This window comes from Pecten maximus, chromosome 13 (assembly GCF_902652985.1).
Source record: "Pecten maximus chromosome 13, xPecMax1.1, whole genome shotgun sequence".
NCBI lineage: Eukaryota > Metazoa > Mollusca > Bivalvia > Pectinida > Pectinidae > Pecten > Pecten maximus.
Genome location: NC_047027.1, coordinates 10,450,218 through 10,511,165, shown reverse-complemented (window position 1 = coordinate 10,511,165; position 60,948 = coordinate 10,450,218). Strand labels below are relative to the sequence as shown.

General features: G+C 36.7%; 1 protein-coding gene and 1 long non-coding RNA gene across 3 annotated transcripts; both read right to left on the bottom strand.

Moving 5' to 3' along the window:
• Positions 1–1,549: 1,549 nt before the first annotated feature.
• Positions 1,550–3,360, bottom strand: LOC117341450. The gene is made up of 3 exons (XR_004535632.1): positions 3,259–3,360; positions 2,991–3,065; positions 1,550–2,829 (listed from the first exon to the last, which is right to left on the bottom strand). It is a non-coding gene; the product is annotated as an uncharacterized LOC117341450 (long non-coding RNA).
• Positions 3,361–20,208: 16,848 nt separating this feature from the next.
• LOC117341190 (Friend leukemia integration 1 transcription factor-like) lies at positions 20,209–39,462 on the bottom strand. 2 transcript variants are annotated; one of them, XM_033903046.1, is made up of 3 exons: positions 39,191–39,462; positions 31,873–31,938; positions 20,209–22,457 (listed from the first exon to the last, which is right to left on the bottom strand). In XM_033903046.1, exons 1-3 carry the CDS (start codon positions 39,234–39,236, stop codon positions 21,763–21,765), a joined length of 807 nt encoding a protein of 268 aa, XP_033758937.1. In that variant the 5' UTR covers positions 39,237–39,462; the 3' UTR covers positions 20,209–21,762. The 2 variants fall into 2 exon arrangements, with proteins under 2 accessions (XP_033758937.1, XP_033758938.1); XM_033903047.1 differs by lacking the exon at positions 31,873–31,938.
• Between the last annotated feature and the right edge of the window lie 21,486 nt (positions 39,463–60,948).

Genomic DNA, 60,948 nt, shown 5'->3' with positions numbered 1-60,948 from the left:
ACTCGTATTTGTACTTATAATCCGTAAAGCTTACACAATAAACATTTTTGTGGAATTAAAGATTTTATCAAATTCAAATTCATTTTATTCTCTTTTAACATACTGACAGATCACTAACAAATACATGTTTCTAGTTTTACGTCCGCTATGACACCAAGTATAGGTCGTTCCGCAGACGTTAATCCAGCGCCAATAATGGTATATGTCTGTCAATCAAACGGGGTATCTACATTTCATTGGCGGATGTCTGACGGTAACCTGTCAGTCACACAGATATACGCAGCTGATTGGTCTATCTGTGCGACTTCGCAATGGTATTTTCATCACACCCCATTGCTGAGAGCAAGGCCGTAATAGCGGTCATAAAACCCGTTAAATAGATGTGAAATATACGCCTCTGATTTTTAGTATAAATCATTCTGTTCTTGTGTTCTTGCAATGACAATAAAACTTAATAAACTTTATTTATAATCTGAATAAATATACAAGTTTATTAAAATTGTTTACAAGTTTTGAGAAATCAAAAGAAAACTAGAACCTAATGTTTGATGGAAGTTAGCGCTACGATTTTATCAATACCAGAGACATAATATAGATATGTCTCTGTCAATACAGAGAATATGTACAATATATAATGAAAATAGTTGTTACCTGCTCGTAGCTTGACTACGATGGAATTATGTCATAAATGTGGATTTTTTTATGCAGACCCATGCAATGACACATCTAGTGATACAGTGTAAGTATACCTCCGAGTTGAGGGACCAGCTCTGGTATTGTATAATTAACTTCAATGATATTATGTTTAGTGTCTATTTATTACACATATTGATTGCAGGAAATATTACCTTCAAAATTAGTGAAGACGAGAGTTCAGAACAAAATCAGTAATTTTTGTGTACAGGATGTGTAAACTATACTTTGCCTACAATAGTTTAGTTTAAAAAATACTTATATAATGTATAATTTTGTATAAGCTATGCGCACGTAGTAAAATATACTGATATAACATGATATACCAGTATTAACTATACTAGAGATTCAATATATAGGAGTATACGTGTGTGAGAAGATAACATGTCGCGAGCGGGAATCTCCCCCACCCTTGTGTGACCAAGACCCATAAATGTATTCTCCGGTCTGCGGCGTAAGGGAGGTGACGCCTTTTTTTGGAAAAAAAATGTATGTCGAGTTGTGTAACCGTTGTTGACTCTGATGATGACCACATCGCTATACTCAAATTTGTCTCTGATTCTGGAGTTTGGCATATCATACAGGTCTATCTACCCAACACAAGCTCTGGGTCAGACATTTTGAATGATTACGTCACCAAGATAGACTCTTTGTGTGCACTGTTTTCGCTCAAAGGATCTGTTATTATAATGGGAGATTTCAACACTCGTCTTAGCGGTTCTCGCTTACCAAATTACCAAAACTACCGGGGAATCCGATTACAACGATGTTTGGATCGTCATCAATTGTTCGTGTTAACGACCTCTGACATTTGTTCCGGTCCGTTACACACTTATGTTCATTCTGAAGATGGTGTGTCATCTTCAATAGATCACATAAGTATTGATTCTTCAAAGATTGACCTCATATCAACTTATATTGGTGGTCAGACGTATTTAGATGTATCCAATCATAGACCTATCTTTTTTGACTTATCATTTCCAATTGCGTCTTCTGTGATGTGTTCTCAAATTGAACGTCATACTTTTAAATGGAATTTGAATGACACGACTTCAGGCACTGCGGTCTATCGGTACAACCTTCAGCATTTTATTACGAACTCCAATCTCGACAATATACAGTTAGAAAACTCGTCTGATATTGACAATTATACCGATGTCCTGATTAAGGGTATCCAAGACGTCTCCTTAGTCTCGTTAAAAAGCGTTCAAGAAATTCTTGAAACCTTATTGAAAGGGAGAACTGAAAGAGTTACATCATAACATGTGGCGACTGAGGTGCATCTGGGATAACGAAGGTCGTCCTCGTTGTCCCGATTCCCGTTCCTTCCGTTTATACAAAGATGCTAAGCGTACATTTCGCCGAAAACATCGACATTTATCAGAACATCTTATTACCCTTAACTCTGATATATAAGTTGCAGCCGACGTTAATCAGCAGTCATTTTGGTCCCTTGTTAAATCTCGCTCCAGTGGAGGATCTAAAGGCTCGGCAGGTGCCGAAGTTGTATTTGGCGGTCAGACTGTCAGAGACCCTGCCGCGCTAGCGCTGCACTGGGGAGAATACTTCGCCGGAATTTATTCTCAAACGTCAGATTGTTCGTTTGACGATAACTTTAAACATCATATAAAATCTGAGCTTGATGAATTCTTACGTCATGATGTCCCGTTACCAGGGAATTCCGATTTCATTTTTACGAGTGACGAAATCAAACTTTCTTGTAGAAGTCTCCCACATGGTAAATCTTCAGGTATTGATTCTATTGTGTATGAAGGACTCATTATACCTATGTCTATGTAATTTATTTAACGCATTTGTTAAGTTTGAATATGCCTCCCTCCCTTAAACAGGGTTTGATTTGCACTTTATATAAGGGTCATGATAAGCCAAAAAATGATCCGAATAGTTATCGGGCAATTTCACTGCTTCCTGTCATACTCAAAGTTAATGAAAACTTTTGTTGGCTAGATTAGTGTCCTCCAATGTTGTTCATGTATACTCATTGCAACACGGATTCCTAGCACAATGACTTCTTTTATCGTGCACGAAACCATTGTAGTAGCTATGTTCTCCCCATGATAACACAACTCCTAGGGTTCTTTCATACGAAGTTTATTGTATCCAATACAAAAAACCCTGTAACATGAATAAATCATATTACCAATAATACACAATACAGCATAATACATTCAAACAATTATTCAAGATGTAGCATCTAATAACTGATCGTAATCAGTTGGAATTGTTAAACATACATATATACTTTACAGCTAATTATTCATTCCATAAATACCCACCTCTTCAATGCGAAGAGGGCTTTTCCCGGACCAAGTCCGCCGAGTCATTGCTTCCCGACTCTTTATATAGTCGTACTATTTAAATAAAACAATACACATATTAAAATAATATTAACGCTTCATTGAAACAACTCGTTCTCTAAAATGACCACGCCCGATATTTGAATCAAATACAAACTTTCAAAAATAATAAACGTATAACGCTTATTAAATATATTAAATAAATACTATATTATATTACGCTTATATAATTTAGACAAGTACTTACATTAATCTCAGAATGGCCTAATCGTCAATATATAGATTCAAATAGTGGTATAATTCTGTAGCATAGATATAGGTGCTGTCGCATCGGCCGCTCTGTTAAAGTTATTGTTTTTAACGAAAAAAGTAAGATCCGTTCGCAGTCTAACCGAAAGTGGTATTTAGGTGGGATTGAAGTTAGTGAATCTACAAATGTAAAGCATGTGTGATTAACACTTAATAAATCGAATCCCGGTCGACCCAACATTGACGAAGTTATTCACAAGATGCGAGGTCAATGTTTTGCCTTATTAAACTGTGGTCGTTTTGGTCCAGGTATCAACCCATTGACAGGAGTTCAGCTCTATCTTTCTGTTGTACTCCCTAGAAGTTTGTTCGGGTGTGAACTGTGGTTTTCACTCACTAATTCTGACTGGCGTCGCCTTGAGTCCGTTCATCATTTATGTGCCAAATTGATTCAAGGATTCCACTTGAGAACTAGATCTGATTTTGCACTAGGTATGCCAGGTTTATCGTCGCTGCATGTATATGTAGATCAATGTAAACTTCGTTTTTGGGGTGCTTTATGCAGAGCTAAGGGTGACTGCACGTCTAAACAATTATTTTTATTGTGGTTGCATCAAAAGCGACTTGGTGTATACAAGTGTGTAAATACTTACATTAGTGACATCTGGCTTACTTTGCACAAATATAACTTTGAAGATATTTTGTTTGATTTTTTTTAATTTTAGCAAATGTCCTTCTAAGTCTCGATGGAAAAAATTAGTAAAATTTGTTCTTTTATGTAAAGAATCAAATGACTAGCAATCTCGTCTTAATTGTTCTACGGAATTTTTTAGATTCCGAATTTTACACCATGAAATCGTCCCGTCTGCTGTCTGGTCCTTTTCGAAAATGTATCCTAACTTCAATAGGGCTTGTAAAGTTGTTGCGAAAATGTGGATAACTCCACCCATTTGTGAATTATTGTGTGCACGTTGTAACGAGTTTTACGAAGTTGCAGTTGCCCATTGTTTATTAGACTGCAGAGAACCAGAAATTTCTCACTTGCGTGATGCTTTATTTACCAAATTTGTTAATAGATATCCAGTACAACTATATGTAGCTTTTGATCAAGCAGAAAGAAATGTTCAAATTGTTAATTTGTTGGGTGTTCCAAGTGAAGCCGTTTGTGCAGCTTTTCAGTATGATGCACTGTCGTTTTTCTGAAAAAGCTCATAATATGACCTTTCAATGAATGCAATTATATTTTGTCTTACAACGTGCTTACTGTCATTGATTGAATTGTTAAATGTGTGGTATCAAGCCAATCCATCCTTTTCAAGGATCCTCATTAAGATTTAAATGTTCACTTTACATTTATATACATATCATTATACATTTATATGTCTTCACTTAACTTTCTTTGCTATTTGTATTCATATAATATGCACCTAAACCCTGTTTCTTTGTTCAATGTACTCTTCAAATTTTGGAGGAAATAAAGGAAATGAATAAGATTATATTATATTACATATAGACACCTTTATTGAATGTATGCCTATATAGTTATGCATTAGTATTATGTATCACGTATCAATATATTATAATTAAGTGTAAATCATTTAGGTATACCCTAATAATCTATTTATTTTACACTTTATATGCAAATTCATACATATAATGTGTATATAAGTAATGTTTATTGTTATTGTACTGAATGCTTTGCGTATGTGTTCTATATTCCTATGTACTCTTCATTTTTGGAGGCAATAAAGAGAATAAGAGACCCAGGGGCCTTAACGGTCATCTGACTCTAAATTAAAACCCTTATATTATTGTAGTATGCATTCTCTGTAGCAAGTATATAGTGGCACTGTTGGCCATGGTGGCCATCTTGGATTTCTGAACAACCCAATAAATAACAACACTTGGTGTGGACCATCTCAGGATCATTTCTGGTAAGTTAGAGCTGAATCCCACCGGTGGAATTTGAGAAGAAGTTTGAAATAGGTGTTGTTCAGGAAAACCATGATTGCGCAATCATGTTACAAAATGGCCGCCATTGCTGCCATGTCAAAGTTTTTACGAGGCCAAAAAAATAACAACACTTTGTTGGCCCTGCTTCCTTAACATCTTCACCAATTTCCAGCTCAATGGCACCAGTGGAACTGGAGAAGAAGTATAAAATGTGTTTTTCAAGATGGCTGTCATGGCATGGCAGCCATCTTGGATTTCTGGCCGACCCGATAAATAGCTACACTTGGTAAGGACCATCTCAGGATCATTTCTGGTAAGTTAGAGCTGAATTCCACCAGAGGAATTTGAGAAGAAGTTTGAAATAGGTGTTGTTCAGGAAAACCATGATTGCGCAATCTTGTTACAAAATGGCCGCCATATTGCTGCCATGTCAAAGTTTTTACGAGGCCAAAAAAAACCCACTATGTTGGCTCGCCTTCCTTGACATCCTCATCCATTCCCAGCTCAAAGGCACCAATGAACCTGGAGAAGAAGTTTAAAATGTGTTTTTCAAGATGGTGGTTATGGTGGCCATCTTGGATTTCGGACCGACCCGAAAAATAATGAAAAATAACAACACTTGGTCGGGATCATATCAGGATCATCTCAGGCAAGTTTCAGCTCAATAGCACTGATGGAACTTGAGAAGAAGTTTAAAATGTGTTTTTCAAGATGGCGGCCATCTTGGATTTCGGACCGACCCGAAAATAACAACAGTTGGTCGAGATCATATCAGGATCATTTCAGGCAGGTTTCAGCTCAATAGCACTCGTAGAACTTGAGAAGAAGTTTAAAATGTGTTTTTCAAGATGGCGGCCTCAGCGGCCATCTTTGATTACGGACCGACCCGAAAAATAACAACACTTGGTCGAGATCATATCAGGATCATTTCAGGCAGGTTTCAGCTCAATAGCACTCGTAGAACTTGAGAAGAAGTTTAAAATGTGTTTTTCAAGATGGCGGCTATGGCGGCCATCTTGGATTTCGGACTGATCTAAAAAATAACAACACTTGGTCGGGATCATATCAGGATCATTTCAGGCAAGTTTCAGCTCAATAGCACTGGTGAAACTTGAGAAGAAGCTTTAAATGTGTTTTTCAAGATGGCGGCTATGGCGGCCATCTTGGATTTCGGACCGACCCGAAAAAAAACAACACTTGGTCGGGATCATATCAGGATCATCTCAGGCAAGTTTCACCTCAAAAGCACTGGTGGAACTTGAGAAGAAGTTTAAAATGTGTTTTTCAAGATGGCGGCTATGGCGGCCATCTTGGATTTCGGACCGACCCGAAAAATAACAACACATGGTCGGGATCATATCAGGATCATTTCAGGCAAGTTTCAGCTCAATAGCACTGGTGGAAGTTGAGAAGAAGTTTAAAATGTGTTTTTCAAGATGGCGGCTATGGCGGCCATCTTGGATTTCGGACTGATCTAAAAAATAACAACACTTGGTCGGGATCATATCAGGATCATTTCAGGCAAGTTTCAGCTCAATAGCACTGGTGAAACTTGAGAAGAAGCTTTAAATGTGTTTTTCAAGATGGCGGCTATGGCGGCCATCTTGGATTTCGGACCGACCCGAAAAATAACAACACTTGGTCGGGATCATATCAGGATCATCTCAGGCAAGTTTCAACTCAAAAGCACTGGTGGAACTTGAGAAGAAGTTTAAAATGTGTTTTTCAAGATGGCGGCTATGGCGGCCATCTTGGATTTCGGACCGACCCGAAAAATAACAACACATGGTCGGGATCATATCAGGATCATTTCAGGCAAGTTTCAGCTCAATAGCACTGGTGGAAGTTGAGAAGAAGTTTAAAATGTGTTTTTCAAGATGGCGGCTATGACGGCCATCTTGGATTTCGGACTGATCTAAAAAATAACAACACTTGGTCGGGATCATATCAGGATCATTTCAGGCAAGTTTCAGCTCAATAGCACTGGTGAAACTTAAGAAGTTTTAAATGTGTTTTTCAAGATGGCGGCTATGGCGGCCATCTTGGATTTCGGACCGACTCGAAAAATAACAACACTTGGTCGGGATCATATCAGGATCATTTCAGGCAAGTTTCAGCTCAATAGCACTGGTGGAAGTTGAGAAGAAGTTTAAAATGTGTTTTTCAAGATGGCGGCTATGGCGGCCATCTTGGATTTTGGACTGATCTAAAAAATAACAACACTTGGTCGGGATCATATCAGGATCATTTCAGGCAAGTTTCAGCTCAATAGCACTGGTGAAACTTGAGAAGTTTAAAATGTGTTTTTCAAGATGGCGGCTATGGCGGCCATCTTGGATTTCAGACCGACCCGAAAAATAACAACACTTTATCGGGATCATCTCAGGATCATTTCTGGCAAGTTTCAGCCCAACAGCAGTGGTGGAACTTGAGAAGAAGTTTAAAATGTGTTTTCAAAATGGCGGCTATGGCGGCCATCTTGGATTTTGGACCAACCCGAAAAATAACAACACTTGGTCAGGACCATCTCAGGATCATTTCTGGCAAGTTTCATGTGAATCCCACTGGTGGAACTTGAGAAGAAGATTGAAATGTGAAAAGTTTACGGACGGCGGACGGCGCACGGCGCACGGCGGACGACGACGGACGAAGCACAATGGCTATAGGTCATCCTGACCCTTCGGGTCAGATGACCTAATAATTATAATGGTAAGTATAGCTGTCAATCAAACGGGGTGTCTACATTTCATTGGCGGATGTCTGACGGTAACCTGTCAATCACACAGATATATGCAGCTGATTGGCCGATCTGTGTGAATGGTATTTTCATCCACCCCAATGCTGACAGCATTTTTACAGAGACGGTTTATATGTGAAATACACGTCTCTGATTTTTAGTATAAATCATTCTGTTCTTGTGATATGTAATGACAATTTTTTTTTAATAAACTTAATTCATGGATAAGCCGAATAAATATATACGTGTATTAATAGTACACTGTACTCGTATATCACAGAGACAGGAAACAGTCCATATATCCAGATACCTATATTAATAGTATATAGGTCTCTGATATATCTTACCAAATAACACGCATCCCGGATATGGAACGTCAAAGCTGCCTTATATGATAATTGTTCATTATATGATTTGATTTTACTATTATATGATGTAATCGGATGACAAACAGTGATGAGTACACAAGCATATTCACACGTTCCTATGATATGATATTTGTATAATTGTCTAGCCAATTTCAGGAGGTTTTGGTTTGGTTTGGTTTGGTTTATTTTGTTTAACGTCCTATTAACAGCTAAGGTCATTTAAGGACGGCCTCCCGTGCGTGCGACATGTATGCGTGTGGTGAGTGCGTATGTGTGTTTTGGGAGGCTGCGGTATGTTCGTGTTAAGTCTCCTTGTGATAGGCCGGAACTTTTGCCGGCCAGGAGGTATCAAACGCTATCTTTATCAGTGGTATTATCAAGCAGGGACATATTTAACTTATATATAAGGAACATAAACTTTTCAGGAAAAGTATAACCAGGAAAAAATATGCATGAAAGTAGTTGGAGAAAGATCCTACCTTGGTTTATGTGTATATTTGTGATATTTAAATAAGACGCACTTAAGAATGAAATAAAAAGATTATCTAAACTTTGTCATTGTAAAAATGTATCGGTCCGGAGACGTTTTGAACGTCTGCAAATATGACGGCCTTTTTTAACGCTCGAGGCGATTTTTGGTAAGATTTTCTTGTCTAGAGAGTCATATGATATATTGATTTATTGTATTGTATATATGTACTGATGAGCTGTAAAGCTTAAAGTCAATAAAATGAATTGAATTGAATTGATATATAATATGGTGGCATATTTCTGCCATCGATTTGCCGACTTACGACTTAAAGACGTCTGTAATAATATGGCTTGATATACTTTTGCCTTAAATCAGTATAACAGTTGTATTTTAGAAGAAAATGAAATTCAACTTCAATGTCATTAGAGTTACATACGTCACATATCATATGATCTCCCGGACGGTTTCTATACCGTCCCTGTTCAATATTTAAATTGTGTAAACTTAGTCTAAGACGTGCTATATTCTATTTGTAAGAACTACTAATAGGTTTGGTTAAATAAAATTGAAGTGTAAAATTATCTACGTCTGTAAAGAAAACCCTTTGGAATTGCTTGTATGTTTGATAAAAGTTTTTCACGATAAACGTCGTTAAATCTATTTGTCAATAATTTTATAAGCCGTCCTGTCATTGCATGTTATATCGATCCAAAGATAAGTTAATCCTAATTTATCTAATTCGGCCCGTACGTTTAAAATCCATTTAATCATTTAATCTTATCCTTTCCTCATAGCAATTTCTTAATATACAATTATCTGAATTCCGCACTTTCAACCAGTACTTAAATAGGCGAAGTTTTCTGCATGTTAACAATGGTAATCTTCCGAGTTCACAATATACTAAATCATTACAGGTACCTTTTTTAACACCAAGTACTTTTTACAAAAGTTGAAATCAAGTAGGTTCTCTGTAACAACTTAAAGGTGGGAAATCACAGCGATCCACCCGGCACAACAACTACACTAAAGGAACACATGCATTGCACATGATACCAGGAATATTAATACGTCGCTGATTGTACTCGCCTCATACTCACTCTCGATATATAACATTAATGTAGCATCTTCAACATGATTTGAAAAAAAAATTGTCAGCTCGTTTCGGTCGGCGTCATAGCTATCTTGAACTTAAACTAACAGTAACAATTACACTGTCATAAAAAATAAAAGAAGTTTGAAGAAAGTAAGAGAAGTAGGACTTCGCATACAAAAAATATGTTTTAAAACACTAGTACTTGAAGTGTACCCGGAACGAAAATATGTTATTCTATGTAACCATCAAAGAAGAATGTAGCAAACCGCATCAAAATCGGTTGGCCGAGTGCCGAGATATCGCACATCGAAGTACGCGATTTGCACCTGTTGGTCGACTGCTAATCAGCGTATGACGTCACATGTACAGGTTTAACGGAGTAACTAAAATGAGATTTAAGGTTGATGACTTTGGCGAATATTGCTGACAAGAAATTGGAATCCAACAATATCAGATTGAGCTTTTAAAAGATTGATTTTTAGTGAAATGGACTCTGAAATGACCGCTTTGGTAACAAAGACTAATGCATTATACCAGGGACATACAGATGCTATACACGATTCAATAATCGGTCAATCATCAATAAATGTATATTAGTTATGTGTTTACCATTTCTTACTCATTACTATAAAAAAGGGACACGGCATCAAAATTTTTCAAATAAAATAATGTGCCATTTTCTCCGCAAATTAATATTAATAAACATACCAACAATACAACAGTTCTGGATACTCTGGTTTGTGTGACAAGACGATACACACATACTGTAAACGTATGCATTATATTCTATACAAAACCACCTTTTAGTCATGAAGGACACTTAATTCAGAAAGTAATATATTATATAGATTCATCATGATCTATAATAGACTAAATCTCTTCCGTATAAAAACCAGTGTTTGAGCCTACAACTTGCTTATAATCATACATATTGTATCCCTTATTTTACCTGTCATGGTCTCGGGGATTACCGACGATTAAATGCTTGAGAAAGATATAATTTATATACGATCGTTGTCAGTGAAATTTTTTTCTTATTTTAATTGTGTAATTATCGTGACGTGATCGAGATCCTTGTGATTTTACTTTCCATTCGTGTGTCGCAAGTCATGTCTTCTCTTAAAACAGGAATTAGAAAAAAATATACCAGCATGTTCGGAGAATTACGAATCCTCAAGTTTGAGTGGGTTAGTATACCGATAAACAATTACCAAGTGAGAAATTACGGTCCACAAGCTTATAACACCTGTCACTGTACCACAGGTGTCTGTGATTTCTGACGTTCTAATCGGCACACGACGATAATTGCTTGTGAGTTCACGCGTGTGGTTTCCATGCACTTCAAAAAAGTTCCGAAGATATGCTTTTACAGGTTGTATGTAAATTGAGCTTGAATTTTGTCAAGAATTGCGTTTACATGTATACTATAGGGAATACATTTTCAAGTTGTTGAAATCGAACACATTATTTTTGGAATTCAGTGAGTTTCGTTTTCCCTACAAGCAAAACAAATTCGTATCTCAAAAGTTTGCCTATAGAATAATTAGAATAATTAACAAAAGTTGGCTCATTCATATACCCACGATGTTGAAAATTTTCTCTATGTTTCATGAACAAGTCTTATCAATTTCGGACAATTATCTGAAAATCACAAATAGCGGTATCTTCAAGTGGATTTGCTATAATTATGATGCAAGTCGTTATATGTTATAAACGACCCGTTATTCAAATGTTATACATGTTACAACGACCCGTTATAATAGAAAATTAGTAAGATGATACACGTTGTATTTGGCCCGTTATAATAGAAAATTAGCAAGATGTTACATGTTGTATACGCCCCCCCCCCCCCGCCCCGCTTATCCAAATATTGTTATCCCCGAAAGATTGCAAATTAAACTAAATTACTGCCCCCCCCCCCCCCCCCCCTCTTTTCAAAATCCTGGATCCGCGCCTGATGTCCCTGGTTTCGGTAGCACTTGTTATGTACTTATCCCGATTCATCTTATCTCAACACCTTTACCAAAAGTGATGTACAGAGAAAGAAAATATTTATTTAACAATTGCCTTCGGAGGTGTTATATACGGTAATAATGCAAACTATATCAAAAAAATATCAGCGTTCTTCCTTTGGATTTCCTAAAATATGCAGTAATTATCATCTTTAAGAGTTACTTTCCTCCATTTCACTCCTAACGTGCCAGTCTTCTTTCACACCTGTCCAGTCACTCATTGTTAATTACATGGACACCTGTGGTTACTGTTTTCTTTAGGATTATCATTTTAAACAGTGAAGTGTATCCCCTAACCGGACTTCCCACTGCGCGACTTCTTCAGGAAGACCGGTCATATACACATGTACCATTACCTGTATGTTACCAGAAATATGGACACAAACACACATCAGTGACGACTGACCGAGTTTGGCTGGGTGGACCCGGTCAGACGCTGGAGCTGTCACCTGTACCGTTACCTGTATGGTACACCAGTAAACACACTTACCATTGCAGAATATAACGCCCATATGTCTGTATAAGCATAGCTAAGGCCATGATAATACATTAATGTTATAAGCAATTAAACTATCGTTATACTTATTAAAAATCATATCAATTACTTTCATCAGAGACTTGTATATAGGTATATATGTCTCTGCTTTCATCCAAAGCCAATAAAATGAAAATAAAATAATAAACTATATGATAATTTTGCTGATAAAAGTGGTACTCTTAGCAGACTGGGGGCTAAGAATGATCAAATTAATGCAATGCATCATTGGTTACTAGAACGTGCATCATTGGTTACTAGAACGTGAAGTAAATTATATTATGTCCTTATATGGAAATCAGTTCAACCTGAAAAAAGGGAGTCGACATGTGACAAAAACTCTATGCACAATCCTGAACACATTTTCCTATTAATCGACTAGATATCTTCCCGAGACATGTCTTACTTTTTATGGCAACCTTTTTCATTTCAATCGTGTTCAATAGTGTAAGTTTTGCTACCAATTTTGCTATGCAACGCCAATTTTGATTGGTTTAAAACCATGTATTATTTTCCAATAATACACGCTCGTGTCAGTAATACATAAAAGTCTAACGGCGCATTGTGGACGACGATGGATGAAGCATGGTAACTATAGGTCATCCCAACCCTTTGGGTCAGATGACCTAAAAATGGGATATCCCACATAAAGGATTCTTCCGCTTCAAAGCTTTAAGGATGTATCCATTTTTACAGCTGAGGTAACTATAAGTATGATGAAATTTCAGAATATGCAAAATTGGAGTTTCTTGTCCAAGCAACCCTATTTCGCACATCGCACATCCCGCGATTTAGCTGTCCATGTCCTGGGATCACTCCAACTCTTCCCATTCAACGAAGTGGCACGATCGCGTGATTGTTGTCTCTCCATCCGGTCCTATCGTCGTCCTTATGGTACTCTCCTCTCGGCGATGCCGCTAAACATTGATGAAGTGACATTGAACGGACACATCGATGGCATTGACATGGCGCTCTTTCCGGCTGCCATTCTCCTGGTTCGTCGTCTCCTCTCATTCCTAAGGGTCCATTGCCCGCTTAACTAAAGTAGAATGGTTTGGTTTAGTTTATTTTGTTTAACGTCCTATTAACAGCTAAGGTCATTTAAGGACGGCCTCCCGTGCGTGCGACATGCATGCGTGTGGTGAGTGCGTATGTGTGTTTTGGGATACTGCGGTATGTAGGTGTTAAGTCACTTTGTGATAGACCGGAACTTTAAAGTAGAATGTCCAGAATGCCTCAAGTAAAACCACAATGGTATTGACATTGAATGCCCGCATTGATATATCGGGATCTGCCGCTTCCGCCGCATTATCAGGCTCTGTCGAAATAGTAGCTGCCTTAGTCGTCGTGACCGTGACCGTGATAGCTGGCGTGGCCTTCGCTGATGTGACATTTGTACTCGTCACGACAGACGTGGATGGGGACGAGCGCCGTTTTTTGGGAGGAGTTAAGTTAATAGCCTTAGATGGATGTTGTCTTCTATGTGGCGACGCAAATCCCTTTCATTGACAAAGTTTGTTCACAATATCCACAGGCGAACCTTTTGCTGGACGCATCCCTGGATCTCTCTTGATCCTTTCCTCCCGACTGCACGGTTCGACCCCGAGGCTTCTCTTTGCCTGTTCACACCCCACGATAAGTTGCTTCAGTGCCGCCATACTGTCCAGATACTTCGCACAGACCTGGCATGCATCGAAAGGAATCCGACGGTCGTGACGAGTATCTGTAGGACATGTCTGCAAATAGGCAAAAAGGATGCATAAGACTCCTAGTTCAATATTGTCATTTGTCTAATACAATGCAAATCGTCATATCTGCGCGGCAATATTCGTGTTCGTGTCGGTCTCTGATGATCACCGTGTGCCCACATATTTTCTATATCTAGACCAACCACTTCGTTGCAATCTTCTTCGTGCTCTTTTGCGATGCTGCCTTCATCTGTGTTAAAACCGCCGTGCCGTAACTTGCGGGGTTTTATACGGTCACTGTGACCACTTGCTTCCGTTACTCTGCAACAGGCTGTACCTCGTACTTCACATCTGAAACTACGCTTGTGATGGTATACGGCCCGCGCCAAAACGTAGTCAACTTTTGGGCTTGTGCCGACCTTAACCGTAGGGAAGTATACCCAGACAACGTATTTTGGTTTTAGTTTTTGATGACCAGCTCTCGTGTAAGCATCAGGAAAATTGGCTTTGAATTCGTCGTCTCGTGGACAGAAGACCGGTATGCCATTAGCAAATATGGCAGATATTCGTCCCAGTCATTCTGATTTTCCTTTACTTCCTTGAGTGTCCTATTGAAACGTTCAACCATACAGTCACTTTGCGGATGATAGGAAGTGGCTCTGGTTTTACGGACTCCAAGCATTCCGCACATTTCGGAAAACAACACACTCTCAAACTGTCTCCCCTGTTCGGAGTGAATGGAAGACAGAGTGCCAAACCTTGTAACGATTTCCTCTATCAAAATAGTAGCGACTGTGATTGTCTCTTGATTCGGCATCGGGATGGCCTCTGTACACTTTGTAAAGTAATCAGCCGCTACTAAAATATACTGATTACCGTTTATACTTTTCGGAGGTCCTGTGATATCAACAGCGATTCGTTCCATGGGCATGCCAATTTGAAGAACTTCGATAGGCGCTTGGCGTTTGCAATTGGTTTTCTTACGCCGGTCACGTTTCGCACATTCACTGATCCATCGGCGGACATCGTTCTGCGATCCAGGCCAATAGTATTTCCGCTGAATCTTCTTTAAAGACTTGTGAATTCCAAGATGACCTCCTGTTTTACCGTCATGTATCTGCCGCGGTTCTGTTGCTCGCATGTTATTGGGTACCGCTATCTGCCAGGTTGTCTTCTTCTTAGTGGTATCCTTCCACTTCCTTACTATTATGTGACCAGGTGGGGTGTTGTGTGTGTCCAACACCGTCCTGGCACGCATGACGGAAATGCAGATGGAACGAACACTGTAGATGTCAATGAATCGTCGATAATTGAAGCACAAAGAATGACATTCTTCAGTAACTAGGTGAATGGCCTAAACAAGGGCAAAGACCCGAAAGCGGGACTATTGATGCTGGTGGGAGTAAAATAAAGTCAATTTGGGCACAATTTGATTTGGGATCAAAGATGGGGTCAGAGTAAGGGATTTGGTTTATTTAGTTTAACGTCCTATTAACAGCTAAGGTCATTCAAGGACGGCCTTCCGTGCGTGCGACATGCATGCGTGTGGTGAGTGCGTATGTGTTTTTTGGGAGGCTGCGGTATGTTAGTGTTAAGTCTCCTTGTGATAGGCCGATTTATAGTGCTACCTCACTCAAGCATACTACCGAAGACACCCAACAGCACACCCCACCCGGTCATATTATACCGACAACGGGCGAACCAGTCGTCCCACTCCCAAGTATGCTGAGCGCTAAGCAGGAGTAGCAACTACCATTTTTAAAAACTCTGGTATGTCTCGGCTAGGGGACAGACCCCAAAACCATCATCACAGCTGCAAACGCTCAACTAAAGGTCAAAAGTGAGGCATTGTCAAGGGGACATTAGGAAGAAGAAAGATGTTAAGAGAAAAGATAAGATCTCAAGTTTAGACGCCTCTTACGATCAAGCAATGAGAGCGGGGTCAATTGGTTCAAACAACTTCTCTTCTGAAACTAAGCAATGTATATCACTCACATTTGTGTGATAGCATCCCTATGGGATTGCGCCAAAAGTTGATTTCATTTCATAGATTAATGCATTTTTGGCATAAAAACCTCACGACCCATATAAAATGCCTGATATATTGATGTAGCAATACCAGTGACAAATATACTTAATCATCATTCTTGTTTCATATCTCATGAAATCCAGGTGAGCGATATTGGTTAATTTATGCGGGAAATTTGAGCCCTGAGCCCCGTTCGATTTGCACTCTTCTGATTCTAGAAGATATCTTCCGGTCACTCGATTTGAAGCTCTTCTGCTTCTGGAAGATCTTCTACTCTTCCGTCTCAAAGCTGGAAGATTTATCTTCCAAGATGGCGGCGACCATGTTTTAAGTGTGCGAGTGATGAGTTTCACTAGAGAAGGATTTATAACACATACATGCACATGTTTGTGTCATCGTGTTTGAGAAAACTTAAAAACTTGCTTATTTTTTGTTTTATTCTCCCGGTTTACTCGATTTACATATAACGGAATACGATCTTCTTAGAAGGCTTCTCTTCCTAGAAGAGTGCAAATCGAACGGGGCTCGGACGTGGCCCCCTATGGGATGTTCATACGGAGTTTACGGAGTGGATAGTGAACATCTGATTTTAATTAGATTGGCATTAAAGTAAGATGCCTTTCATGCTTTTGCAAAAGACCACAGGAGTGTGAATATTTCGCTCCGAAAAAAAATCAATTTTGCTAAAGAACCAAATATGGAGCAGACCAGCATAACAGATCGAGGCAAGTCCTGCAATGATTGTGATACAACGACAGAAGGACATGTTATTCAGGATGACGATGTATCAATGCCAGCATCCTCACCTGGGCTCATTCATCTTGAGCAGGAGCCGGATCAAATATGTAAGTGGTGCGTTGTCGAATATGATGGGATGCCATATCCTGGTATATTCCAGGACATGGATCAGGATTCAGTTGAAGTGCAGACTATGCACTTTATCGGTAAGGGCAGCTTTTTCTGGCCAATGATAGATTATGTCATCTGGTATGTATTCAACAGTGGCATTACAATGATACCAGAGCCCAATCATGTGACAAAACGACATGTACAAGTAGATCCTGGTCCATCATTTCTAAACATTTAAACCTTGACTGAGTTCTGAATGTAAAAATAGTACATAGTTTAGAATTGATTGTTCGTGGATAACCAAATACCACATGTTAATTGTTTCAGAATTAAAAAAGGGTTTAAAGTTATATTTATCAAGTGTTTTTTGTGATGAAATTTCAGCTATGAAACGTTTTTACGTTGCCAAATGGCGTGTTTTCCCTTGTGTTTGATATGCAAATTATGTAAGTACTTCTAGCAACTTAAGTGTACTTAATACATGTCTATCGAAATTACATCTTTTTTCTGATTAAATTGGAATATAAATACATGTAGCAGTTTGCCTGCTTATATTTCAAACATTGCCAGCGTTAGATAAAATATGTTTGCTACAACCCATGTTATGACAATTATGGTTGATAACAAAAGTTTAGGCTCTCATATTAAACCTAATAAAAAAAGAAGTTGGGTCCTTCAGCTCAAATTTTCTCCATAGTAGCCATTTCGAAAATGCGTGAATTTCGCAGTAAAAATTCTCAAAAATCTGAAATGTTTACCTGTTAATTATTATTACCTGAACTTTTGGAAAAAAAATCAATCGGACTTACGACATTTATATCAACAGTTTTTATTGATAGTTACCTATCAGGCTACATATCTATTTTCTTACTTAACATACTGGCCAATCAGTGGCTGCCATATATTGTATCCTTGGCTCAACTTCTATACAGGGAACCTTAGCTGTTAATAGGACGTTAAACCAATAAAACCAAACCAAAATCTATTTTTTTTCAATTGGTTGGCTGTTTCCTAAAGTGTTTAGCGTTGACCTTTGAAGCAATAGAGCGTGGCCAACTACAAAGGATATTGTTGGGTTATTACATTACATAACTGACCCACAATCGGCTGGTTTTGGGATATTGGTTGTCTAAATTATTTCCGTAGCAAAATTGTAGACCTATTGGGAGAATGACCCATATCCATATTTTAAATTATGATAATGGAATTGACTCTTAACCCAAAGGATATAATAAGATGTTTTACCATTTTAGCTGTTTCGTTCATCAACCTTCTTTCTGTACCTCGAAAACATTTAACTGTTCAGTTTCATAACAATACGTTTAGTTCTTGACAAACGTATTATCTTTGTTTCGAAGGCGAACATCGGATCCGTTATTTTTCTTTTACCAATAATACATTTTCATTACCTTTTGCATCTTCCTGTTTTTGTTTCTTGTTTTATTTCATGTTTTGTGATATCATGTCAGATGTGTACATTAAGATTTTGTGAATAGTACTTTCATTTGATCTGATTCTAGTTTTAATAAGCATGGTCCGACTTGTTTGTTTTTGTGCTTAATACTCAACGTTAACGATATGGACTCTAACTCAACACACAGTTATGCATATTTTATTTCTGAACAAACATAATTTCATCATAATCAATCCACATTACAACGAGCAATACTTAATTAGACATCGTCGTTCTTACACGAAATATTTTACCATCAAAATATTAAGTATTTAACACTAAATTGTAGACTTATCACTGTACAAATCGATAAAAACACGCACATACCTAAAACACTATTCTAACGAGATCTAATGTTAAACTAATTTTAGACTTTGAGTTTCTCACTTTGATTGTAATATTACCGTATGTGTCAAAAGTATGATTAAGGACATCAAGGTATAGAACAGGTGTCTTCATGCATGTGATAATCATGATCGGTGTCATTATTTTTACTTCTTTGTTCTCAATATTATATGTATATAGGAACTGCTGTTGTGTTACATTACTAATTTGGACAATTTAATTGTGAATCTTAAAAGCCATGGAAGTTTATTATTGTGAACTTGATAAAAACCTTTCGGTTACAAACTATTCTAACCTCTTGTGAAATCTAAATTATTAACAAATTGCTAACACAAATTGCATGTTTGATTATTTCTTTCATCATACTTATGATTAAAAACATTAGGAGCTTTAAATATACATACAGTCAAACTTGTAATAGCGGACACCCTTATATAGCGGACACCTGTCCATAATGGACACTTCCAGGAATCCCCAATGAAAATCACTATATAAATATCATGTATATAGCGGACACCTTCCTAATGCGGACAGCGGACACTTATTTTTGTCCGTAAATTTGTTTAAAATTCCGTATAACGGACACGTGAAACCATAGCTGTGTTGATATTTGTGTGTAAAACGTTTCTAAATAACAAGCAGAGCCTTAATTACTCAATTTCCCTGGCAGCAATGCTAACTTAGGAAGCCACTTCATCAGTCACTAATTGTCCTGTTACCTGTAAGTTGCTGTAACAATGGGCAGTAATTACAAGAGAGTGACTGATCGCCATCGGCAGAGGTGTTTGTTTACTCAACCTCACCGGTGACAGCTAAGTTTAGCCATTCAACCATAGCCTAGACAACAAGAATGGTCAGGTGGTAATTAAATCATTATCAAGACCAACAAAAGAGGGACAAAGCAATAGTTATGTTTGTCATAATTGTTTTACTTACAAAATCAACCGTACGCAAATCTGACAGCACATGGTTGTCAGCCGCCATTTTCTCACACTCGGAATATGACTACGTAACATATTAAGAACAGCTGAAGAGTTCCGAGTGTCTTTGTATACACTATACTAATTGACTGAACCAGAAAACGGTATTTATTAAATTAAATCCCTACATGGATTTCAGAAAATAATTATCAGAGGAAAATGCACTTTCATTTATAAAGAGTTAATTTTGTAATAGAAAAGATATTTCAAGCATATTTATTTTCCAAAATATTGAGGATTAATGAAAATTGTTTTACTATGATAAGAATTATCTTTACTTTTTTTACAATGTTGAGTATTTGTCTGAATAGATATTCAGTATAGTATGATATTGGGAAGATTTTTTTAGAAACTATAGGCTTAATATAAATTATTAAAAATATCAGCTCTAATTTTTGTGTCAGATGGATGATTGAAAATTAATTAATTAAGCATTTATCTTTAATTATTTGTCTTTTATTCATTTGTTTAAGTGTTTAAATATAATAAATCAGGAGACATATAGTGTACTATGAACAGACTTTGGTTTGATTCTTCCTTTATAAGGGACATAACTCGTTGAACCTCTATATAAAGGACACCTCTCTATAAAGGACACTTTTGCCTTGTCCCTTAGGTGTCCTTTATAGACAGGTTCGACTGTAAATACCTTATATAAGATACAAGGAAATGCACCTTAAGAATAACTCATGATACATCGTATCACATAAATATACAAAAAAAAATATGTAGATAAGACACGACAAATGTGTAAAAACAAGATCTGAACTGATCAGCTAAATGTAAATGTTACAAAATTGAATATACTACATTCTTATTATTATATTATACCACTCATCACGCGTAATGCAAGCATCTACAGTCAAATTCGGAAAATAAAAAAATATTGTAAAACAAAACTTCGGAAAATTATACCCTTGTCCTCTGTAGTGACGTATAAGACATAGACACATGTACATCATGTGTGTTAAGTTTGTCTTAAGTACACGGTGATATAACTATACAAATATGTGTCATCAACATCTGTATAAACCATCAGAAATACAAAAAAAAAACAACCTTCTTGACTGTCTTTAATCATATTCCTATTAACGGAAATAGCAAGAATTGTTGGGAGCTGATTGAGGGCACGAACGAATATATTTCCTTAAAATGTCTCGCTGTCGTCCAATGTTCCAGAAAACACATTTTTAAAATTCCTACACCAATAGGCTTTTATCTTTTGGCCTTACATTATTGACTTCCTCGTTGATGAGCTAATTTTCTATACAACACCTGGCATTTTATGCATTATCGTGACACAGCGTTATGCCGTCTAACGAGTAATTTTTTAATGTTTTTAGCAATGTATGACTTCGGATGAGAGTAGAAAATAGGAGGAATGAGAAAAAAGTTATCGGTACGCATCGACGGGCGGGGTTAAAAAGGGTTTAATTGACTGAAATTTTAAAAATGATCTTCTCAAGACACAAATAAGGTAGAATCAAATACTTGCCATAGACAGAAGGGTTATAGGGTGCTTAACCGAAATCGTAAATTTCATGACTGGGGTCGGATGTTTGCCCCTGGGGAAGGGGTAAACTTTACAATAGTTGATATAGGGAAATCACATATTTGACCATTATGTGTTGGATTTGTATTGGAATGAATTCTTATTTGGTTAACATTATCAGCTTAAGATGGCAGTTTGATGGTATGCACATGTTGGCCATGACTGACTCCCTTGGCTGATGGGAGGGGCCAAAAAGGGTAAATTAAATAAACTTAAATACTTCAAAACGCAGTTGACTGTTCAGGCCAATGGGCCTCTTGTATGGAATTGATGGGAAATTTTATCATCAAGGTGATTATTCTCATTATAACGACATCTTTAACTTTTATGTAAAACATGCTTTGATATCAAATGTTAAAATCCGTATTCATGCCATTCGAAATTCATCAAATGTATTAACCATTTTATGTTTCGAAAATGTTGCCATCATAATTCGCTAATAGTTACCGGAAGGCATCGTGTTTCGTCTGGAAAGACAGGCTGGGTAGCAATCGCATGATGGCCGATACTCATTCCGAGACTGAAATGTGACGTACGCCGGGGGTTCTTGGAGCGGAGAGCGCGAGGAAACTGAAGAAGTGGGAGATGTCTGCCAATCGGAAGATGAGTACTCAGAGTATTCTGACGGCGGTAGGCTATATTCTTCCAATTTTACCATCTGTGGATATCCTGGTATGAATCCTGTAACCGGATACGGCGAGCCGCGATCAAACCGAGATGAAAATTGTACGTACCGCTCAATTGGCATGAAGGATGAGACCGAATCCAGGAACTGCATGTGATGTAGGAATCGACTTCCCATTCCAATATTGGAGGTCCAATCAACGGATGTAGAAACTGATTCAGATGCCTTGTTCGATTCCATAATCTTTCTGAAGTTGAACTTATAAGTATATCTTTTCCCTTGGACCTTTGTAAGTATCATTTTGTCGTAGTAGTATCTTAAAGCTCTGCTCAATTTGTCGTAATTCATGGAAGGCTTGTTTTTATGACTCCCCCACCGCTTGGCAACTTCCTCTGGATTAGTCATTCGGAACTCGCCGTTAGGTCCCTCCCACCTTATGCAACAGTCGTTTGCTTCGTCTGATAAAAGTTCCAGGAGGAATTGCCACAACTGCACATGTCCCCTACCTAAAACAGAATAATATAACAACCTATTAGATCTAAATCAGATACTGGGAAATACAGCAGTCGATATTTTTCCAAAATAAATTGTGCATTTGAATGTTGAATCAACTTTAATGTAAAATCTAACAACGTATATTTGCGTAGTATATGAGTAAGTGGAAACCCATTACGCTTATTATCCAGCTTTGTTGTACTTGATACATATTGGAACCATGCTTCATGTAATATTTTGCTATAAACTTTCAAGTTGAAGAGTAGCGCACATGTAAACATCCATAGATAAGCAAAACCAACCACCATAAAAATTGTCTAGTCGAAGGTAATTTTAAATAAAGATGTGCGTAACTGAGTGGAAAGATGCGTATTTAAAGCGGTTTGGTTTATTTTATTTAACGTCCTATTAACAGCTAACTTCTAAAATCAACCAAAACGTATTTTGATTTCTTTTCAGCTGAATGTGTTATAACTGCAGTGTGGCCACAGATAAAAGTCAAATGATACACTATAGTTGCAATGCCATCTCTGTTTGTTAAAGGTGGATTCCCAAATGTTACGCTCAATGTTGCTCCCCGTGATCTTAAAAACAGTTTATTATCCTGAATTAGCTAGGTCATGAGCTTAGCCAAATGTAATGTAATGTCTAGTATAAGTTTTGGTTTGGTTTGGTTTTATTTGTTTAACGTGCGTGCGATATGCATGCGTGTGGTGAGGGCATATGTGTGTTTTGGGAGGCTGTGGTATGTTTGTGTTATGTCTCCTTGTGATAGGCCGGAACTTTTGGCGATTTATAGTGCTACCTCACTGAAGCATACTGCTGAAGACACCCAGCAGGACACCCAACCTGGTCACATACTGACAATGGGCGAACCAGGAGCTAAGCAGGAGTAGCAACTACCATTTGTCAAGACTCTGGTATGTCTCAGGAGGCCGTCCTTAAATGACCTTTCCTGTTAATAGGACTTTAAACAAAATAAAATAAACCAAACCAAATCGGTCAGGGAACAGAACCCAAAGCCTTCCTCACAGGGGCGAAGACAAATAAACAGTTGACAAATTAATACAGTGACAAGAAAGGACAGTGACAGGAACATTAAGACGGGACACCTTATGCAGCGGTACACGACAAACTCTGAACATTACACTCGATACATAACAAGCCACTTTCGAGACGACCACCCCCCAGCTGAATGTGTTATAACTGCAGTGTGGCCACAGATAAAAGTCAAATGATACACTATAGTTGCAATGACATCTCTGTTTGTTAAAGGTGGATTCCCAAATGTTACGCTCAATGTTGCTCCCCGTGATCTTAAAAACAGTTTATTATCCTGAATTACCTAGGTCATGAGCTTAGCCAAATGTAATGTAATGTCTAGTATAAGTTTTGGTTTGGTTTTATTTGTTTAACGTGCGTGCGATATGCATGCGTGTGGTGAGGGCATATGTGTGTTTTGGGAGGCTGTGGTATGTTTGTGTTATGTCTCCTTGTGATAGGCCGGAACTTTTGGCGATTTATAGTGCTACCTCACTGAAGCATACTGCTGAAGACACCCAGCAGGACACCCAACCTGGTCACATACTGACAATGGGCGAACCAGGAGCTAAGCAGGAGTAGCAACTACCATTTGTCAAGACTCTGGTATGTCTCGGGAGGCCGTCCTTAAATGACCTTTCCTGTTAATAGGACTTTAAACAAAATAAAATAAACCAAACCAAATCGGTCAGGGAACAGAACCCAAAGCCTTCCTCACAGGGGCGAAGACAAATAAACAGTTGACAAATTAATACAGTGACAAGAAAGGACAGTGACAGGAACATTAAGACGGGACACCTTATGCAGCGGTACACGACAAACTCTGAACATTACACTCGATACATAACAAGCCACTTTCGAGACGACCACCCCCCCCCCCCCCCCCCCCCCCCCCCCCATATTTTTGGTCTCTGGGCCTGTTGGTAATTGTGAAGTTGAAAATATTATTTTGCAATCTAATTAAAATCTAGATGGTCATTCTCACTACGTTACATGAACATGTAACGTAGTGATAATTGACCGTCTAGATTTTAATTAGATTGGTTATTTGTTTACGACGCACGATGGACGAAGCCGGACAAAAGGCGATCACAATAGGTTAACTGAGTAATACCCTATAAAGTTGATTAGAATACAGAACCCATCCCATCTAAAGGAGACGAAGATATGTGACTGTCGACTCATGAATTCGATCGTAATAGCGGCGAACTTACTTGCAAATATGGTGTTTTATACTCCACACGTACAATTATATGTACACATCCAATCAAAACCCTGGATCGAATGCACCGGACTACAAATAACCTATCTTCCGTTTAAGGCACGTTTACCGTGCGTGCAATATGCATGGGTGTGGTGGTTGGGTATGTGTTTTTGGAACTGCGGTGTGTTTTTGGAACTGCGGTATGTTTGTGTTAAGTCTCCTTGTAATAAGCCGGAACTTATAGTGCTACCTGATTGAGTCATACCGTCGAAGACGCCTAGCAGGACATCCCACCCGGTCACATTATACTGACAACGGGACGACTGGTAGGTAGGGCAAAAGTGCCTGCTGTCCCCATTGCATGATCGTAAGAGGCGATTATTTGGGTCTTATCTTCCCCGCTTTTTGAACAACTGTCATCTTCCTACGTCTCCATAAGCCTTTTCACGGTAATTCTCGGGCATGCGCATAAACACTTCCGGACGGCAACCACTGTTTACATTAGTTACCACAAAACACTATGTCGAAGCGGGAGAGTTTAAACAAGCTTAAAATCAATTCGCTGAGAACTCTAGCTAAAAATCACGGTATAGATTTTTCCAAAAAGAAAAAAGCTGATATTATCAATGAAATCATTACATCTCAAGTTGAAACATCTGTTCTAACTCCAATTGTACACCAATCCCTACCCACGGATGGTGCAACACCGAGATTCAACTTACCCCCGTATAACAAGGTGCGGTATACCAATCCAGATGGCATCGTACTGCCAAAGATAAGTTTTAAACAAATCTATGACTTCTTGATTGCGAGACCAACTTCATCTGGGAGAACAGTACAAAACTTCAAAGGTTTAGACCGTGCAGTAAAGCATTTTGACGCAGGAGACGTCCAGGATATAGGAGTATCACAGGTAATTAGTGTTGTAAATGAGTGTCTAGTATGAGTTAAGTGTGGTAAAGTTTTAAGGATGAATCTTTTTTTTTTTTTGTAATTGAACCATATTTTTTTCCTTTCATGTGCTGAATTCCAAATATCACTTGTCAATTAAACTAAAATAATATCTTGCTTTTGTTTAATTTGATACATGCATTTATAAATATTTAACATTTTCATATAAAAAAAATTTGCTTTTTTGATAACAAAAAAAATAGAAAAAAAAATAATCTAGATATAATCTCCAAAGATGTGTTTTGACAAAGATTTTTATTTTCATGTAATACTAATGCTTTTTTTGATATGTAGATCTAGATTTTTTTAAATAGAAATTGCTATGAATTTGAAAACTTGATATGAAATTTTCAAGAAAAATAATTAAAAAAAATCAAATCAAGCTCAAACATGGATTATTTACTTTAAAAATTCAAATATCTCCCATATTTCTCTCAATATAGACTATCTATGTATTTTGGATATCAAAAAAATATTTTCATATAAAAATATATGTTAAATAAAAAGTAAAACTGCCACTCATAATGAATGCTTTCTCATTCCTTGTAGATTAATGCAGACACATTTTATGTCAGAGCAAACTGTCATGCATCAATGAAGAAACAGCAGTATCAAGTGTTTGTATGCGTGTCTGCCACAGATTCTTCCACCATACAACATGGGTATTGTCAGTGTCCTATAGGGTAAGCTGGGTTATCTTTTACTCTCAACGTTTTGTTTTGAGGGGTAAGAATTGTTAATAATTAAATGAAAGAGCCAGATCATATTGCATAATTTGTAAATGTATTCCATTGTATGTATCATAAACATGTGACCAAGATAATAAAATCTTGAAGATAATATTACTTTAAATTCTTAATCTTATCTTAATTTGTTTAATAGGTTAGCCCAGACTTGCAGTCATATAGGTAGTGTACTTTTTGCATTGACCTATACAAAACCACTGGAGAAGAGCTGCACATCAATACCCTGCACATGGAATGTTCCTGGTCGTGCATTTAAGCCCATAGGACCGATGAGTTCCTTGCCACAAAGGAAACCAAAACTACCTGTTACAGCAACAAAGCAGGTAGCCACATCACATCCGGACACATATGATCCTCGTCGCACTTGTGATAAAGTTTTTAATACTCAAGAATCTCTTCATCATCTAAGAAATCTGAAGGATGTTTTTCCCAATACAGGTAAGTTAAAAAAAATGCAACAAAAGTTTCATTTTCACATTTTATGTAGGCCTAATTGGAAACTTTAATAACAATAACATGTCAAACAAAATTCAACAGAAAAACAGAGAAATACAAATTAATATTTTGCAACCAGTTACATGTAGTATGTATACTAATAGCTAGGCAATGACATCGTTTCTTTGAACCTGAGTTAAATTGACTCATATACCTCATTTTTTTTTAAAATCCTTACCAATATGCTTATATATGTGTACATGCACTGTTTACAGAAACCACTGAAAAATTTATGCTTACAAGACGATTAAAAAATGTTGCAAATTTTGCATTTCGATACATTAATACCTTTAACTTTCAATTATTAACTTAGAACATGTGTAAAGATACACGAATAAACACTTCTTGTGATTATAGATCATAATGACAGTTTACAAGTTATATAAGCAATGTTGACAATTTCTAAAAATGCAAATTTGAATATAATAGTCAAGGCAATCATATCATCTATCAACATGTATGTATTCTTTACATAAATAACACTGAATGGTCCTTTTCAGGAATGTCCCATTTGTGGAATATTGGTGACCATGTTCCAGAGGCCATTCAGGAAGAGGAGATAGAGGCTGTGGAAAATCCAATGTTTATAAAGATGAAAAACATGATCTACTCTAACAGCAACTGTAAGATTTCTTTAAAAGCCAAATGTTATTTATTGATAAAAGGATTGTAATTAGCTTTTTGTATTGAAATTTAATGTGAATTTTTCTTAAAAGAAGTCAGTAAATTACAAAGCCTACATGCATACAATAGACAGCAAACAAACTAAGAGAATTTTACTTCCAATGTTTTGAAATCCAATTTTTGATATGAAATGTATGGAATGGTCTCAACACAGATGCAGATGTACAAAAAAATGGAGCAGTGATCCTACTTGTTTAAAACAGTTTACTTATATTTCTTGTAGTACCCCAACTTTCAATTGACCAGGACCTGGTAGAGTATATTGAAATTAATAGACGTAGTCAGAGATCTTCAGACATGTGGCAGAAGCTCCATATTGGGCGGCTGACTAGCTCTATCTTTGGAGACGTTCTACATGCTGGGCCCCAACCAAACTCTCTTGTTAAACAAATTGTAGAAGGGTCAAATCTTAATAGGTAAGTTGTTGTTTGTTCAGACACTATAAATATACAGATAACACTTAACCAAAATGACTCCCAAAGTTTCTGTAACCAGCCCTGACATGGCTTGCAGCATGTGATCTCAATTCAGTTGAGTGGTATCCAGTATTAAGCTTCATGGACTGCCTGTGACACAGCTATAGTTTCAAATCTTCCAAATGAGATTACTTATCCAACTTTTAGTTTCAATCATTGGTTTGCCACATTGAAGAATCATTCACTGTAACATCCATTAGCTAGGTGTTGTCATGGTATAACTGAAAAACTGTACTATTTTAAATGATCTGGAATAATATTTATTTAAATGTTTCCATATTTAACATGATGCTCTTGAATTTTAGGTACACCGTTCTACCTCCAGCTGTTCAGTGGGGAATAGAAAAGGAGCCACAGGCAAGAAAAGACTATATAGACCTACAGTCGTCTCTCAGCAGTCAGATAGGAGTTGAGGATACAGGCCTTACTCTGTGTGCTACTCATGCCTACCTGGGTGCCTCTAGTGATGGGAGGGTTGTTGATGGTGACAATATGGGTATACTAGAGATAAAGTGTCCCTATTCAATCCAAGGAGCCACAGTCACATCATTGGAGGTCTGTGAAATTGTTGCCATGGGACATCCAAATTTCTGTTTGGAGGCAAGTTCAGAGGGACCACGACTGAAAAGAAGCCACAAATACTACGCTCAGGTACAGGGTAAACTGGCAATAATGGGTTTGCCATGGTGTGACTTTGTAGTTTGGACAAATGCTCCTAAAAATAACATTTGTGTTGACAGAGTGTACTTTGATGCAGAATTTGTTAGCAGTATGATGCCAAAACTTATCGCATTTTATGTTAACCATGTTGCACCAAAGTTTTACATCAACGTGTAATGTAATTCATGTAGAAGTGTCCAAGAATACATGTAAACCAGTAAGGAGGTCAAAATGTTTTATACAAAATGACTGGGAAAAAGACACTGCTGTGTTTCTACATGTCCACTATAATAATAGACTAATAGTAACTTCAGGTGTTAAGTCTAAGGAGTGTGTGGCCTGTATATAGGGTGTAGAGGTTGTGTATGACTATGACTGCCTGTTGCACAATGTGGTATTGTCTTTGTGCGAACTCCTGTTTTTTTTTATACCTGTAATGTAATGATGGTATCTGTAATTTTAATATGGACATGAATGTAAAATTCAGGTTTTCACATAACCAGGTATTTTATCAGACCAAAATAAAATCTGAAATGGTGATCTTCACTTAATACATCTTTCTTTGATGATGTCAGAAAACATTTGATGTCAAGATGGCAAAACACTATAACTGGTACAATAGAAACCAATAACCAGGCAGATGTGACAGGATTGTAACGTGTGTTCACAGTTCACTTAAGCATATTAAGTGAATGTGGTGACACTGATGATGAGTTAGTTATGTAATAATCAGTAGTCATAATCTTAAATCTATGTGTTTTCAACATGATTTACATAAAATACTGTTGCTTTGTGATAAAAGGAAAAGAAGACATACATGTATAAGTAATTTGAATACAGCTTAATTCTGCAAACAAAATTATACATGTTCTCTCCATGAAACCAGTCCAAATAGTTCTGAATAAGCTCTTACAGTGATAAATGTTTAGTTGGTGACTAGTGGGACATCTAGATTTGTGAGCCAACATGCAACTTTGAAAATTTTTGATACTAGTGGCGACAGGGTCAAAGGAAAAACACCATCGAGAATATGAAAGTTCTTCACTCTACCTATACTTCTCTCAACATGTATTCTCAAAGATGCAACTTCCTGTGTTTCAAAAATCTGTTCAGTAGTAAACTGTGGACTATTACCTCTAAATGGAGGAATATTCAGTTTACATTTTTTTTCTTCTAAAACATCTCTGATTGTAAACCCTTTATCAGCCATTACACTGTCATTTTCGTCTAAAAGATCTAAAATACCTGACTCAATAGTCAATAATCTATCAGACGTTTTGCCTGGCCATCCTTCTGATACAAAGGAAATAACACCTGATGGTGTAATACCAACAAGAAACTTCACAGTTGTGTGGTGTTTATAACTAGAAAATGTCATACACTGATTAAGGAGACTGGAAGATCGCTGAATAAAAATTTCTGTACAATCGAGTATAACCCTAACAGAAGGATACTTTGATTTAAAAGATGATGGCATAGTTCTGTTAACAATATCTCGAGAAGGAAAGGGATTAAGTAGCTTTAGTTCCTGAAACAATAAAGATATCCATGTAGAGAAATATTTTGAAAATGTTCCTTCAGAGATGTGAAATATTTCAGCAATGTCAGCGGTAAACAATCCAAGCCTCAATCTCATCAACACAGCAAAAAGTTGATCAATGATCTGTAAAGATCCAGTTGAAGATCTGCATCTGTCTGAAGCCTGAGCAGTGTTAGACCCAATCCAGTACTTCATCCTCTGTGCTTTTGGTTGAAGGAAACTGAAATTGGAAATCAAACTCATATTAATACTACCTGGTATGCCTATTTTATGTAGATAAAAGTGTATTCTATATTGTAACCATCTGAATTAATACTGAGTGAGGTTCTGAAAGCAGATGAATCAATTTATTTTCATTGTTTTTCCTGGATGGTAAAACTAAAAACCAAAGACCATTTCATTTGTGAGGAAGGTTTAATTTCATTATCACATCAGATTATATATATCATATCAGACTTTTTTCCTTTCCAACATAGTGTTAAGAATTTAAAGATATATTAGGTAAAATGATAAGCTTTTCCAGAGAAATGATTTCTTGTTTACTACTTATGAAATGTTTATCTGCCCTAATTATACTATGGAATGTCAAAAAATTGGATCTAATAGCATATCTTTGTTGAAATTCTTTGAAATTATAAAATATACCATCTTCCTTGATAACATCATAGATGAACAGTACTCCTTTCTTGAACCAAAACAGGTTTGTTTATTTTGACATTATGGTTGTACCATAGCATATGAGAGATTTCAGTTTAGCCAGTTTTTTTTATCAAAGTTTAATTTTACTACTTTACTCAAGTCAACATCATATTTTATGCCTAAAAGATTAAATTGTGTGCTTCCCCATGAGAGGTTGTGTTCAGTTATATATTTGTCATTACTACATTTGTTGCTGCCTATCCAAATTACAAAACATGAAACATTTGCTTTAAATGTACCAATATTCAATTGAACAGTAATTTATCAGTAGCCTACAAAGTGTTCAGAACATATTCTGCTGTACTCATTTGGTACCCAACCTGCCCTGTTGACAGCTTTTTCCCATGCCTTTCTTTTCCTCTTGTTCTTGGGGAATCGAAAAAAACTAACGCCTCGCTCTTTAGCATTCTTCCCCTGTCGGTTGGTACACCGGTATGCTACACATTGGATCACCATCTTTGTAAAACGTAAACAAAGTGGTTGCCGTCCGGAAGCGTTTGCACGCATGCGCGAAAAACAGGACCGCAGTTATCGTGAAAAGGGTTATTGACAATGCCTCACTTATAGCCTTGAGTTAAGCTTTCGCCCCTGTGAGGGAGCAGTATGCCTCAAGTGAGGTAGCACTATACATTGGCCAAAGTTTCGGATTATCACAAGGAGACTTACACGTACCGCAGCCTCCCAGAACACGTACGCAACCACCACACGCATGCCTATCGCACAAACGGGAGACCGACCTTAAATGACCTTATCTTTCTTAGCTGTCTATTTCGCAAAAAACGGATGGACGGATGCATAAAATACACGTTAAAAAATAGGAAAATGTATCCCAAAACCAATTCTTGTCGAGAATTTTTACCAAGAGGAAACAGACATTTCAAACCAAACAGTGACAGAAATTTCACCCTCTTTATATCTGTGGCAGCGTACCTGTCAGAAGTGATGCTCGCTGCCGCAGGTTAGAATCGCCGTAACTTGTAACATTCATGAGCGGAACTGTAAAATAAAGCAAAACATGAAATGACGTATAGGCGTTGATTCCTTATGTAAACTGTAGAATAGACAGGGTAGAATATATGGGGCGCCGTTTTACTATTTATTCCCATTTGGTGATATCACCTATTCGAATAGGTGATATCACAAATTCATTTTTCAAATAAGTGATATCACCTATTCGAATAGGTGATATCACCAATTCGAATAGGTGATATCACTTAATGAAACGAATAGGTGATATCACTCATTCGAATAGGTGATATCACTTAAAAATATTCTAAAGTGATATCACCTATTCGAATAGGTGATATCACCCATTCGAATAGGTGATATCACTTATAAAATTCTTAAGTGATATCACCTATTCGAATTAGTGATATCACCTATACGAATAGGTGATATCACTTATGAAATTTTATAAGTGATATCACTTATTCGAATGAGTGATATCACTATGGGGCGCCGTTTTACTATTTATTCCCATTTGGTGATATCACCCATTCGAATAGGTGATATCACCTATTCAATCAGTGATATCACCTATTCGAATAGGTGATATCACTCATTCATTTTTCAAATAAGTGATATCACCTATTCGAATTGGTGATATCACCTATTCGTTTCATTAAGTGATATCACCTATTCGAATTGGTGATATCACCTATTCGTTTCAATAAGTGATATCACCTATTCGAATGAGTGATATCACCTATTCAAATGGGTGATATCACTTAATGAAACGAATAGGTGATATCACTCATTCGAATAGGTGATATCACTTTAAAAAGTTCTTAAGTGATATCACCTATTCGAATAGGTGATATCACTCATTTGAATAGGTGATATCACCAAATGGGAATAAATAGTAAAACGGCGCCCCATAAGAATATGTTTTTGCAATATATCTTATGTCTGAACATGCGTCATTTAATCCTCAGAGATTACAATCTAATTAAAATCTAGATGGTCATTATCACTACGTTACATGAACTTATAACAACATCCCATAAGGGGTCACGTTCTGATGACCTCCGAGATGTGTGCATTTCACTTTCAGGGCGAATTGGCATTTTGTCGACGTCATCGAAGCAAAACATTTCGTCACAGCAGGCATCGGAAGCCAACCATTTCGGCACAGTATATAGCTATATGCTTTATGGGACGAAATGACTTAAACAAATTGACAGATTATACAAGCTATGCACTCTAGTCATGCAAAGTCGGAGTTTCAAGATCCTGGAAGAAGTCATTTGATTGGCTAATACAAAAGGTCACCCTGACGTGACCCCTGATGGGATGTTGTTAGATGTTCATGTAACCATCTCAATTTTAATTAGATTGCAGAGATTATGGATGATTTCTAGTTCGCTAGGATGAGTTGGTTTGGTTTGGTTTGGTTTATTTAGTTTAACATCCTATTAACAGCTTATTTAAGGACGGCCTCCCGTACGTGCGACATGCATACGTGAGATGAGTGCGTATGTGTGTTTTGGGAGGCTGCGGTATGTTCGTGTTAAGTCTCCTTGTGATAGGCCGGAACTTTTGCCGATTTATAGTGCTACCTCACTGAAGCATACTGCCGAAGACACCCAGCAGCATGCCCCACCCGGTCACATCATACTGACAACGTGCGCCCAAATAGCAACTACCATTTTTAAAAACTCTGGTATGTCTCGGCTAGGGGACAGACCCTTAAGCCTTCTTCACAGGGGCGAACGCTTAAAAAGGCCAAAAGTGGGGTATTGTCAAGGGAAATACTAAGAAGAAGAAAGTTGGTAAGAAAGAAGAGAAAAGATAAGATCCCAGATTTAGTCACCTCTTACGATCATGCATTTGGGGCAGCAGGTACAATTCTTACGCCCTATTTGCAGGCCAGTGGCAGAGACATACCAGAGTCCCTAAAATGGACGTTTCTACTCCTGGTAAGTGCTCAGCATATTAGGAGTGGGACGACTGGTTCGCCCGTTGTCAGTATAATGTGACCGGATTGGGTGTCCTGCTTGGTGTCTTCGGCAGTATGCTTCAGTGAGAAATGTGCCGGACTATTACTAGGATACTTCACACAAACATACTGCAGCCTATTATGAATTTCAGATCCTTAACCGGAAAAATGGTTATTATATAGCAGTTTTTGTCATATTTGGTGAAATATGAAGTTGAGCGATACAGGCCCTCTGGGCCTCTTGTTTTCATAAAGTGATAGACAATATAACTTTATTAATAACTTGTATTTTATTTAAATGACAATATATTGCCATGGAAATGTTACCTGTCATGTCAGGTGATTTGGTTTGGTTTGGTTTATTTTGTTTAACGTCCTATTAACATCTAAAGTCATTTAAGGACGGCATGTCAGGTGAAAAGTGTGAACAGCTAAGTCACATCCTTTCGCTAATGAAGCAGATGTTGCACTGCTGGGAATGTAAATTCACTGGTGTTTATAACTTAAATGACGACAATATATTGCCATGGAAACGTTACCTGTCAGCTGAAAAATGTGTGAAAAGCTAAGTCACATCCTTTCTCAATTGAAGCAGATGCTGTTTTGTTTGGTTTTATTTGTTCCACGTCTGATGAATAGCTTAGGCTATTCATGGACGACCTCCCATTCGTGTGATATGTGTAGTGAATGCTTTCGTGTTTATGGAGGCTGCTGTACTACTGAGATTATTAAAGAAATAAACATCCTATTCCCTATAATGAAATATAAAATCGGGAATATTTATAATTAACATTTAATTAAACGACCAAGAATATTAGACTCATTGCAAATTAGTGCAGTATTATAATTAAATTCATTTTTGAATTTCCCCTTTAAGTTTATGAACATTTACTAGTATCTGATTTCAAAAGGGCAAATTATGTCATTTGATTGATCCATTGAGCCTGCAATATCTTGATCTATACACTAATATGACATGATAGATATATAACGGCTATCTGCATCTGAACTTGCTACTGCAAATGAAGGGTACCAGTGGTACCATTAACTTGTACCATTAGCAAATTGTTATTGTTTGAGAATTGTGGACATTTAAGCGGCGTCTGAAGATTGGCGAGAACTTTTCTCAAACAAAATAAAATTCACTAGTAATAAATTTTGTTAAGCACTTTAGCTGTAATATGAATTTGTTGTCAATATAATTTTCATCAATATAAAATAGTGTAGAATACATGAAAATATTAAGAACTTTTAATAAATTGATTTATGGAGACGGACAACGACTTTAATATGGTTTTACTAAACGCGCCTCCAATACCCTTTGTTTTGACGGAATCTTAGTTAGGAGATGAATATATTGGGGTTCTTATCCTTTCTAAATAATTTTCATCTTTCTGCCTTGTGCCCAATTGACATTATCCTAGAATCGGGCCCGCGGTATCCGACTTCATGCTTATCGTAAAAGGCGAATAAAAGTGGTCCCCTGAAAAATAGGGCATTTATCTTCTGTCTTCTATTGATGGGACATTGAAGAGACAAATGGGATCTTTGCCCTCATTTCAACACTTAGGATCTGAAATCTGCGATAGGTGTCTCCATCACTACCGTCCTCATATGACCCTGGGTTCTGCAAGGAAGTTAAAGCAATAAAACCAAACCTTGAAACTGCCTCAATTTTGCCCTTTAATTGAGCGTTCGCCCTTGCAAAGGATTTCGGATCCCTTTGTTGACAACGACCTACTAAAGTCCTGCATAACACCCTCATATTCTAAAGAGCTAAACTGGTTTGACCGTTATCAGTGAACTGCGACTTGGTGTGTTTGATTAAGGCGTACGGCAGTGTAGTGAGGTAGCACCAGAAAATCTACATCAGATTGTCAATATCACAAGGAGACGAACACAAACATACTGTAAACTCCAAACACGCTCGCTACACATGCATCTCTCGCGTAAGGGACGCAAAGGGAAGGGTTTTCTGGCATGGTACCTATAAAGCGCGAAACGAAAGCAAAACGAAACGAAATCAAACGAAACCAAAAATGAAAACATTGAAAAAAACAAGTGGCCCAAGGGCCTTAACGGTCATCTAACTCTAAATTAAAGACCCTTATACTATTGTAGTATGCATTCTCTGTAGCAGGTATAGTGGCGCTATTGGCCATGATGGCAATCTTGGATCAACCCGAAAAATAACAACACTTGATCAAGACTATCTCGGGATCATTTCAGGTAAGTAAGAGCTGATTCCCACAGGTGGAATTTGAGTTTAAAAAAAAGAAGTTTTGAATAGGTGTTGTTAAGGAAAACCATGATTGCGCAATCATGTTACAAAATCGCCGCCGTGGCTGCCATGTCAAAGTTTTTACGAGGCCGAGAAATAACAACACTTTCTTGGCTCTCCTTCCTTCACATTCTCACCAATTTTCAGCTCAATGGCATCGGTGGAACTGAAGAAGTTGTTTAAAATGTGTTTTTCAAGATGGCTGCCATCCATGGCGGCCATCTTGGTTTTCTGACTGACCCGAATAATAACAACACTTGGTCAGGACCATCTCAGGATCATTTCTGGTAAGTTAAAGTTGAATCCCACTGGTGGAATTTGAGAAGAAGTTTGAAATAGGTGTTGTTCAGAAGAACCATGATTGCGCAATCATGTTACAAAATGGCAACCGTGGCTGCCATGTCAAAGTTTTTACGAAGCCGAAAAATAACATTTTGTTGGCTCTCCTTCCTTAACATTCTCACCAATTTCCAGCTTGATGGCAAGAGTGGAACTGGAGAAGAAGTTTCAAATGTTTTCAAAATGGCGGCTGTGGCGGCCATCTTTGATTTCAGACTGACCCGAAAAATAACAACACTTGGTCAGGACCATCCCAGCATAAGTTCAGGCAAGTTTCAACTCAATCCCACTGTTGGAACTTTAGAAGAAGTTTGAAATGTGAAAAGTTTACGCACGGCGGACGGCGCACGACGGACGAAACATGATGAAAAAAATCAAAAATATTAGACTTAACAAAGGCCTAAGCGTCCTATTATCATCGGTGTAAAAACAACATACAGGAATAAATTAATCGCAATAGGAAGAAAGAAGTATGGCGAATGCTAGCCCTCATGTATGAGAACATTCTTCTATCTGTATCTCTTTGAAAATGAAAAAAAAATTGAGCCTGAAAAAAGTATCGCAATATTCGTTCAGTTCCTAAAATATAAAATAAGTTTATTCAGAATGTATTTATTGATCTATTTAACGTGTTATAAGTCCGATATTACAAACTTGCGGCCTTTCAGCGGACGACAAATTGAGTAGAATGGGAACAGTATGGAATGAAAGAGGAAAGTGGGTTGCAAGTGAGTCGCTTGTCTTATTGATGGTATGATTAATTTTTGAAAGCAACCCCCATATTCGAATGGGTCCTAACCTAGCACTGTTTAGTAGCATGCTACATGCCCAATATCAAGTCCCTGGGCCTCTTGTTTATTTGAAGATTATAGCCCATTTGACCCCTGTGACCTTGAATGAAGGTTAAGGTAATTAATTTGAACAAACCTGGTAGCCCTTCAATCCAGCATGCTACATGCCCAATATCAAGTACCTGGGCCTCTTGGTTATTGAGAAAAGAGTTATTTGAAGATTACAGCCTATTTGACCCCTGTGACCTTAAAAATGATAGTTTCTACTCCTGCTTAGCGCTCAGCATATTAGCAGTGGGACGACTGGTTCGCCCGTTGTCAGTATAATGTGACCGGGTGGGGTGTGCTGCTGGGTGTCTTCGGCAGTATGCTTCAGTGAGGTAGCACTATAAATCGGCAAAAGTTCCGGCCTATCACAAGGAGACTTAACACGAACATACCGCAGCCTCCCAAAACACACATACCCAATCACCACACGCATGCATGTCCTTGTGTCAATAAAATGTTTTGAAATGAAATGAACATGGAAAATTTCGACACTTTAAATTTGATAAAGTAGCGTGGACATAAAATATATATTGTACGAGATCATGTGGAAAATTTTGACACAAAGTATTCTAGAAATACTGTTTCGATCACGTTATGATAATAATAATTCGGAGTTTGATATACCGCTATATTAGAGAAGCAGACATACCCAACACATTCGTTCCTTTTAAAACGAGAAGATCCACCAATATGCCATGCATGTGATGCTCAATTCACAGTGGAGCATGTTTAATAGAATGTTCCGATTTCAAACATATTCGTGATAAATATTGTCGGATATGAAAACTCTATTAAGTTCCGTGGATTCGAAAACATTATTGAGCTACTTGAAAGAAATCGATCTATTCTATAGACGTTAATGTCTTTTACCTTTCTCCCTTTGACGTTTAATATATGTTACAGAGTTACATGGTCCATTCGTATATACAAATTTTTCATTTTTAACCGATAATCAATTTTATCATAATGATCTAAATATACAATACAAATGCTTTTTGAAATGACCAATTTTATCTGATTTTAACATATAAAATTAAAACGATATCATTGCTTGGCCCTAAATGACCCTAGTTGTCGATGGGCCGTAAAACTCAAACAAACAAACTCAAAGCGGTTCATCAATTATTTTCCGAGATTATTGGACCGTTATCAACCAGTCAATGTCTTTCTCCATTCCCTTGGGAGAATTGAGCAGGAACTGCTATTTCGGCGCTAGCAGCTTATACACGACATTTCCAACACTGCCATGCAACCTACTCGCTTACAGCTGAGTCGACTGGAACATAACGGAGTAAAGTATCTTGTTCAAGGACACAACAAAACGCCCGTACAAGAATCTCGATCTAGCGACCCTTCGGTCACTTAGCCATGCGTCCTACCACTAGACCACCGTGTCTCGAATTTATCAACATTGGAAATCTATTCAGAACCAGTGTAGATACTTAAGGAGTATTTCTTAAACATTGAAAGTTGCACCATTGGCATTAAATACAGATGTTTTCCATGTCAAGTAAGATTTAGTTCGTAGAGGTGGTAGTTCAAATTACGTATGTTTCTTATTTCGATGTACTATATTAATTTTAGATTTTCAATATTAAACCATGATATTCATGGACTTCATAATTTCTTTATCCACATGCAGAACGTCAATTGTTTGCCCATTAGTTGAAACATTTTGCCATTACAATAAACGCAAAGAGCCGAGTCTTTAATGAAATGATAATGCTGAATTTGCTGCTGATATCGGGTCCATCAAATTGTATACAGTACAATATTAACATATCTTCTTCAATGACGTTATATTTTATTCATACATTATTAATAATGACCAACTGATATAGTATAACTTACCTAGGTTCTGATATGGATTGAGGTGAATCAGTCTCCAAGACATCATCCAGTATTAATGTTCGTTTCCTTAGGAAAATACTGTTGAGCTGATTGTAGCACTGACGTCTCCCACGGCCTTTTTGAGAAACATATGCTTGCCCGTGCTCTTATAAAGGAGAATGTGTAAACGTGTTAATTGAAAGTTTGCGTATACATACAAAGGTCGGAATAGACAGCAGTGATTAGACATGTATATAACTGCCCTGCAGGTAGGGCGTAAGAATTGTACCTGCTGCCCCCATTGCATGATCGTTAGAGGCGACTAAATTCGAGATCTTATAATTTCTCTTTCTGAACAACTTTCTTCTTCCTAATATCTCCCTTGACAATGCCTCACTTTTGGCCTTTAGTTGAGCGTTCGCCCCTGTGAGGAAGGCTTTCGGTTCTGTCCCCTGGCCGGGACATACCAGAGTCTTTAAAAATGGTAGTTGCTACTCTTGCTTAGCGCTCAGCATATTAGGAGTGGAACAACTGGTTCGCCCGTTGTCAGTATAATGTGACCGGGTGGGGTGTCCTGCTGGCTGTCTTCGGCAGTATGCTTCAGTGAGGCAGCACTATACATCGGGAAAAGTTCCGGCCTATCACAAGGAGACTTAACACGAACATACCGCAGCCTTCCAAAACACACATACGCACTCAACACACGCATGCATGTCGCAAGCACGGGAGGCCGTCCTTAAATGACCGTAGCTGTTAATAGGACGTTAAACAAAATAAACCAAACCAAACATATATATATACCAATTATGTATAATTGAAAACAAATTGTCAGCTTTAGGTTAGTTCTGAGATACTGTTAATTACATATGCATCCTTGACGTAGTCAATCCACCTAGACCACACGAGACCAGGATGACCATCGGAATTTCTTTCGATGATATGTCCTTGATAAGTGACTCAACTCCATTTTTTTTATTCTACTTAACATCAATTTAAAGATATTGAAGTTTCCTGACATAAGAATGCGTTTTAGAATACCTTAACGATTTATTTGCAATGCGAAGTTCTTATAACTGACGAAAAAATTGTTCATTATCGTAATTTTAAGCAATGAATACTACTCTATCGTGTTCTTAAAATTAAAGAATTTCATGCCATCAAGGTGAATATTTAGGGCTTTTCGCCAACTGGTGAAAAACCTATTATTTCTGTTCTGTTGATTACTATTATTATTCTGAATTATATTTTGTCCGCACAATTGCTCCAAATGGTAAGGGGTATGTCAATTCATGTTGTTGGTGTTATAAGGCATGAGACAATGAGGTGACACTGCCCTGTAGGTAGGGCGTAAAATTCTAGCTGCCCCCATATTACATGATCGTAACAGGCGACTAAATTTTGGATCTTATCTTTTCTCGTCTTTCTGAACAACTTTCTTTTTCTTAATGTCTCCCTTGGCAGTGCCTCACTTTTGGCCTTCGGTTGAGCGTTCGCCCCTGTGAGGAAGGCTTCGGATTCTGTCCATGCATGCAATGGGGGCAGCAGGTACAATTCTTACGCCGACTTGGAGTGGGACGACTGCTTAGCCCGTTGTCAGTATAATGTGACCGGGTGGGGTGTCCTGCGGGGTGTCTTCGGCAGTATGCTTCAGTGAGGCAGCGCTATAAATCGGGAAATGTTCCGTCCTATCACAAGGAGACTTAACACGAACATACCGCAGCCTCCCAAAACACACATACGCACTCAACACACGCATACACGTCGCAAGCACGGGAGGCTGTCCTTAAATGACATTAGCTGTTAATAGGACGTTAAACAAAATAAACCAAACCAAACCAAATCCTTGTGATAGGCCAGAACTTTTGCCGATTTATAGTGCTACCTCACTGAAGCATACTGCCGAAGATACATATCTAATGTAATATATTTACTATTTATATCTTGAACAAATAAAACGTACGTGAAAGTAACATATTTTGACTTTATGTGAAAATTCGCAAATATTCCTTGTCGTTTGATCATATTTAGCGCACAGCTATTCCCGATTTCAAATTTTGTCATCGAGGAAAAGGTGTTTATTTGTTTTAACAACCTCAGCAACACATCTGTTTCATTAGCGAAAGGATGTGACTGAGCATTTCGTATACTTTTCAGTCTGCGTTAGACTTTCCTAAAATAACCCGGTCTACATGCTGTATTGGTTTGTTAGGCAGTCAGTCTGATGATTTAGACAACAAAATAAACAAGAGGCCAATGGCCTCGTTGGTCTGGCAAATTCATTTTAAGAAGGCTTGTTATATTTTTATTTCGTTGATAACAATATACAACTCACAAATATTTGGTCAGATATACTATATAGCGGGTATATTTCGCAGGCGCAACATTCCAGGCACAATTATAATACGTAGAAGTGTGTGTCTTTAACAAGTTTTAACAATGCGTGTGTGTGAATTGGTGTACAACTCATGGTGCCATGTTGAGTTGAAAAATAACCACAATGGTCAGGATCATCCAAGCAGGACCATTTCAGGCAAGTTTCAGAGTCCACTGCTGATGGCTGGACGACAGGCAATACAGGCTGCACCACTGCATAAACTTATAATGTTCTTTTGGCAGGTTAGGTAACAAAACGTTTGCCTTCTAATATAAAGTATAACAAAAGAGAAGTAGATATATCTATATAGAGAAAAGTGTTTGTCAAATTAAATTTATCATAGAAGGTACTCTTACGAAATTTGTTCAGAATTGTTCTATACAGGTTTAGTTTCATACATATTTGAAATACATGTATGTGAGCTAGGAAACATATGATAACGAGATATATATTTCATTAGGCAAGTACCAGACACTATTGAAAACAAAATAATGTATAAATCATTTATAGAAGTCAAGCATGATTGTTAGTGTTGAAAACTTGCATTATGCAGATCAAACTGTTCATAGGACGTTAAACAAAATAAACCAAACCAATCAAACTGTTCAAGTACATAAACATTTTATTATGCATACACATCAATATTAAGGTAAGGTATTCATAACCCTGCAGGAAAATAGTATAAAAATTATGATAAAAAAAAATAAAAATTCAGGGCTGTATAGCATCTGTTTCATAACAATTAGAAATTAGCATAGAAAAACTTCACAGCGAAAATCGAAATTTCTGATAAGGGATATCATTGGGGCTGGTTTGGTTTGGTTTGGTTTATTTTGTTTAACGTCCTATTAACAGCTAAGGTCATTTAAGGACGGCCTCCCGTGCATTTATATATTGGGGCTGGCACATACACTAGATTACACTGATAGCCTGATAAAATTGACAAACAAATCCCTTGTTGTTACAGAGAACAAGGTGAGGTGCTGTACAAAGAAAGTTGCCTTTGTATGTACAGTATATATATATATAAAGTTATTTTCTTTGAAATAAAACAGACGGATTTATAATGATTTATATTGTTGTAAATTTTGTAAAGCTATAGCGATTGGTGTTCACACTTCATGTCTTGAATATTTAGATATATATGACTTATACATTAATTATTGATGAGGTATCTGACTGAAAAGCTGAACCTGCAAAGGAATAGTAACATATTTTGAAATGGCCTTACACTTCTTAAGCAACGAGTTAATTAACAAATTACTGAAATATTTTACGTGTTTTGTCATTTTAAGTTAGCAATGGAAGATTCATATAAAATCGATATAAGAGAGTTTCATTGTAAACAGCAAGTAATAAACAACAACTTCTTGTTATTTGTTTAAGAATAAAATTATCAGGAAAACTCCTCATTACTATAATTAATCATTTACAGTGAAACAATTGTCGAGTGTAAGAGGAACAGTCTCATTGCTGTATTCAATAGTATATTAATTGGGAAGAAAAACATACAAATTAGAGAAATGGTAAAGCATTTTCTTTTACAAGTTACAAATACATTTGTACATACAAATGTAGCAAATCCTTTATTTCTATAATCAGTTTTAAGTATAGCAAAATGTAAGCACACTGAACTTGAAGAGCCATAAAACAGGTTTTTTTTCAATAAGTCATAAATGTATTGAAAGAAGCATTACTGAATGGAGATAAATGATTTGCAATGACCACATTTACCAATGACAATACATATATAACTTGTTTAATATTAATCCATTTCATGTAAACTTCTCAAGTTCAATAATTCATTCAATTCATCAGTAGAGGGTGAGTTTACGAGCGTTTATAGCTGCGGCAGTGACATCCCCTCTACACTATACTTACCTCATATTAGTTATGAAATGAAGCTGACAGTGATACGGTAGCTTGTTTAAGCATTGTAGTTCAAAGTTAGTGCTTTTTAGGTATTATTTTCCTGCTGCTGCTTTTTAGCTCGTCTCTTCGAAGAAGAGTGAGAGCTTATGTCGTTACTCCGGCGTCGGTTTTCCAAATGTTAAATTTTTGGTGCAAGTGTTGAAAGGCAAAGTAATTTATGGTAATATGGTCTCTGTGGGGGTCAAACTATCCCCTGCCGGAGTTAAACTAAAAGATTTTTTGGAAAAAAACAGATTTTTGAAAATTTTTGGACTTAGAATATTTCTGCGTTAAGTTTTTGGTGCAAGTGTTGAAAGGTATTAATACATCACTTTATAATTGTACTAGGGTGCTGATAATTGGCAATAGAGTCCCTCTGGGGTTAAACTATCCCCTGCCAGAGTAAAACCGAAAGATTTTTTTGGGAAAAAACCAGAATTTTCAAATTTTTGGACTTAGAAATTTTTTGCGTTAAGTTTTTGGTGCAAGTGTTGAAAGGTATTAATACATCACTTTATAATTGTACTAGGGTGCTGATAATTGGCAATAGAGTCCCTATGGAGTAAGACAATCCCTTCCTGGAGTAAAACTTAAAAAAAAAAAAGAAGATTTTTTCTTTTTAAATGTTTTTTTTTTTTTTTTTTTGCTTTTAAATCTTTGGACTTTGTGTTAAGTTTATGTTGTGAGTGTTGAAAGCCATAGTAATACATGGTATTAGGTTCACTCTGGGGGTTAAACTATCCCTTGCCGGAGTTAAACAAAGATTTTTTTGGGGAAAAAACACATTTAAAAAAATTTTGTGCAAATGTTGAAAGCTATTAACACGTCACTTTATGATGTACTAGGGTGCTGATATTAGGTAAAAGAGTCCCTATGGAGTTACACTATCCTTTCTTGGGGTGAAACTGAATATAAAACAATGTCGAAATGCTCACAATAGACAATTTATACTGGTCCACATTTTTCAAGGGAGACAACTCTCATTAGGATAATATTTTGTCAAAAAATTGAAGAAATATGTCCAAAAGCAATTACATTTGTGTTTAATATCTTCATTTAATCTACAACAGCATATTTGTCTCCAAAATGTTTGTCAATAAATAATTGATATATATATAAATTGGTATGGTTTTGAAAATTGCATGAATTCACAAAACATAATCTGATCAAGTAAACAATATAAATATTATTAATGCAATTTGTGAAACCATTCCAATTAATATATTTTAATTATTTATTGACAAACATTTGCGAGACGAGCTATGCTGTTCTCCAACAGCTCTTGTTAATCTTGGCAGCTTTATTATCTGTGACATAGAGATAAGTCTGCATAATAGTTCTGAAATACATATACATTGCGATATTAATTCATTAATATTAAACCGTTTAGGACATATCTTGTGTGCATTGAAAAACTAAATGGTGAAAGATGCTATTATTATAATATTAGATTTTAACAATGAAAAATAAAATAATGTATTATATTGTTTGATTTAATGTTTAGTTTTTAAGATCCTCATTGTACAAATAATATGACTACATTTTGAATATGAAAGGTTATAATTGAATATTTACATTTGTATGGCATTGTCACTATAAAGCCTTTTTGAGAGTTGTGTCCTTGATGTTTGTTTAAGTGACATGCATCACGCGACAGTATCATCGTAGTAATACAACACAGACCGGAACTACAATATCCAATGTAAACAAACAAACATGGCGCTGACTTAACTGTCATAGGGCCGAGACTTGACAAGACACAATGATGCCTTACACAAATGTTTGAAAAAATACATATTATTTTTTTTAAAAATGTAATAAATATAATAAAATGCAAATAAAAGTACACGTATCTTCACTAAGAAATAAAAGGCATAGGTATAGATTGAAATAACCAATGAGAACAGTTGTAACACTCGTACAATTTGTTAAAATATCGTCTGCTACGGCCTAGAAAACCATCATGGAGCCAAACCAACTTCCAAATTTTTCTTTGGATTTACCGGATTTTCTTGACACCGAATTTTCGTCAAGTGGGGACGAATGCCTATCAACATTACCAACAATCAACTTATCAGATTTGGGTTTTGAACCTAATGATATTGTTGCAAGTTCCGTAACTTCCTATAAAATTGATGATGAGCACCTTCATGAACTTCTGACTGCTGGACCCGAGGACCCACTACTACCACCCCCCCCCCCCGAAACACCGGCACCCCCTAAAAGGTTTAAAACGATGTCCAAAGAGAATATTGAACAACTGTTCGATGCCAGAGAGGCCCCTGCGACCAAAAAAAAAAAAAACACACAATGGGGAATCAAACTATTTCAAGGTAGGTTTCTCCAGCCCCTGTGGCCTTGGCCTTTCCAGACAAACTTTGTGTCTTGGAGATTACGTCATGTCATGTAAATAATTCTGCAGAATATCTACAGAAAGCGATAAAACGAGTTATTGTCGCATAATATAAAAGCAAGCAAAAACTGTTTTAATCGTTACACAACAGACAACTTTTGTCTTCTCTCATTATATTCTTCTTTAGTCTAGATCAAGTTCACGTTTCTTTTTTTAGACTGGAGTAAAGAGAAAACCGGACACGAAACTGACCTGAAAATGTGCCCATTGAAGAGTTGGCAGACAAATTAGTAAGCTTTTACTGCGAGGCAAAACCAGCCAAGGGCGACCAAGAAGCCGTGTACCACAGAACAACGTTAATTATCAGAGCCGCAATTAACCGTCATCTGGCGAACTTGAGAAGAAATGTGGACATTGTCAGACAAGGAATTTAAAGTTGCTAATGGGGTTTTAGATGGTTTGCTCAAAGAGCGCATGAGACTCGGACAATCAAAACCAGTCAATCACAAAAAAATAATTGAACAAAGCGATTTTGAGAAGATTTCGACTTACCTTAAAAGTGCGTCCGCATCCCCAATAATCCTACGGGAGTGTGTCTGGTACCACCTGTCAATAAACTTCATTTCACGTGGAATGGAGTTCCACCACCAACTCAAGGTCAATTCCTTTGATTTTAATTCCGATGAATCAGGGGAATATGTCACGTTAAAACATGAAAAAAAAAAAAAACTTCCAGGGTGGATTATCATCCGCAGAATGCAGCTCCGGTAAGAGAATGTATGCGACAGGTACAGCCGACTGTCCACTTGCCATGTTAAAACTATTAATAGATAAAACTGACAAAACAGCAAGTAGTCTGTTTAACCAATACAACAGAGATGCACTCGGCACTCCATTCCTTTCAAATACTTGGTTACAATCTAAAGCTCTGTCGAAACGCACGTTTGCACGATTCCTCCCAGACATCTGTAAAGCTGCTGGCGTCGAAACTTGGTTTGGTTTGATTCAAATAGATCATAAATACCATACAAAAACAGTTCAATGCTTAAAAAAATACATATACATATAGTGAATAGTTTTGACATGCAAAACATTAAAGGTACATGATACTAAAAATGCTATACAAGTGTTTGAATTAAAGCACATTTGATTACATGAGTGCGGTTTGCAGATTCAAGTTAGGAGCACACTCTTTCTCTGTCAGTAGCACCTGCAATCCAGTCCAAAATTTCCAGGATGGAAGGAAATTTTACTATGATGTCCTTTCAGTAAATACAGGCTGTAACAGTATATTACGTTACATGACATCATTGCTGGATACATATGGTAGTTTAGTAAAAAAAACAATGTAAACATTCAAATCAAATTCCTCTCATTAAAATGAACACTATTTTAGTTTTATAACTGAAAATTAATGATATTTTGAGCCCTGCAGGTAGGGCGTTAGAATTGTACCTGCTGCCCCCATGGCATGATCGTATGAGGCGACTAAATTTGAGATCTTATCTTTTCTCTTCTTAACAACTTTCTTTTTATTATTTGGTTCTACCTTATTAGGGTCTTGGGAAGATGATTTTTGAAATTTCAGTCGAATTCACCCTTTTTAGCCCCGCCCATCAGTCCCTGGGGGTCAGTCAGGGCCAACATGTGCATGCCATCAAACTGTCATCCAATGCTGATAATTTGTACGAAATTAGAATGAATTCCAATAGAAATGAAACAAATAAAAGTCAAAAATGTTATTTCCCTATATAAACTATAGTAAAGTTTGCCCCCCCTGCAGGTAGGGCGTAAGGATTGTACCTGCTGCCCCTATTGCATGATCGTAAGAGGCGACTAAACTTAGGATCTTATCTTTTCTATTCTTTCCTAACAACTTTCTTCTTCCTAATGTCTCCCTTGACAATGCCTCACTTTTGGCCTTTAGTTGAGCGTTCGCCCCTGTGAGGAAAGCATTGGGTTCTGTCCCCTGGCCGAGACATACCAGAGTCTTTAAAAATGGTAGTTGCTACTCCTGCTTAGCGCTCAGCATATTTGGAATGGGACGACTGGTTCGCCCGTTGTCAGTATAATGTGACCGGGTGGGGTGTGCTACTGGGTGTCTTCGGCAGTATGCTTCAGTGAGGTAGCACTTTAAATCGGCAAAAGTTCCGGCCTATCACAAGGAGACTTAACACGAACATACCGCGCCTCCCAAAACACACATACGCACTCGTCACACGCATGCATGTCGCACGCACGGGAGGCCGTCCTTAAATGACCTTAGATGTTAATAGGACGTTAAACAAAATAAACCAAACCAAACCAAACCAAACATACCCCCCGAAAACAGTATTTTCTATGATCATTGCGACGTTGATTTATCTCAGTATCTAGAAGACTCAATAGCTCAATATAGAAATTTAAGTAAACAGTATTTTCTATGATCATTGCGACGTTGATTCATCTCAGTATCTAGAAGACTCAATAGCTCAATATAGAAATTTAAGTAAACAGTATTTTCTATGATCATTGCGACGTTGATTTATCTCAGTATCTAGAAGACTCAATAGCTCAATATAGAAATTTAAGTAAAGTATATGTCGTCGGCGATGTGAATGCCCGAACTGGTGATTGGTTTGGTTTGGTTTATTTTGTTTAACGTCCTATTAACAGCTAAGGTCATTTAAGGACGGCCTCCCGTGCGTGCGACATGTATGCGTGTGGTGAGTGCGTATGTGTTTTGGGAGGCTGCGGTATGTTCGTGTTAAGTCTTCTTGTGATAGGCCGGAACTTTTGCCGATTTATAGTGCTATCTCACTGAAGCATACTGCCGAAGACACCCAGCAGCACACCCCACCCGGTCACATTATACTATAAAACGCTGAAAAGTGATATTAATACCTCATTTTTAAATATTATTTATTTAATCGCAACCCGCAATAAGTCTAATTTGATTGACACATCAAAGAAACAAGCACGTGCACAGTGCCGCACAGTGATAACTTCAAAGGCATCGGCGATTTACAAAGAAGATTTGCCGTTATATTCCATACATTTCCCTCTCAGGTTGAGTTTTACAACGTCTTTTAAATACATATTCTGTAATTGTTTTCAAGAAATAAAGTCGGAAAGCCTCTAATTTTTTCACATAGAAACGTGTACTGAAGTTTATTTAGTGATCGGAGATGTGCCGTTTACCGGTCCGTCTGCGGGTAAGCCTCTTTAAATAACAAGATTATGGATTGGGAGAAAGAAAATACATGTAGTATTTTGACAGATGCACAATTCGGATTCAGAAGGGGAAGTTCAACAATCGATGCCATTTTTGTGTTACAAACTTTGATCAATAAGAGAATAAGAAATAAAGAAAGACTTTATTGTTGTTTTATAGATTATAGGAAAGCTTTTGATTTGATCGATAGGGGGAAATTATGGAGTAAACTGATTAACGTTGGGATTCGGGGAAATTTAAAAAAAAATAATTTTTTCACTATACGAAAACGTCAAAGGTAAATTTAATGGTCAACTGAGTCGGTGCTTCCCTAACAGAACCGGGCTCTTACAAGGAGAAATATTGTCACCAATACTGTACTCAATATATGTAAATGATTTTGAAATGAATTTCATTAGTGATAATTGTCATAGTTTTGAACTGCAAATGCTTAATCTCTTTTTATTGATGTATGCTGACGATACAGTCCTATTTGCCGATAGTCCAGAAGGTCTACAGTGCATGTTATACTCCTTATATGATTATTCTAAAAAATGGAACCTGGAGGTGAATGTCGAAAAAACGAAAATTATGGTCTTTAGAAACGGTGGGAAAATTGGATATAATGAATCGTCGAAATATAATGAGCTGGATGTAGAAATTGTTAATAGCTTCAAATATCTAGGTATGCTTTTTAATTACAATGGAAAATTTACAAAAGCACAGAAACATCTGGCAGAACAGGGTAGGAAGGCATTATTTTCGTTAGCATCTGCTTTTAAAAACCATTGCCTTAACATAGAAACGTACTGCTCAGTTTTTGATTCACATGTAAGTAGTATATTATGTTATGCAGCCGAAATATAGGGACAGCACAAAGCGCCTGATGTAGAAAGAGTACACTTAAACTTTTGTAAGAAAATACTGAAGGTTCGAAAATCTACAAGTAATGACCTAGTATATTGTGAATTGGGTCGTTTTCCTATGTTGGTTGTTAGGAAACTAAGAGTGTTTAAGTATTGGCTAAAATTGAAGTAAACAGAAAACCTAATTGTGAAAACTTGTTATGATGAACGTGTGAGAGAAAATGATGAGTGGGTAAGTAATATCAAGACTGAATTAGCAATATTAGGGCTTGATTATATGTTCGATGCTTTCATTCCGATCAACTATGCTTTTCAAATAATAAGACAGGGATTCATCGACATTACCACCCAAAACATTCTAGCAAAGATATCTGTTTCACCAAAAGGTTTAGTATATCAACATTTGATAGATCATTTCTGTGTCCAGCTTTATTTACGTAAACCTATTGAAGATAAATATAAACATATGATTACAAAATTCAGGCTGTCATGTCACAAACTGAATATTGAATTCGGTAGACATGGTATTATACGTAGAAACAGAATATGTAAAAAATGTAATTTAAGAGATGTAGAGGATGAATTCCATTTCATTTTGATATGCCCTTATTATAATGATTTAAGGTTTTGGTTTGGTTTGGTTTAATTTGTTTAACGTCCTATTAACAGCTTAGGTCATTTAAGGACGGCCTCCCGTGCGTGCGACATGCATGCGTGTGTTCAGTGCGTATGTGTGTTTTGGGAGGCTGCGGTATGTTCGTGTTAAGTCTCCTTGTGATAGGCCGGAACTTTTGCCGATTTAAAGACCATCTGTTTTTAAATTAACGCAACTTCTAAGTGTCCATAATGTAAGAGAATTGTCCAATTTAGGTAAATATCTTTACCTTGCATCAAAAAGGCGTAATTGCAAACTGTATTGATCATATAGACAAATGTATTATATATATATATAGATATTATCTTGGTTATTATCCTCTATATCTTGATAATCATGATATGTTTTCTAAGTAAAAGCATTTTGAAAGATACAGGTATATATTCTTTTTTTTTCGAATTATCGTTTCATGTAAAATGTAAAATGAATTTATGAAATTACATGTCATTGCACCATACTATGATATTATGTTGGTCACTGTCCTTTTTACATGTATAATTTATTAATTGATATGTTATCACATGTTGTCATTTTCACCTATGGGCCGAAAGGGATACGGAATAAAATGAACTGAACTGAACTGAACTGATTTCACGTGTGCTAATCGGCACGCGCCGATAATTGCTTGTGAGTTGACGCGTTTGGTTTCCATGCACATTTAACATGTTTCGAAGATATGTTTTTTTTACAGTTTATACGTAAATTTAGGTTGAGTTCTGTTAAGAATTCCATTTATAATATAGGGATTTAATATTATGTTAAAACAGAGACGTGTATATCTGATATACACGTCTCGATTAAACACTTCATTTACCATGGAATTCAGTGTGGTTGGTTGTCCTTACAAGCAATAATAATTCGTATGTTTGCCTAAAAACAATTAAGCACAGTTGGTTTATTCATATACCCACGATAATGAAAATTAACTCTGAATCTAGCTGGGAGTTACTAACCCCTCGTGGACAAATTTTATAAATTTCGGACGATTATCCGAAAATCGAAAATAGCGGTAACTTTAAGTGGATTTTCAACTTATCCATTGCTGTTTTGGCTAGTAGGAATTCAATTTCTTCAGCATTATTTAAAATTATGTATGAATTGCATTTTAAATTTCTGTTACTATCAATACTATAACCGAAAGCAATATTGAAAGAAACAAACGATGCACTCATAATAAAGGCTATATGATGCATGTCGTTAAATGTTATATAAAGATTATTCAAATTTTATATTTTATATACAAATGTATTAAGATGTAACATGATATGTACGGCTCGTTATAATAGAAAATTATATGTCCCCGGTACACATCTGAATTGCATTTAATATTTTATATTATACTTTCTTGTATACCTATAGGCCTTAGGGCTATTGGTAAATAAAGAACTTGAACCTGTCATTTCACACCTGCTGTAACGCGGTTCACCAGGTAATTTGCCCGCAGGGCAATCATCGACGTTAATGTAAAGGCGCGCCGTATCTTTTCATCTACCTGTATATTAAACATCAAGGTAATACTTCAATCTTGACCTCTCGATATGTCATATAAACGTCCGAAGTATTCTTGCCTCAACCAATGACAATAACCATCATCACTATAAGCTAGATGAGATAGAAAGTATACTCTGCAACCAATTAATGTACGACATCATTGCTGTCAGTGAGACATGGTTATGTCCAGAGCTAAATGATTCCATCATTCTTCTTCCTGGCTATATTCTTTTTCGAAATGATAGAAATAGGCATGGCGGTGGTGTGGCAATTTACATTCGCGAAGCCATTACTAGTAAACGGCGGTTAGATCTTGAGTCGCATAACATCGAAAGCATTATCTTAGAAATATCCCATCCGTTAGGGAGTATCTTCTTTGGAACATTTTACAGACCACCTAATCAAGATGCCCAAACTAAAACTTCTTTTCTAACTTACTTATCTGATAATATCCAAGCCATGCAGTCTGAAAATCCTTTAAATATCGTCCTTGTCGGCGATTTTAACGATATATGTTCATCATGGGATGACCGCCACATTAACAGTGAACTAGGAAAACGTCTTTTTAATATTACCCATCAAAATAACATGCACCAACTAATAGACCTACCAACTCACATCACGGACACCTCTGCTTACATTCTTGATCTAATTTTTGTTGATAAAACCCAGTTTGTCGTAAATCACGGAGTAAGTTCCCCACTTTGTAATCTTGATCATTGTACTATACACTGTAAACTAAAGTATAAAGTACCTAAACAACAATCCTATCAAAGAACTACATGGGATTACAAAACAGCGGATCTTGTAGGCCTTAACAATGCTTTTACCACTGCTCACAAAGACATATTTTTTGGCTTATTCGATCACATAGATGACATCATAACAAATGTAAATAAATTTATCCTCGATACATGTAAATCCTTTATCTTATGCAAAAATGTAACCGTTCGTCCCCGTGACAAACCTTGGTTAACAAACGAGGTCAGGAGAGCATTCAGAACTAGGGATAGGTGTTTAAAATAATTTCAGCGTACTAAAAACGAGTATGACAAGCTAAGATACCAAGTAGCCCGTAGGGAAGCAAATCGCCTAAAACGAGACGCATTAAAACGATATCAAGAATCCACTATCCCTACACTAACGAAAAAAAACACTAATACAAACAAATTCTGGTCTATCACCAAATCACTTCTAGGGAAAAAGTCGGATCATCTAATCCCTCCTCTTACTGAAAACAACCAAATTATTAACGACGATAAAAATAAAGCAGAACTATTCAATAAGTATTTCTCCGATCAATGTACAATTAATGACAATGTCGACAAACCAGTTCTACCTACCATAGATGCAAATGTTAATATGCCATCTATCACTGATATTCAAACTAGTCCAGAGGAAGTATGTAAATTACTGCGGTCACTTAACACAAGCAAATCCACTGGGCCTGACGGCATAGGGAATTTCATCCTAAAACACTGTGCAGAATCTCTTTGTCATATATGGGCGTATATATTTAATCTGTCTCTAAGCTTAGGCTGCTTTCCAGGCATATGGAAAACGGCCCAAGTGTGTCCAATCCATAAAAAAGAATAGCAAAAAAGATGTAAAAAATTACCGTCCTATATCTCTGCTTTCAAATATATCAAAATGTCTCGAAAAAATTGTCTACAAACGCATTTATGAATTTCTTGTCGCAAATAATATCCTTATAAAAGAAAACTCTGGTTTTAAAAAACACGACTCTACCGTTAACCAATTACTTAAAATTATTCATAAAATTTATAAAAGCATTAACGATGGGAAAGAAGTCTGTACTGTATTCTTAGATGTTTCGAAGGCTTTTGATAAGGTATGGCACGAAGGATTAATATACAAACTAGAAAACATTGGTATCAGAGGAAATCTACTTAAATGGCCTGAAAGTTATCTTACCAACAGAAATCAATTTGTTGTTTTAAATGGACAATCATCAGAACGCATGTACATCAATGCGGGTGTCCCTCAAGGCTCTATACTAGGCCCTCTTTTATTTCTAATATATGTTAATGATATCAACATTGGAATTCTTTCTGACATTAATTTATTTGCAGATGACACATCTCTCTCATCTGAAATTAATAACCGTGGCTCTATCGACAATCTAAATAACGACCTATCTACTCTATCAAGCTGGGCTAAACGATGGTTGATAACTTTTAATGCAGCTAAAACAGAACTAGTTTTATTCTCCAAAAAACGTGTCTTAAACTACCCCGATATTACACTCAATAATGTTCCTACTCAACACTTCAACACGCTTAAACACCTTGGCATATCATTATCTGGAGACTTGAGCTGACAAGTGCATATATCTGACATTATTGCTAGGGCAAATAAAATACTAAACATGTTACAGTCATTAGCATACTTAATCCCTCGGGGCGGTTTAGTGAAACTCTATAAATCATTGGTTAGGTCTATTCTAGAATATGGCAGTATACTCTTTGATAATTGCAACCAATACGAATCCGACCTTATTGAAAGTGTCCAGCGAAGGGCAGCTCTAATTTGCACAGGAGGGTATAAAGTTACCAAATATACTAAACTTCTATCTGAACTAGGTTGGGAGTTACTTAGTGACAGAAGGAAAAATTCTCGATTAAAAATGATTTTCAAAATCAAACATAATATGGGTCCTTCATATTTGGAAAAAACATCTGTCCACTTCTCTGTCATCGCACACAAAATTACAACTTCAGAAATTCAAACACAATTCTACCTATTCCTTCCAGAAAGTCGTTCTATCACCAATCTTTCTTTCCCAGAACTATAAGAGACTGGAACAACCTACCTGAACATATTCGGAACAAACCAACGCTTGAATCTTTTTCACAAGCCCTATCACAACTCTCTACTCCAGTCTCAAATGATTTATATATTTATGGCCATGGGAAAGGAAAAATCAATCATTGTAGACTAAGAATGGGTCTTAGCGCCCTGAACAAACAAAGATTCTTATACCGATTAACACCCAATAAATATTGTGACGACTGTACGGATTCCCCCGAAGACGAAAAACATTTCTTTTTTACCTGTCCAAAATATAACAACTTGCGTATGAAATTGTTAAGAAAAACTTGCAACGAATTGGCTCCAAATGTAAATCCAGATCTCATTGTAAATCTTATGCCTGATCTCCTTTTAAACATTATATTGCATGGCTCTGACAACAATACCGATTCCTCAAACAAAAATATTTTTGACTTTGTATTTGAATATATTGTTGATTCAAAAAGGTTCTAATTTCATCTTTAACACACACCCCTCCCCCCCCCTTCCCACACCTTCACTCTCTTTGCTTTACCACTTTCCCTCTATCCTCATCCTTCCTCTCCACCTCATCTTCTTTATGTTATGGAATGTATGTGTGCGTGAGAGAGCGTGTGTTATGATTACGTCTTGTACATACTGTATTGTTTTATGTGTTGAGGAGAGCATCTCGTAGCCCTAGGGCTGTTTGTGATCCTCATTAAACAAATAAAGAATTAGAACAATACTTCAACCGGTAACCTCGTTTGATACGAACTATCGAAATAGCGGATGTGTACATGCTTACCATAGGAAATACTTTTCATCGAACCCACACACCCTCCATCACTCGCCTATTTAAATATCTAACGGGCAGTGGAATATGACAATACATTAAGTGCATTTTTGATTTGAAAGGCGCATACTGTCTCTATGCCTATCGGTTAACATTATATGCTACTTAGACCCGAAATGTATATTTAGTAAACGAAGGTAAAAATAATGGTACGTTATATTATACCACTAGGAAATGTGTTAGCCTATTTGCATTTGGACCTTGCCAAGTGCTTTTAACACATTTGCAGGTTTTTTGAGGGCTAAATTAGAGTTTAGTAAAAAAACAAAAGTTTAGTAAAAAAAAAAAAAACCACTGAAAATTCGGTAAAAATGAACAATGAGGGGTGTCCCTTTTACTGAATCTTAATATAGCCTTCAAACCTGTATTATGAGTTTTTAAGTCCATCAAATATGTAAGAGCACTTTTATGTTGGCGATTCTATGAAACTGTACAGTACGGTTTGTGTTCTGACGATGTAGTGTTGTTTGAGTTTCACGCGCTTTTGAATTGTTCGTGGACTAGTCCAATCAGAGGGGTTTAGATATGGCTTATGCTATGTTTAAACTGATGCTTAGATACCACTATTGTGTTAATGAGGTGAATAATTAAATATACATAACAACTTTTTTCAATGATAATTAAGTATAATTATGTATTATTAGTACCTTTGGTAAAACTGATAACTAGCTGTTTCGAAAGCCTATCACCCCTGTGCAATGAACTAGTCTGAACAGGTAAGTGATGCGGACACTGGCTATACACACAGATCAGCAGGATGGGAAAGGTTCATCACAAGATACAGGACGACATAATTACATTGTACAAAAGTGGTCTTAGCGTTAGAAACATAAAAAAGAAATTATGTTTCGACGGATCAGTAGTATCAAAAGGCACAATTCACTACACTATAAGGAACTACAAAACTGGACATCTCGAAGCTGTCCGAGGAGCCTCAGAAACGAAACAAATGAGGAAAATAAGTGAAATGTCCATAGGTATAAGGAGGCAGGCGTCGGTAAGGTACCGGAACACGAGGCGTGCAGTATGCGGGGCACAGAATAAATATAAATACAAATCTGTTCAGAATGAAATAAGTGGATATAAGTTTTCCATAGTAAGAGATCCAAGAGGAATCTTGGCACTCATCAATGATCTTCATTTGTCCTTAATTAAGAGTTTGATTTTTTTACTTTTTTAACAATTATTACTATGAAGAAATTGCAATATTAGTCTTTAACTGTCATATTAAAGATGGTTGCCTGTCAGTATTTTCCCGGAGAACTCCCAAAATCAAAAGAGTACTTGTCAAGGAACAGATCGCTAATGTACGTTACACAGCAATGAATGTCAAAAATATGACAATCCTTATTCATTGCTAAAGTAAGCATCAAAATTGTACAGCACAGTACCTTAATCTAGTGTCAGTGCAGTGGAAATGTAAATATAAGTCTATATACATAAACAAGTGCAATCAATTATTGCGAAAGCTCACCGGTGGCAGCAATCACACTATGCATTCATTTTTTTATGTATGTATAAGCATGTCATTTTAAAATTGTATGACACATAATATCGCTCCTAGACCTCTATTGGATGTATAAACCAAATAAGAAGGATGTGGACTTACAAGCTTTTCAAAACTAACCTCCAAAATCTTTAAAGTGAGTTTTTGTGTCAAAAAAAGTGAGTTTTTGTGTCAAAAAAAGTAAGTCCACTAAATAGTAAAATGCCAAAATGCTAATTTTTTTCTGCATGATTTGCCACAGCATCACCCTTGGATCTCTAATGAATGTATAAACAAAATTAGAAGGGTGATAGGTGTATACTTTTGGACTTACCCCCAGAACTTTCAAGTGAGTTTTGGTGCTTCCCCCAAAACTTTAAAGTGAGTTTTGGTGCCAAAAAAGTTAAGTCCACAAAATGGTAAAATGCGAAAAAAATCACATTTTTTTTCTGCATAATTTTGCAATAACATCACTCCTAGACCTCTAATGAATGTATAAATAAACTTAGAAGGGCATGAGGTGTATACTTTTGGACTAACAAGCTTTCTAAAAACTTACTCCAAAAACTTTAAAGTTTTGGGGTGGGACGCCGACGCGGACGCCGGGGTGACAACATTAGCTCTCGGTTACTCGTAACCGGTGAGCTAAAAATGTTAGAATGTTCAAATGTGATAGCAGTTTTGTATAATACTTTTACATTACTAATAAAAAGTGGCTGGAAAACAGTAAAATCACTTGCAAGACATAAATCTGACCCCATTGTGAAGGAAACTTACGGAGTCTTATTGTTTTCATCAGTGTTATAACAAGTAGTTTGTCATTCTGAAAGAAAAAAACACACCCACAATTAACTTGTACAGTAACATTATTGTCAGGTGTAATATATATATTTTTTTATAAAGTAAATTATTTAAGTCAACAGTTTTCCACCCAAGACTGGAATTTGATGTACATTTTATGTGTACCCTTTTATCCATTGAACGGATCCTGCAGGTAGGGCGTAAGAATTGTACCTGCTGTCCCCATTGCTTGATCGTAAGAGGCGACTAAACTTGGGATCTTATCTTTTCTCTTCTTTCTTGATAACTTTCTTCTTCCTAATGTCTCCCTTGACAATGCCTCTCTTTTGGCCTTTAGTTGAGCGTTCGCTCCTGTGAGGAAGGCTTTGGGTTCTGTCCCCTAGCCGAGACATACCAGAGTCTTTAAAAATGGTAGTTGCTACTCCTGCTTAGCGCTCAGCATATTTGGAGTGGGACGACTGGTTCGCCCGTTGTCAGTATAATGTGACCGGGTGGGGTGTGCTGCTCGGTGTCTTCGGCAGTATGCTTCAGTGAGGTAGCACTATAAATCGGCAAAAGTTCCGGCCTATCACAAGGATACTTAACACAAACATACCGCAGCCTCCCAAAACACACATACGCACTCACCACACGCATACATGTCGCACGCACGGGAGGCCGTCCTTAAATGACCTTAGCTGTTAATAGGACGTTAAACAAAATAAACCAAACCAAATTATCCATTGGACGTCTTTCTGATTGTATTTATTGTCAATATGAATGCAAATGGGTGCAAGTTAGGACGTCATGCATATTTATCTCTCACCTGGATTGCATTCACATTGATAATAAATATAAGATGACAAACATTACAGATATTTTGTAATAAATATATAATCATGTCATTTTTCCAAATTTAATGAACTGTGAAGGTTACATTAGGTAGTTGTATCAAGAATGATCTGTCCAGCTAAACTTCCTACCTCCATAATTAACTTTTATTGTTGCAAGAAACTGTTTATAAGGAAAATAGCAAACCTCAATATCATCCATGAACTTCTTGATCTGCCCAAGGTTTTTTTGTCCTTCACATTCAAATCTTACAAACATATTCTGCAGGAAAGTGGTGTCACCAATCTGAAATGGATTAGCATTCATATAAATGTGTATCTTATAAGGTATGAAGTACATTTCAAACATGATTATAGTAATCGAACAAGTTTGTGCTAGTGAATATATGTAGTAGCCATGGCAGGGAAAGGAATGGTAAACAAGAATCAACAAATTGTTTCCCGAATGATTGAATTTTTATGTTAGATTCTGTAACCTAACAATCGGACAAAGCAACATGTTATGACGTCATATACCACTACTAAGTTTGACATGGTATTTGGTGTTCAATCTGATTGATTGAAGTTGCTTTGAGATAAAGTTGTTGCACAATGTTCAGATAGAACTGTCGCCAGAATGGCTAACAAATAACCCTACCACACCCATGAGATTGAATAGATGAGAAATAAATGAAAGTGCATAGTTGTCTTTTCCCAGAAAATTTTAAAAATGATATATAATTTATATTCACAGAAACAAGACTCATTTGCATAGTTATTGTACACCATTCATATTGCACCCAATATTGCATGGCAAATGACCTGTGCTACATAATATAAATGTATACATCTTTTTATTCAAGTAACCCAAATACATATGGAGAAGAGTTCATAAGTTGTAAGAACTTGTCTCTCATCCATTTGTCCATGTTTGACATTAAAATATGTTTAAATCACCTTTGCCCAAGGGAAGTTAGTATCTTGCATCCATTTAGCAGCACCAGACTGTCTGTGACAAGCAATAGTTGTTTCAACTGTTGGATATCTGTAATACAAAGTAAATATCATTTGTTAGTTGTAAGATACCTTGCATAAATACATAATAATTTTTAAACATACCAGAATGCTTCTGTCAAATATGGTTCATACAATACTTATCCATTGCTGTGGATGCTTTGGAATTCTCTGATTCTGTTTTATATTACTTTCAGGAAAAACATACCAGCATATGATGTAACCTATTAATTATTTTGACAATTTAAGGCTGTAGCTGCAATGGCCTTCTTGGTAACACTGGATTTGTCTTAATTACTGTTTTCTTTGCTGTTTTAGGATTGGAAATTTGCAGTTTTAAAATTTCCATAGGCTTAATCATCCAGCTAATATTTCCATCCTTGTCTGTATTCTGTAATTGAAATAATACTTTTTTTTCAATAACAAATATTTTATACCACTACACAGAGACTAGATCAATCTACTGCACTCAATGTACATTATTTCCAATAACGAACAATGGGACATTTACATTATAATTTTAAAATCTTGATGACGGAAAAACAAATGCAGCATCATGACATATAAGCTTACATGCCCCTAGAGTAGGTGGTGAGCTAAAAGTTTGCATCAATGAATGTCAAAGTTTGACAATCAGTCCTTAATTGTATATATATATTTTTGTTTTTAGGAAATGAAAGACAGTGTAGCATACACTCCAATATTGAATATTTTTGTGTACCGGGGTAATTTTTTACCAAAATTGAGGTAACAGTTTAACAGATAATTTCTTCACCAGCTGAGCTCACTCAAATTTACAAATTGGATGTTCAAAAAAGGAAAAATGTACTAAAACACAATGAGAAGGAATTCACCTTTTTCAGCATGTTATCAATGTTCAAATCATCCGACCAAATGTTCTTCACTTTTTCGAAAGGAACTCCTGGTGTGCCACAACTCTTCATCATATATATAATGAATTTCAAAATGTCATCACTCTGAAAATTTTAGAATGCAAATGAAGCCAATGATTAATGGTGGCTGATATGACAGTGCAATATTAAGCTGTCACTTAAAAAAAATTGTACATCTGAAATCAACTACAGAAATAATAATATAATTGAAGTAATTACAAAAAAAGCCATGCAGTTCAATGTTTTAATATGTGTTGCTTCTTGAACAAATATTGTTCGCATCTTAA

Excerpts from the sequence above, each read along its gene's own strand:
- LOC117341190 (XM_033903046.1), bottom strand. The coding sequence starts at position 39,236 with ATGATGTCTTGGAGACTGATTCACCTCAATCCATATCAGAACCTAG. Across the intron at positions 31,939-39,190 it reads CAATCCATATCAGAACCTAG|TTCCGCTCATGAATGTTACA; the intron begins GTAAGTTATACT and ends TTTATTTTACAG. Across the intron at positions 22,458-31,872 it reads GCGAGCATCACTTCTGACAG|GTAGGGGACATGTGCAGTTG; the intron begins GTACGCTGCCAC and ends ATTCTGTTTTAG.